The sequence below is a fragment of the Agelaius phoeniceus genome, chromosome 3 (assembly GCF_051311805.1).
Source record: "Agelaius phoeniceus isolate bAgePho1 chromosome 3, bAgePho1.hap1, whole genome shotgun sequence".
Taxonomy (NCBI): domain Eukaryota; kingdom Metazoa; phylum Chordata; class Aves; order Passeriformes; family Icteridae; genus Agelaius; species Agelaius phoeniceus.
This window is the reverse complement of record NC_135267.1, coordinates 107,060,881-107,121,828: the sequence shown is the minus strand read 5'-3', so window position 1 is coordinate 107,121,828 and position 60,948 is coordinate 107,060,881. Positions and strand designations below refer to the sequence as shown.

The 60,948-nt window shown below is 43.2% G+C and overlaps 1 protein-coding gene and 2 long non-coding RNA genes across 5 annotated transcripts; all 3 read right to left on the bottom strand.

Moving 5' to 3' along the window:
• Positions 1–17,414: 17,414 nt before the first annotated feature.
• BTBD3 (BTB domain containing 3) lies at positions 17,415–38,417 on the bottom strand. Of its 3 annotated transcripts, none has more exons than XM_054630110.2 (5): positions 38,320–38,417; positions 26,929–27,193; positions 26,287–26,377; positions 25,669–25,787; positions 17,415–21,770 (listed from the first exon to the last, which is right to left on the bottom strand). In XM_054630110.2, exons 2-5 carry the CDS (start codon positions 27,069–27,071, stop codon positions 20,738–20,740), a joined length of 1,386 nt encoding a protein of 461 aa, XP_054486085.2. In that variant the 5' UTR covers positions 27,072–27,193; positions 38,320–38,417; the 3' UTR covers positions 17,415–20,737. The 3 variants fall into 3 exon arrangements, with proteins under 3 accessions (XP_054486085.2, XP_077032222.1, XP_054486084.2); XM_077176107.1 differs by lacking the exon at positions 38,320–38,417 and adding an exon at positions 38,013–38,144; XM_054630109.2 differs by lacking the exon at positions 38,320–38,417 and having other exon boundaries at positions 26,929–28,123.
• A 2,394-nt stretch (positions 38,418–40,811) lies between these two features.
• LOC143693633 (uncharacterized) lies at positions 40,812–44,701 on the bottom strand. The gene is made up of 2 exons (XR_013181547.1): positions 44,113–44,701; positions 40,812–42,657 (listed from the first exon to the last, which is right to left on the bottom strand). It is a non-coding gene; the product is annotated as an uncharacterized LOC143693633 (long non-coding RNA).
• An 18-nt stretch (positions 44,702–44,719) lies between these two features.
• On the bottom strand, positions 44,720–59,740 carry LOC143693632 (uncharacterized). Its single transcript, XR_013181546.1, has 3 exons — positions 59,547–59,740; positions 45,786–45,903; positions 44,720–45,293 (listed from the first exon to the last, which is right to left on the bottom strand). It is a non-coding gene; the product is annotated as an uncharacterized LOC143693632 (long non-coding RNA).
• Between the last annotated feature and the right edge of the window lie 1,208 nt (positions 59,741–60,948).

Sequence of the window (60,948 nt, the reverse complement as noted above, 5' to 3'; positions counted from 1 at the left end):
CAATCACTTCAGGCATGGTGTCCTCTCCAGAGGTATGAGAACACCTGAGAGCTGGAAGTTTCTTCCTGTGAAAGTAACAGAGAAAATACAATTTTAAACATGGAGAACATCTGACTATGAATGGTTAGCAGATATTGTATCATGCATGTACTCTATTATGTTATTCTGCTTTTGTAGTTTTATTAGAACAAAAAATTGAGTACTTCTTTGCATGATAGTGCTGAAAATAAATGGAAAAAACACCCCAAAAATAGCTTCGATTTTCTATGTAAACTTGAGCATTTTTAAAATTTAGTTCTTTCCATAAATAAAACCCATTATCAAGGAAGAAAAAAGATGGTGAAGAATAAATCAATGGGAGTTTTTAATGACACACTCCTGTTATTCACTGAAGCATGGCACCTCATTTTGGGCACACATGCAACATGCACAAGATTGTGCTTATAGGGAACACTTGTTTCTCATTAAGAGTAAATTCAGGCAGACTGTGCACCAGTCTTGGTAGCATACAAGTAGGACATCTCTAAAACGAAGCCTTTCTTATGGAAGATGAAAAAAAAATCTGAGTCATATAATCAATAAAGGATTACTAAAGAAAAAAATCCTCTGAGACTTAAAAAACAAGCGTATAACTAGACACACACCGCCCTCCCCCACCACCCCTTAATTAAATTTGTTGTTGTTTTCCACAGAAAGCTACTGAGGTAAAAGGGGTATCACTATAGAAGAGATGATTTTCTTAGTTCATTTGTCTAATTAGAGGTTCAAGCCATAAGAACCAGCCACATTCCGGCTTGAAAAGTCAAATGTGAAGCTTACAAGTAATTAGATTTGAGAAATTAGGCCAAAAGAATTTGCAAAATTAGAGAGTGTTTTGATCAAAACTTTAAAGTATCCCTCAAATAAAGCAAAGTTAATTAAATAAAATGTTTCATGACTGATTAGAGTGTACATTTGACCACCAGTTTCATATCACATTCTCCTACCCACCAGCTGGAAAGCTGAAGGGACTTTTTATAACTTCATTAGAGCTACTTTGGGGAACAATTTAATTGTATAAAACCTTATAATGCAGATGCACAAGTACAACACTACCAGCTGCTGGCTTCTGCTCCTGTTGGGCCACTCTCTCCTTTCCCTCTCCCCGTGCCATCCACTCTTGTATTTGCTGGGAATGCCCCAACGAAGGCAGGAATGATGAATCTGACTCCATGTTCTCAGAGGGCTAATTTATTATTTTATTATACTATATTCTATTAAAGAATGCTATACTAAATTATACCAAAGACTACAGAAAGGATACTTACAGAATGTTAAAAAGATAATAATGAAAACTCGTGACTCTTTCCAGAGCCCCAACACAGCTTAGCCCAGATTAGCCAAAGAGTCAAAACAACTCACACCAGAACCCAATGGAACAATCACCTGTGGGTAAACAATCTCCAAACACATTCCACATGAGCAAAACAGAGGAGAAGCAAATGAGATAAGAATTGTTTCCCTTTTCTCTGAGGCTTCTCAGCTTCCCAGGAGAAAAATCCTGGGTGAAGGGGTTTTTCCAGAGAATGTGAATGCCACAATCCACACTCCCCCACTGCCTGGGGACTGCCTCTGCAGGAGGCTTAGCTGCAAGAGCAAGTGGATTTTCCTGCCTAACATGCAATATGCAGAGTTCCTGGAGGAGCAGGAGAGATACAGGGCTTCCTATGTCCAGATCCCACTGAGGGAACCTCCTGAGCAAAGTGTTTATCTGATAATGTGGAGAATATTTTTGGGTGGAATAAGTAAGTTAATATTGAGAGGAAAAATACCCACCTATGTAACTGCTTGAAATTATTCTTTTAATTCTCAAATAACTGCACTTCCCTCTCTAGCCAAAGAGAGGAAAAAGCCTTGGCTAAAACCAATATTTGGATTTTCAGGATGAATGACCTAGTGGTCATCTTTGTGATTGGCTCCACAGCAAAGCAATGGAAGAAGAACGAGCAGCATTGCAGACAAGTGAGGTGACACAGCTCATCAACATGCAGCACTCCATGCCATGCTGCACACTTGCAAGTGCATCACATTTGACTTGATCTTTTTTATCTTTACCATTTATCTTTATAATATTTTTTTTTTAGCTAGACTGTATTTCATGTCTTTCTTTGTCTGACCTCCAGCTCCTCTGGAGGTGGTACAGAGAACGTGCAAGAAGAGCAGAGGCAGGGAGAAATATCAATTTATATCTCAGTCTTTGTGACTAATCACTGAGCAGCATCTCTTCAGAACTAACAAGCCCAGAAAAGTTCCCATGTGTTCAAGGCTGACTCTACATGTTTGCTAATCAGCTTCAAATTATAATCAGGATATTAGAACACAACATTGCAAAGCAAGCTGTAGCCACATTCCTCTTCACAGAGAAAAGCAAGGCACAATTCTTCCCAAGAATATTTCTGGGATTCACATTCTCTGAACCTCAGAGAAGGGAAAAACAATTTTTATCCTTTGCTGTGCCTGTGTTGTGCCAAAGTAGAATGCAATATGGAGATTGTTTACCCAGAGTGATGGTGTTTTCTTTCCTTGGCCTATCAGGGCCAAGTGTGTGTGTGTGTTGGGACTATTGGGTGACAGTCACGAGATTCAGTGTAGTGTGAGCAGAGTTGAGTGCTTGGCAGCTTCAGTTTAGATGTAATGCAATATAGTATAGAATAATATAGTATAATAAAGTAATTAATTAGCCTTCTGATAAGATGGAGTCAGATGCATCATTTCTCTCCCCCTCATTGGGGGCAAAAATATCCACCATAGCAAGTGGCTGAGAAGATCAGCAAATTCTCACCAGTGAGAAAAAACCAGGACTTTGGAGGGGAGAATCTGACTCCCATCAGCTTCAGACTGATCAGTCACACAGCCTGGGAAGGGACAGAGCCCTTGCAGAGGGACCACTCTGATGGGATCTCTTCCTCATGCTGAGAACAGGAGCAGCCAGGCTGTGTCTCTCCTGTTTCCCTCCAAAAAGAACCCCCAAATAATTCCCTGCAATCCAGCATGGATATTATCCAGACAAAGTCCCCTTGCCACGACTGGTGAAAGCAATTTATTTTTTCTTCTGTGAGTAGCCTCACTGAGCAGCAGGGTGCTGAGTGACTCAGCTTTTCTGCACAGCAACAGCAGCACAATGTGCTTCAGTCCTGTCCACCAAGGCAGCCTTCCCACCCTGCAGCCCCACAAGGGCAGCCCACGGTGCCATGGGCAGGAATTGGCACAGATGGAGTGCAGGCACTCCAGGCTCTCTGTGTACAGCAGCCTCTCCCACGTGTGCCCTCCCAACAGAGTTGATGCTGCTGCTTTAAACCTCTCGTTTCCCCCTGCTCTCAACTTGGTCCCCTGGTTTTGGTGCATCATAGAGGCCTCTGCACAGGGAAAAGCAGGTATAGAAGTAGCTAACAAGATCCTCATTAAGATCAGGTTTTGATAATGACAAGCCAAATCACTCCCAAACTTCTGCTCCTCAGCATTCACTTTTAATGATCACTTGATTTACAGCCAGAAAAATTACCTGCAGTGATACTGCTGCGAAACTAGAGCCTCCAGTCATATTTAGTTTCCATTTCAGCTACTCTACATTGAATATTCCCCTTGGAAATCCAGAGGGCAACTACACTGTCTGTTACATGTGTTACATAAAGACAATCAGAATGAGGTATTTGAGCATTGACCTGCTTGATTTTATTTTCAGCATTTTCTCCTTCCCACTCCCCCACATACATTTGTAAAGCATGAAATAAATTCACCCCTCCTGACTCTTTTTCAATGACAGAACACTCGAGGTTGGTAAGTGAACTGTGCTGGACTGGGTCATGTTTTCAAATGAAAAAAAAAAGCCCCAAGACTGTGAAGCAGATTGATATAATTTTGGTTTCATAGCTGGCAATCATTTTTCATCATTGTTTCAAGCATGAAGGATTTAGCAATCGCTGCATAAAACTTCAGTGGCACAAACCTTTGATGTTCTGTCAAGCAGCTTTGCTTTTCTCTCTGTCCTAAAGACTGCAGCCACAAATTACTCCCTGGCAATCCTAGGTGAGGATTATGAAGATTATTAGAAAAAAAGATGAGGTTTAAAGGGTTATTAGAAGTGCCTTTGGGTTTCAGCAACATGCGAATACTCAACCGCGTCCTTCACAAAAATCCTGATTTTCTTATTTTAATGTGCTGCTGTTTTTTCTCTCTCTCAACAGATCTCTTTGCTTGGGCATTTTCACCTCAGATTCCAAGTAATCAAACTGTCAGGAGCATCACCTCCTAGGAGAAAGCAGTGAAACAAACAAAAAAGCTCACATTAGCAACCTGCATGTGAGCTGCAAACACATGCACAGGTCTCTGAAAGGACAGTTGTGCTGCCTGGAGTGTGACTCTGCAGTGGCAATACAGAATTAGAATGTAGAGTTCTATTTCATTTGAAACTACTGCCTTCACAAATGATATACTATTTCCCTAGTTAGAAATTCAGGATGATTTTTTGCCCTGGCTTGAGCTCCTTTGGGCTGTCCTGAATTTTCTTGTGGATACCTATTTAAATTAAACAGGTCAAAATGCAATGTTCTGTCACCACAAGGAAAAAAAAGCTTAAAAATGCTTAAAATCCACATCCTATTATTAAAGTCTTTCAACTAAACAATGTGTACTCTTAGTTGGGTTTTTTGTTTTTTTTGGCTTGCAGTTTTACTTCATCTACAGCATCTACAGTTTACTGTATTCTGTATCTTGTAGTGATACTGGATTCTGTAGGCCCTTGGAGCATTCCCCCAGCTGCTGCTGCAGTTTTGGGGATGCAGCTCTCAGACCTTTGCTTCATGACTGCAAGAGATTTTTATCATCCAAACAGGCTTTAGCTGTAAGATGGGGATAACAAAACTTCTCCAAGGAATTGATCTGCCCAAGGTTAAACAAGGAGTGGAGGTTAAATATCAGCACCTTCCTCAGAGCCTTGGAAATTAATAGTACAGATAATTACTGAGGTATTTGAATTCTAGAATGATGCTCAGGCTCTATTGCAAACATTTTACAGGAAACTGCCCTATTTCAGTAATCTCTAATGCAATGTGGAAAGAGCACAGCAGTTTAATGAAGGGATGAGAAGGAAGAAGAGAAGTAGTAATAAGTCAAAGAAATAGGCTTAGCTGTTTGTATGAGATTTGCAGATGAGTGTTTCCTAAGTATAATCGTGTACAGACAGGTATTGAGATCCTCAAAACTGGGTAATTCACTCCAAATGCCTCAGATTTCATGGTTTACAAGATTTAAATTGACCTCTTCAAAGACTAGGCAGTGATGAAAGTTCAAATTAAACAAACTTTCCTCTGTACCTTAAGAATTCAACAAGACTGCACAAGCACCATTTAAGTGATTGGTTTTTGGTGTGCTAGTACTCTCACTTATTTCTCAGTATTTAATTATCAAATACCTCAATGAACTCCTCAGGATACAGCTACAACTCAAAAATTATTCACTGAAAAGAGCTGTTGAATAACATTTGACACACACAGGAATCCATTTGTAGATAATCCTCTATCAGCAAAATTCATTGACTAAATTATATGTGGTTAATTATTCACCCATCTCTCACCACACAAATTTGTCCTCTCCTTTGACAAATTCCTAAAATGTTCAGAATGCTGATCACAGCTCAGCAGTCTATGCAGCCTCTTGCCCCTGTCTCCCTTCCAGTTCCTTCCCTCCAGCCCTTTAGTAAGCAAACCCTTCTGGTTCAGCAATTTGGCAAAGCAGGGAGATTTTGATTTGCAATTATCTAACTCCTGCAAGGCACTCCAGTCAGCAGGAATGCCATCCAGGGGATTCACTGCTGCAAAAATGCAGAAACAGCCGTCCCTCCCTAGCATAGGACTTCTGTTGGAAATGCAGACCTCAGTTCTGAATGCTTTGATTTATTGGAGGGAGAGGCAGTGTGAAAACACTGTCAGGCTTCTGCAGCCACTGAGACAGGAGACTGATCCATTCCTGCACAGGAAAAGTGCAGGAACCCAGAAAGATATAAATTAGAAGATGCTGGAGATGTGGGGTGGGAGGAGGAATCAGAAGGGCAAACTTAGCTTGTGATTAGCTTTAAATCCTGAGAAACATGAAACAAATGTTGGCTGCTTCATGAATTACACCTTGCCTTTCCCAATTGTGCCTTTATTTGTAATTCTCCAGCACAAGTGCAGACCCACACTCCCCCTGCTCCTGGCTTGCAGCCACCTGGGCCAGCAGGGTCTGCCTGCTTTGTTGTGCTCCATTTCCCACATATCTTCTTTAGAAACCCTTTATTAAGATCTTAGACCTGATGTATTTTTAATTCTCCTGTGAAATCCTCACTTAGGGAAGATGCAGTAAGGCCTTCCACCCATCTCTGGCCCTGAACTGTGCTCTTTCCTTCCCTCCTCTTCCCATAATGCCACTTTCTAAGGAGTCTCTTTTAGACTACAGAAATAAACTCTTTTTTCCCACCCTGTCTGCACAGTGCCTGGTTTATACTATTTATATAACAGCTCTCTAACTATTAAAGGGTAAAACTGCAGCCACTAAATTCATACTGCATGTAGTTCTAAACCTGAATTAGCCTTCCCTTTCTTGTGACAGTTTGTATTGAATTCCATGGTCTGGGGCTTTGCTGACCATTGTCAGCCCTGACCCAGACCCACAAGTCCACATCTGATTTCTGGAGTACAAGATTCTGTGTGATATACAGAATCCTGTTTGCAGGTGATCCTCCTCTGCACTGACTGATCACAATTAGCCTGAAAATGCCTGTCCTGCACAGGATGAGCATGGAATCTCTGAAATTCCCTGGAAAAGTTTCACCATTCCTGCCTTTGGCTCCTCCAGACAAAAGGGGCCTTTCCAGCAGAGCACATCAGACCAGACCTTCTTAGTGCAAAGTTGTACTTTCAAGGCATTTCCTCGGGCTTTTTCCCAGGATTTCCTGGATTGATGTGGGAAGAGATGACAAGAGAGCCTGCAGTTTTTGGGAGGGGCAATTGGGCTGCAGCCCCTAACTAGTCATTTTGCAGCTCACCCTCTGTAAGGCATCTCTGTCCCACGTGGTAAAAAGGCTTATTTATTCTTCTCACATCTCATTACTAATGCTTTGGATGTATTCTAAGCAGACCAAGCAACCAGCTTCTGTTCTTGGATGCCAGCCCAGCTCTCCTTGACATCACCAGCACGCACAGACTATCTGAGGAGAGAATTCAGCTCAGTGTAGCATTTACACTGCATGCTGGTTATTAAAGCAGCCACCCGCTCCTGTTTCATAAGCAAAGATATAAATTCCAGGCCATTACATAAAATGACTTTACAGAGCATTTACTTAGCTACAGCTACAACGTGCAGACACCTCTGCTCACCCTTTGAAGGAGGAGCATGGGCAGCACCTCTCCTGCAGAGAGAAGCATTGCACATCCCACTCACTGCCTGGGAACTCGAGTGGGAACTGGAGCTCTGGTGTGACCCCACCTGCAGGGCTGTGTCCAGATCTGGGGGAAAGCACAGGAAGGACATGGAGCTGGTGGAGAGAGGCCAGAGGAAGCCACCAAGATGATCAGAGGGATGGAGCAGCTTTCCTTGAGGAAAGGCTGAGAGATTTGGGATTGTTCAGCCTAGAGAAAAGAAGGCTCAGGGGTGACCTTCCAGTACCTGAAGGGAGCCTACAAGAAAGATGGAGAGGGACTATTCACTAGAGCATGGAGTGACAGGACAGGAAGGAATAGCTTCAAACTGAGAGAAAGCAGGTTTAGATTGGCCATTAGGAGGAAATTCTTCCCTGTTACAGTGGTAAGACACTGGCACTTGCCCAGAGAAGCTGTGGGTGCCCCACCTCTGGAAGCGTTCACGGTCAGGCTGGGTGGGCCTTGGAGCAGCCTGGGATAGGGAAAGGTGTCCCTGCTCACCTTGGGGGGATTGGAACTGGATGGTCTTTGCAGTCTCTTCCAACCCAAAGCATTCTGTGATTCTGGGGCATATCAGGAAAGCCAGCTGGAGATCTTGCAGCTGATCCAACTAACATGTAAAGGTGAGAGGGTGCCTTCTTAAGAGAAAGGCTGTGCTATAGAGCAGAACAATTTCCAGGCCACTCTCAGGTGTCCTGTGCCTCATTTCTTCATCTGTAAAACAGGGCTAACACTTCCCTCACACACAGGTGATAGGGAGATGAAAGATGCTCAAAGATTAAGTATAGTCCATAAAAACATGACAAGCTTGATTCAGTATAAGCTGGCAACCAGTGTAAGTTTCAAAGGCAATTCCATTCACAGATTTTAGTGCTGTTTCAGGGCATTAATGTCTACTCTGCTACTGCAGTTTGCTTTGCAAACCCACAGCTGTCAAATAGAAGTCATTAGGAGAAGCAGGGAGAAGCCAGAGTTTTTGTAAGGATGATCAGGAGCAAATTAATTCATGTTGGCTATGAATTTTGCATCAGTAGGTTTCAGTGCCAATCCAGTGGTAGAAAACAGTTTATATTCCCCCTCTGGCTATTGTTGTGAGCTGTGTTCAGATGCATACTGACCTCCCTAAATTGCTTTATAGGCTGTTAACATCACAGAGATTTTCTTTGCAGCTGATAACCCCAGGCTGGAACCTTCAGGCTAAAAGCTGACACAGGAGCTCATGGGTACCAGCTCACTGGAGCTATGCTGAGGGATGGCTGAGGGTCTGATTTGTAATTAAAGAGCAAAAAATTGACTTCTGAAAACCAATAGTGGGATGAAGGTGAAGTCTGTTAGGAACCCATTGGCCCTGGAGTGTCAGACAACAGCTTTTAAATTTTGCTGTGCAGGGAGGCAGCCTGTCAGAGGTGTGTGCTTCCACCACCTAACCAGCCCCAACCCACTGCCCACACAGTTGTATCAACAAGCAGAGCACAATGTTCCAGGCTGAATTTAAAAGAAATTAATTCTAGCTAATTTACCTAATCCGGTCCCAGCATGGCTCTGGAGACAATTTGATGAGCACAGTCAAAGGAGCAGGAGTGTGTGTACATCCCTAAAACTGAGGATTGGCTGGCAAAACAAACCTGCTTCTGGTGGCTTTGCCAGCAGCTAGCCCTCACAGAAATCACCTTCACCTGATACCACCAAAAAGCAAATGATGAGAGCCCTTAGACTAGAAGACAATTGTAAAGAATAAAAAAGAAAAGGCAGATAGAGGCCCCCCTGACACTCCCTGTACAGGGCTCCATATCCATTGCTAATAGCCACTAAAAAATTGCTTCCAGAAATTCTTTGTGCCACTTCCACTGCTGGCTGGTGGCTTGCTGCAAAACTCTTCCTGCCAGAGCTTTAAACAAGGCACACAACTGACTCCAACTTAGATTTGACACTTTTCCTCAAGATTAAATGGGCTACTTGCAGAGACAGACAGCTCAGTAACTTTAAAGCTCCCTGCCTTAGCTAACAAGAAACAAATTGCTTCCCCAGTGACTCCTCCTGAGGGATTAACCTGTGATATTTGCATTAATTCATCTTTAAATGTAAAGCAGAATAGATTCTGTTTCTTTAATAAATTTTCATATTATTTAAATAGACCTGTTTTAAAAGCCAATAACATGTTTGCTTTGGGGATATTTTGCATTTATATTTACCTTTTGGCTGGCAGTTCATTATATGGGAAGATCTGTTGGAAGTAAAGCAGTTGAAGATTATATAAAGGTTCTACAAAGGATTTGCATGTGAGGCCCCTCGGAGTGTGATTTTCAGCAATGTTACTTGTCCCCATTTAGTGACATTTAAGGATATTGGGAGCCTTTTGGTGACAGAGCACACCAGCAATCCTTGGCTTCCAAGGAGAGGGGGCTTTGCTGCACCTGTGCTGATTCCTGCTGCCCATGGAGCAGGTTTGATCAGCAGGTACCAAAGCACTGCTGAGGGGTGGGATTTCATCCTCCCCTTTTTGCAGCAGGGGAAATGGGGGTAGGGAAGAGTGAAGGGAGCAGCAGAAGAAGGGTAATTTTTTCTTGTTTGCTCACAAAACCCACCATAGATTACAAGGTGCTCACTCATTCTGTCCTCTCTCTCCAGTTATGTCAAAGGGCTTTGAGACCATTATTGGGGTATTAATGTGAACAATAATTATCTGATTGCTTGGAATGTGGTCTGGAGGTTGCTCACCAACAGGTGCATCTGTGATTGGTTCCATGTGAATTGTTTTTAATTAATGACCAATCACCATCAGCTGTGCTGGATTCTGAGGAGTCAGTCACAAGCTTTCATTATCATTCTTGTTTAGCCTTCTGATGTATCCTTTCTCTATAGAACAGTATGGTTTTAGTGTATCATTTCTTATAATATCATATCATAAAATAATAAATCAGCCTTCTGAGAACATGGAGTCAAATTCTCATCTCCCACCTCATCCTGAGGACCTCACAACACCACAGTCAGTGGAAGGACCTGAGGCAAGGCTCAGTTCTGGATGCAAGTGCAAATCTGTGAGGCTGTGTAAGCATAGATATCCATCAAAGTCAGGGAAAACCTTCCTGGGGCTTAGCTCCTCTTGAGCCCAAAGAGCTCCCAGACACTCACAGCGCTGCTGCCCTGAGGAAACAGAGCTGTTGTGCTCTTTTCATTGCTGACCCGGCCCACAGCAGCAACCTGCAGTGTCACACGGTGTCAGCAGTGACATCCCACTGCCTGAGCAGCTGCAGCACTCCCAGCCTCTGTTTTAGCCTCTGATTAGCTGCAAGAAATTAGCTGTCACACAGAAATCACACTGATTCACAACCTGAATTCAACCTGATTCACAACCCACGGCTTGGAAATGGAATTTGTGCGAAGATTCTCTTAAGGCTGACATGAGGTTCTGTATTTTTTAATAAAGCTGAATATTATGAAGTGGTGGGGGAAATCAATACTTTGGTCACTGGGTAAATCCTTTTGAGTTCTTTACTGGCTTTAAGATTTACTGTTTAGCCACTCCAATTCCTATGATGTGCAAATGTTTCCTACATTAACAGGAGAAGAGTGATTTGTGGGCAGTAAATGGGAAACAGGACATCAATTTAACAGGGCCATTTGGGGTTAGCATAAGATGACAGAACAGCAGGAAGCACTTAAAAGCTTCCCTCCCAGCAATCAAAGCCCTTCAATTTTGAGTCTTCTTCTCCAATCAAGTAGTGTATTGATGAGAAACCAGTTCTGACAATGACCTTTGACAGACCTCATTCTGGCCTTCTGGTGTAAGTAATTTCTCTAACTTTGGTGTCCTAACAGGAGCTCAGCAAATTCATCACTCGAGATGCATGAGAAATGGCAGAAACCAAAGGTAAGAGGTTTCTTTTTCCCTTAACTTGGATAATTTTTTTCCTTTGAAGACTCCTGATCTCAACCTGAGTTGCTGGAATTGCTTTTTCTGTGTGCTGCTTCCTCTCCTGTCTGCCCCAGCTCCTTGAAATTATGGATAGACCATCCTTACTAATTCATCAGTCCTCCTGTGACTCAATGCATGAGTTCCTTCCTGTGCTGCATATTTTTAAATCTCATTCTGTAAGGCTGCTCCTGGATCTAGTCACACTCACATTTCATTCCAAGCTTTATTTCAATTAATATCACTTCTTTGGCAGTGCTGGAAAGAAGCTCTCATTTTTCTTTCAAAGGCAGACATGGAGTGAGGAATGCCAGATTTCCTAGACAGGAAATGGTAGGTGTTTGCTCCCAGTCCTGCTAAGGTCAGGAGATATATTTCATCACACAAAAATATACCTTTGACAACAAACCTGCCAGCACAGACCATGCTACTGGAAAATCAGAACAACACAATAGCTTCCAGCTGATATTCCTGACCATTCCACAACCTGCTTTTTGAACTCCAGTTTGCAGTTGTGAGCCTCTGCCTTTTCCCAGGGCTGCAGAGCCTGTGATAGCCATGATCACTGTGACTGCTCTGCTGGGGAGTTCTGCCTGTAAAAAGGGATGAAAAATGACTGCCATGAGCTGGTAGGAACCCCAGCTTCTAAACATCTCATGCTGCACTTCACTGGTTTTTCAAGCTCCTAATGCCCGCTGAGAAATGCCGTGAAATGCTGACCTGACATGAACTCCCTCTGTCAGTTCACATTTGTCCAAACCCTTGGCAGGCGTTGTGCCAGATCTGGGATCACCCATCCCCCTGCAGCTGGCAGGAGGGTGACACAGAGATCCATCCCAGCAGAGGCCACCCTGTGTGCCCCAGCTAATTCTCCACAGAGGCAGAAGGTGAGCCCATGCCTGACTGACACCAGGTCGGGACAAGTGTTTGATAAGGGAGCACAGCACCCTGCTACTGCCATCCTGGAAACACAGCAGGCTGCAGGGAAAGCTTCCTCTCCCAGCTGCCCTGCCCTTTGCTGTCTTATTATGAGCCAACAGAGATCCTGTGTAGAGGGATGAAGGAGAGTGCTCTCAATTACAGACAATACTTGGAAATTGTTTTCCTAAACAGGGTCAACCAACCTGCTCGTCCCCAGGCACTGAGGAGGAAAAACATCTTATGTAGCATATATTGTAAAGAAACTACTGAATGAAGCATGGAGGACAAAGCCAAAATATGCATGGATTGTATTTTGAAGCAGCAAAACAAATTCTCCCTTTGTAGAGTCTAGGGAAGTCTTGAGCATAGTCACCTTTTGAAAATCATTTAAATAGTTGTCATGACTCCATTCTGACCTTCTGTCTGTTAATTTGGCTCCCATGATGCCTGAATAGCTCTCCTGAAGCCAGTTTACTGTCTATTGTTTGTGCCTGATGAGAGCTGTTATTTCTGATTAGATACTTTCCCTCTGTATTCCAGATCTCTGCCCTTCATTTCTCTCCCTCAGCACCAGTGGTGTCTGCAGTGAGAACCACTCCTAGCATGCCCTGGTGAGTAAGAACAAAAGCAAGAATGTGCCACACCTGAGCCTAAGGCTGCAACCAAGGGACCATAATTTCACATCTGCAAGTGCCTTTATGTTGTGCTACTCCCATGCTCTGGAAGTTCTGTTGGATTTAGTATTTCTAAGCTAAATACATTTCCATCATTCTTTTATTCATAAAATGTCCCACTACAAAACCAAGCCAGACATGCCAGGCTGTAGCTCTCTGGGAATTTATTTTATAGCATCACAGCTTCCTACAAAGAAGGGGGTTAAAGAGAGAGATGGTTCCATGTATGTTTTTAAGGTAGATGTGAGCCTTGTCTCCCAACACCTCCCCTGAGCACACTGGGACTACTGACTCTGGAAAGGCAGAGGCATAAATCAGCCTCTAGAGAATCACAACTCTTATACCCTACCAGAAACTTCCTACAACTTCCACAAGTTGTAGGAAGTTGATCCTGCAACTTCCACTACCAAAACTTCCACAACTTCCTACAACTACCAAAATACCCTACCAAAAACTTCCTACAACTTCCACTACCAAAACTTCCATGACTTCCTACAAAGAGGGGGTTAAAGAGAGATAGTTCCATGTATGTTTTTAAGGTAGATGTGAGCCTTGTCTCCCAACACCTCCCCTGAGGACACTGGGACTACTGACTCTGGAAAGGCAGAGGCATAAATCAGCCTTTACAGAATCACAACTCTTATACCCTACCAACATAGTGAATTAATCTCATTTTCCCTTCTAAGCACAACCAGCAATTGGCTGGAGAAAACTGAAATACATCTGTACCCAGAAAAGAATTATCCTGCTCCTCCTGCCATGCCAGACCAGCATTCAGCACATCCAGGGCAGCATGTAAGCAGTGTCACCAAAATTGGGATGTCCCACCCTCCCTCAGCCAGTCTTTTTCCACCAGGTGCCCCCAGTCTCATCAAAAAGGGAATCTCTGGGCTTTAAGCATATGGAAGCCTCTGGCACAGAGCAGGAATAGCAGCTCAGGAGAGAAAAGAGCTGGAGAATGTCCCAGAACAACAAGAAAACAAAGTGGGATTCTGAGCTGTGAAAAACCACAATCATGTGCCAATCGTGTGCACAATCACAATTCAGCATCCCAGCCATAACCCTCCATCACCAAGGGTGTTGTGATACAGGATCAGATTTTTTGGCTCACAGAATCACCTTGCTCACCACTTGCTTGTATCTGAGAGTCTCCACCCCTGCCTTCACGCAGGGGTCCCCAGGGCACTTCATGCTTCCAATTCCTCTCAGCTGTTGAGGTGTTTGACACCATACTGAGCACGTAGCTGCTGCCACCACAAGGCAACACAAGGTGTTTGGCCCTCAGGGAGTGGAAACCCTTCCTCTCTACACAACTGTCTCTGTTCACAAGACAGGTGTCTGCTAGGGAAGGCAGAAAGCCTCCCTTGGAATGGAGAATGCAAACCCCTCCAAATTATTATAATATATAATTATAATCCCTCCAAATTATTATAATTTGAAATCAAGGGGCTCTGAGGCAAAGATATGGGAATAGGAATGACAGTTCTTTACTGGTGTGTGTAACAAGGTAAACCAAACAATGAGAACTATGGCATTAACAACAAACAGAGCCAGGGTAACAGTCCTCAAGGTATCTCTGCCCCCTCCAGCCTGAGAGGGGTGCCCCGAAAACCAAAGGAGTTTCCCCTCCCTGCCATCAGTGCTTCTCAGCAAGAAAATGGGAAAAAAATTCCACAAGTAACAAGGAAAGAACAGAGAAAAAAAAAAACAACCTCCAACAACAACCACAGCAGTCCCATTGAGATTCCTCTCCATGCAAGCCCCTGGTTGTTGTCAGGTTAAAACAAGCCACAGCTGTTTGTGAAATGCTGGTGCTCCCCAGGCAGCACATAACATCCCTGGGAAGCTTTAAAATCAGATCTAGGAAATTGCACTTGCTACTCTCTGTTCCAACCCCCTTAGACGAGGGTGGAGGATCCCTGAAGGCTAACTATGTTATCTTTGTCTATAGAAAACAATTAGAAAGCTGATTTTAAAATGCTACAATTAAAGGCTTAATATAAATGCATTTCTGATGCTATCAATAAAGGCACAGGCTTCAAGCAGCTCTTTCAAAATACCAATTCCTTCAAGCAAAAAAAGCTGGTTTTGTTTTTTCTTCATGGTGAGGGGACTATGGGCAATTTACACACACTTTCTAATCTTAAAAGTACTTTACCTGTGCTGTGTATCTTATGTGCTAGAATTCTATACACAGACTTTAATAATATACATAAGGCCTTTTACAAATTTACTGTTCTGTCTATAGATTCATGGCTGAAGATAAAGCATTCTAGCAGAAAAGCTTGGGGGCAGGGCACACAAAATCTGATGAGCAGGAGTTCTGTAAAATTTAATAGAAACATTTCTACCTTTATTTCAGATAATCAGATTACAGTGGGATTTCAAAATTAATTTCCCTTTCTTTGGCAGTTTTATGCTGTGTTTTGGGAATAATCATACAAAATGAACACTACAAATGAAAATTCTGGGTTTATTGAGGTCACTAGGGCAACTCCTACTGATTTCAATTGGGCCAGGGCCTCATTTTATGAGGAAGTCTTGGGGAGAAAATAAATTCAGTCTTCTAGAAACAGAGCAACGTGGCAAAAAGCCTTCTCTTAATTTTATTTTGAACATGGTCACACTGCCATCTGAGAAAACAGCTCCTTTCATTGCCTTCAGGAAATCAGCAGGTAGTCCTGCTGCCACTGATTCCCTGCAAGCATGGAAGGACGGGCTGGCTTTCAAATCTGCTGCTTTTTACCTGGGCAAATGCTGCTGATGGTCTCAACTGCCCATCGTGTCCTACCCTGGGCCAGGATCTTACCTTCCCCCAAGTGCTGGGCCTGGGAGGTCCCAAAGACTCTCTGAGCTTCCTTAAGCTTGCCCTGGGCTGTGGGATAGCCCCTCTTGCTAGGCTAGGAACCACTAGGCTCCTCCACTTGAGAACTGACTATTGAGAGCCTGTTTCAGACAGGATCTTGTCCTCATGAGAAGCAGCAGCCACGTGCTCCTCAGCAGATTCCAACTCTGTGGGAGGAGGGAGCCTTCTCCAGCAAGCAGGGTATGACCTACAAGACAAACAAGTGAGTGCACTGCTTGGGGTCCAATTCCTCCCAAGGCAGAAACATTATCACAGAATGATGAGGTTGGAAGAGACCTCTAAAGACCATCGAGTCCAACCTATACCCTAACACCTCAACTATAGCACCAAGTGCCATGTCCAGTCTTTTTTTAAACACATAATACATAAACATCTTAGCACTCTTTCCTTCCACTTCACACTTCTTTATTTTGCTGGCACCATACACACGTGATTCTCTGCCTCACCAAAAAGGGTGCAATACTGACACTGCTCTCCCTAAAACCAAAGTGTCCTATCACTCCCATCATATTTCAGTCAGAAGCAAAGGAGAAAGTCCCTTTGGATGAGATGGGCCATGCTCCATTCATCCTGTCCACTTGGTTCTGACCTGTTTGCCAAAGCATCTGAGGCTGCCAGCAGCACCAATCTCCTCTGCTACACCAAGCCAGGCTGCTGCTGCCAGTGTGGTCCTTGCAGTGTGTGGTCACACTGAAATCTGCCACAGATTTGAGAGCTTTCACATTAGTACAGTGCAAAGCACAGGGCAGTTCCTGCTCGAAGCCAGCTCCAAATGAGAAGTGCTGGGCACCTAAGAGAACTTGGATCCAGAATGGAGCAGTGTGGTACCAAGTACTGAAGTAAGATTCTAGACAGGCAACTTACCCAAAGTGGCAAATTTAATGCCTGTAAACATGTTTCAATTAGAATTTTGGATGAACTCTGGAGGTATTGATTTTTTTCTGGGGTAGATTTCCTCAAATTTCTGTATCTCTCTATCAGACTGTATTTTTTATCATCAGCCAGTAATATATGGAAGGTCTTGGAGATGGACATCACAGCAGTGAGCCTTTAAAGAAGTGACCTTTAAAGTCAGTGAAGTCTCAAATCTTAAAATGAAGGCTCAAATCTCCTGGAAGAAAATTGTTAATACTCAGAATTCTGAATAATATTATATAATTAACTTTTCAGTAGAGAACAGCCTCTTGGCACTAACACTGTCCTTTCTGATACATCAGAGACTGAAAAGCATGGCCTTTCCTGTGCCAACTGTCTTTTAGAATAAACAAAAGACCCTCCCCCTTCATCTCCACATGCTTAACAATATTAATAGAACATGAAAATATTAATGCCAGTAGACAAGGTCTTTCATAAAGTACATAAATGAATTCATTCACTCTAGCTCATTAGCTTAATCATCAACCTTTTTACAATGCAACTGATTAACATTTTCATTGTTCTTCTTTGATTTCCCTTAGACTTTTGCTTCTATGGGGATCAAAAGATCTCTGAATGCATAAGCTCAACAAATATCCCTGCACAAATGAACAACAATAGAACTGTTAGAAGAGATAACTAAGTAAGGACTTTCACAGCTCATGCTTCAAAGATACTGCAGGAAACAACCATTTAAGAATCAATTTTATTTTTATGTTTAACGTGATTATACACATTCATGAGTCCAACAAGATCTGCACTGTGACATTAAAGATACAGTACAATAACATTCAACATGAGGTACTTTATATATTTATATATATCTGACCTTTATAAATAATGCTGTAAGCCTGCTAAGGTCAAACACTGCTTCAGCACAAATGGGTGCTGGGACCTGAAGTGAGCCGAGTTTATCACAACAAAAAACCAAAACCCAAAACAGTTCAGTGCAATAAGTGTGTAGAAATTAAAGTGTTTACTTCAATACTATTTTAGATATGCAGAAAGTATATTACATTATACTCTCTTATCACAGATTCCTCTCACCAGCAAATCAAAGATACAAGTAGCAGAGACAGCCAGGAACAGTTTAGACAGAATCTGTGAGGTGATCTCTATAGACATCACGTTTGCACTCCAGGCTGACATGGCTGATGCTTGCAAGATGTCAATCAATGTACTCAAGCTCGGGTGGTTCTGCTAAACCAACCAAATCCACATTCAGACACCCACTGAAGTGCCCTGATGTCCCATGGTGAGTGGCACTGGCCACCTTCTTACATCCCAGTACTTGTTAGCATCACTAAGTGCTCAGAAGCAAGTTATGCTGTGAGCATCAAAAGGTGTTTTGGGTGCCTTTGTCTGATCACCCACACTTGAAACCTTTCCCTGCACCAGCTCCCAAAACCCAGAATGGACTCAGAGGAATTAAGCTAGAGGTTGCTTTCATCCTACCTCATCAAAAAGACTTCATAAAAGAATCAAATAAGAACAATAATTAAATAACAGCTCATTTTCTACACATTACAGCTACAGAGTGTTCTGATCTCTGAACTTCTCTTCCAGCCAGTGAACGCAGCAGATAAGTCACCTTTATGTGCAGGTGAGTCAAAACAAATAAAAAATTCCAAGTGAGAACCCAGGGCTAGTTAAAGCAATGCAGTACTTTCTGACTTGTCCCACCAGCTGTGGTACATGCTTTTTTACCAACCAAATCAAAATGCAGCTCCCTGCCAGAACCTGTCAATCTGCTTATCACTCAGAGTAATTACATCTGCATCAGCCACTTGCTGTACAAAAATTTAATCAGCTGATTAGCATCTTTCTCTGCTTTGAAATGTACCTAAATAAATGGAACTGCTGCTCAGATGTTGTCTAAAAGTAGATGACCGTTACCTCATCACAATCTCAGATTCCTTTCTATGATCTCTTCAGCAACTCTTTCTCCACTCCATACCATTTATACTCTTGTCTATTTTCAGCAGTAGATCTAAATATAAGTAACTGGAGGTTTTTATAAATCTCTCCCTGGGAGTTTTCCACGGAGCATTCTGTTTAGATTTCACAAACAGTCTGGATTATGTACATCTGTTACAAAAAAACAAAACATTTTTGTATTTTGAGGGTATTTACATTTCAGAAAGAGCGCTGCTTACACACACATGTATGTATGTATACAAAACATTAAATGCTAAGATGGATGAAAGGCATAAATCCTGTGGAGTACATTTTTACCTGGCTCTCCTTTTATTACCTAGAAAGATCTGGGCTTTGACTACACTCAACTTCTCCTTACTTCAGATGGTATTTTGGACACTGCCAAGATGTATTTTGGCACTTTCCAATGGCTGAGGGCCAGAATTCCAACCATCAAGCAGCACTTAGAGTAACAGCATTAAACTGGTAAAATAAGATGAGAAAAACATTTTTATTACAGAACTGACAAGTGAATTTAGGGTTATGCTACATTGATGTGTGGCTATACTGTAACATTAATCTTCAGCAGGTCTAAAGAATCATTTGGTCCTCTCATTTTGTTCAAAGGTACACAACAAACAGAACCCAGTTTGGAGGTGAAGTAAGATGCTTTACAATGGGCAGTGCAGCAGGGCAGAGGAACACCTGTCCCAGTGCAGTGATGAAGGATTTTCTCATGTTTCAATAGTACCTGTAGTTCTTATTTATATTGGTTTCCTCCCCTGATCCAAGGAGTATCCCTCATACTTTTGCAAAAATGATACAGACATGTAACTTCCTGTTACATCACCAAAAATGATATGGACATCTAACTTCCTGGGGGGAAAAACTCAGCCAGAGAAAAGGTTCCAGACCACATAATCCTCTGACTGATGTGTAGCCATAAGCAATTGCAAGAGCTCCAACAATAACCCATCAGGGGAGACTTCCTCCCCCTCACTGCTATCGGATGGTATACACTAAGTGTAACATGACCACAGGTGGGAATCTTCTGTCTTTGTCTAAATTTCAACTGGTAATAAAAAAATAATAAAAAAAATCTCATATTACAGAAAAAAAATCCAAGTCAAGATTGATACATTCTTTTGTTCCTCTAAAATCTGCCTCTACCATGTTTAGGAAGAAGAAAAAACCCACCCAAAACAAACAAAAAATTATCCTGCATCAGATGATTGATATAAATTCCCATTTATTTAGCAAGGGTTCAAAGAAATGCCATTTAAAGAGCATATCAACTCCAGTGTAGCAAAACCTGGGTCATGGGAGCAGAGTTTCAAGAGCTGCACACACAATTTGAACACATGCAAGTACTTCCATGCCTTCAAGGTGGGATTCCTAGAAAATGAACTCCAAGGGTAACTTGCCAGGCCCACATCCCTTCCTCACTGTGAGCATGTCCATGCACTGGGGATATGGCTGGTATGCCGTGGAGCTTCCTGAAAGATGCTGCCTTCTTCCCATCTTCCCCTGGAGCCATCCCAAACAGTTGGCTACAGGAGAATCTCACAGGATGAAGGTTTAAACTTGTGCTTTTTCTGCTTATAACTGAAGGACTTCTTCCAGCCCCCATGGTCAAAAGCAGCTTGGTTCACTGGAATCTCTAAAGTCTGCAGAGCAGACAGCAGAGAGAGCTATAAAACAAGACTCTTTGTTTTCTATCCCTACCTCCCCAACACAAGCAGAAAGCAGAAAATGGAGAAAGAAAAAAATGGATCAATGAAGACAGTGTTGAGATACGAGAGGGGGACATCCTCTGGTGATTCACTGGTATCAGCAAGGAAAGGGTCAGCATCACCAGCAAACAGGCACCCCCCTTACAAAGCCTTTAAAACTTGCTTGTTTCTAAGAGCTTCCAGTTTAAATATTACACTTAATCACCAATGATGCTACAAGTACAGCAAGCCAGGAACTTGCCCACAGCATTTAGTTACATATTCCCTGTACTGATCACATATCTGCAGATAAAAAGCTAAGAATCAGTAGGCCTGACCCAGACAGGCTCTTCATAGCAAAACGCTTTGTATCCACACACTCCCATTCAAGCATAAAATATGAGTTCGGGAATTTGTCCTCCCTGTACCCCTGTGCCATTCGTACTGTCCGAGGAGCACTGAAACTGAACAGTCACCTTCCCACACTGAACTTCTGTCATTCCTTCCTGTCCAAAATAGCTGAGTTCATTACCATCCAGAATCACGCTCGCTGTGTAAAAGGTGTCAGGCTCAATCTGCACTGGGTACTCAAACCACACGGGAAAAGTGTTACTAGAACCATCCGAGAAGTATTTACTCAAGTTCTGGCCCAGGATCACTCCTTGTCGCTTCAGTTCAATCTTAGCGCTGTACTCTGCCGACCCACAGCTGGAGCCATAGAGCCCAAAGCCAGCGATGAACACTCTCTTGTCGACAGCGAACTGGATGCTGTCACAGCGGCCCCGGTAGCGCCACTGGTTGCTGCGGTAAGCGCAGGACTGGAAGCGGTGGCAGCGCTGCGGGACGAGGCCTTTGCGGGGCTTGCTGACAAACTGCAGCTCCGGCTTCTTGGCGGCCGTGTACCACAGGAAGATGTCGTTGGTTTCGTTGAGGGTCAGGATCCCGGACTGGGCGGCGCCGTTGGCGAAGTCGTCCAGGGCCATGGTGGGGATGCGGATCAGGTAGAGAGCCTTGCCCAGCACCTTGCGCTTGTTCTCGATGGTGGCCGTCAGCTCCTGGCGCTGGCACTCCACCTCGGCCCAGTTCAGAGCTGCCTCGAAAACAACGATTTCTTTGGCATTCAGAGTCTCCCTTCGGAGAATGCTTTCAAGGGTCTGAAAATCAATGTCACAGAAGCCCTCAGACTTCAAAGCCAGCTCAGCTTGGGCATCAATCACTTCCCAGCAGCGCTGGGTCAGGTCAGGTTCCTCGAATAAGCAGCTCTGGGAGAGCAGCACGCAGGCATTCTTTGCACTCAGGCTTGTCTCGAGAAAGTTAACGCAGGCACGGGCCAGGTGAGGGACAATGTACTTCTTGGCAGCATAAAGAGTGGCCAGGACAGTGTCTGCTGCCAAATCAATGTCGTCACAATAGATGTACCTGGAATAAAGCACACAGGTGTAATGCTGCTGCTTAATGCGACACCAGTTTGTCAACAAACTCATACAAAATCATAAACAAAGAATAGTTAAATAGCTCCAATTAAAATCGAGCAGTGCTTTGGGGGGTATTGATTAAACCCAGAAAGAAAGTACAAAAAAAATTCAGCACTTATGTAAAGACCATAGAAGAATGGTCTTTACATAAAAGAAAAAATGCCCAAACAAATAAAATCTAAGGTGAATCCAACTTTCCCTTTGGAGTGCATGCTATGAGACAATTGTTTAAAAACTGTGGCCCCTGCAGGGCTGCCTCCCTCAGCTAACACAAGAGCCTGGAACATGTGTTACCAAGAGTCCTTGGGCTGCATGTCCCCTGATGGTGAACCATGGTTTACTGAGGTGCATGAACAAACACAGGAACGGTAACAAGTTTGTAAAGAGTAACTAGGTAATCTAAGAAGAGAAGGGCTATTCAAGTATATCAGGTATTATCATTTCTGTAACTACTGGATTGGGTTATTTTCAGAGGTGGCTTTTTTTTTTTTTTTGGGCTTGTGGTTTTGGTTGGTTTTTTCAAAGGGTTATGAAACGTATCAGAAATGGAAGATTTTCAGGTTTTTAATGCTCACAACATCCTAACTCAACTAGGACAGCATTTTCACTCAGTCTCACTGCATAAGGATGAAAAAAGCTTTATTGCTATGGCACTGTGGTGGAAGAGATGAAGGTGAAATTCTATTTATGTGACTAAACTGCTGGGATTCATTGCTCAGAGAAATGAAGCATTGTACAGTTTGTTCTTTTCAATATCTCATGCTTCAGGGCTCCATTTGCAGCTGGTGAATGCAATGTGCTAAAACCATGCCAAATGCAATTTCACTCTTCACAGGGATAAGCAAGTCTTGATGGTTATGGCTGATAAAAGTGTCTTCCTCCAGAAAAGCTAAAGTTGTATGCAACCCTGTACCAATTAAAATTTTCTAGTTAGCAGGTTTCCCTACACAATGAGTTTTCTGCAGAACAGATGTGCCTATAAAGAGGAATTAGTACCTACACTGATCTGATTATAGTTGTAAATAACTATTTGTATTTTTGCAGCTGTAAGATAGTATCCTCCATGCCGCACTTGGAAAACACGCACAGAGGAGATGCTGCTCCAGCAATATAAAATCTAAGAGGTTACAGAGGAAAAAGAAAACTTACCTAGAACCAAGCTTATTTTTAGTGTTTACTGCTTGGTTTCAGCTTATTTGTGAAACCAAAGAACCCATCTGTATATCAATGGTTACAGGCTTAGCTCCTTCACCGCCCAACAAAAATTCCATTTTCAATTAATTTGTTTTTATGATTCTCCTGATTGCTCTCCTACTCTTTCCTCCCTTCTATTACTTCTCTTTGCCTGCTAGTGCAACAGAGAATGATGACATCTGTTTTAAATCAAAATAGTTCAAAAGTTGCTATTTTAATATTGAAATATTGAAAATAAAGAACTAATATCAGTGATGTACAGCAGACACAGCACAGATCGACTGTCAGCAATACTCCACACCTCTGACTCTGCCAATGCACCTCAGCTCTGGTTTGCAATTACTGATATTCCAGTTTCACCCTGTTCTCAAACACAGGATTCTGCCAGACCATGGGATTTGGTGGTTTAGTAACACATTCAGCCTGGGATGAGATGAGATCACAGTTCTAACTTGAACAGTCAGGACTGAGATAAGATATAATTCATTAATGCACCAATTCAGTTTGGCAGCTAGACTATGAGTTTAACCCTGTTTTTAAAACTGGAGAGAACAGTTAAAGCAGTTTTACTGGGAGAACAACTAATGTGTACCCATCGTGGTATTTCCTATATTACATCTGGCAATACCTTGTGTGTTGTCAGAATGTAACAAAACAGAAAAAATATTTATGTCATCAGAATTCATTGGCCCAGGGGAAAAAAATCCCCAAACTTCTTGAGCAAGATGTCAAAACCAAAAAATCCAAGCTAAATATATTTTCTGACGAAGTTTATGATGCAGAAAGAAGCCTGTGAAGGAGAGGCTGCTTTGGCATAGCTAAAGTCTTTCCCTCTGTAGCAACACAGCCTTGCCATCCATGGCTCACAGCAGTTGCAGGAAACACTCCCAGGGATGGTTTCCCAGAGTGAGAGGAGTGAAGGGGACAGTGGCTCCCCCTAAGCTCCACATGCAGTGGATGCTGTGATTAGGGGACACTGCAGTGCTGAGCAGCATCCCTGTGCCTTCCCTGCACCATCCCAGTGCTGCAGACACTGACTGGGGCACTCTGCAGCCTCAGACACGCTGCATCAGGGAAGACAGCACTGCCAAGGTTACCCCAACAGCCACACAAACCACAGGCTTTTTCTGGTCTTTAGGGTTTTTTCAATAAAAGCTGAGAAGGTGAAGAATCCCATGGTTCTGGCCATGCTCTCCTAGATAGTTTCCTAAATTGCCATGGGCTAAATAATATGCCAAGACCTAGATGTCAGTGTTGCTACTCTCTTTCCTAGGCTTTCTTTCTGCACACATTTCTAAATGAAAAATTCAGAAAGCATTCAGTTTTTACACAGCACATCATGTTTAGCCACAGTGAAATAGATTTGCTGTTCAAAAAGAAAGGGGGGCTGCAAGAACCCAAGTATCTTGTATTTGTGATTTGTAAAATTTAACATGAAAGTAAAGTGTAAGTCTGAGCTCTGCCACAAAATCAAAAAGGCCCAAACCAAAGATCCATGACACACCTACCTACATAATGTCACATCCTAACTTTATATTCCAGGTCTACAGAATATCTGTGGAGCTCTTCTGGCAGTTAGTATTATTTGCACAGAATATTCCTGATGTTGATGATAACCTATAAGAACTCTATATGCAACTTTGAATGTTCATCTATGATGCCAGTGAAATGTTAAAAATGAAAAAGGAACTTTTCTGTAATCACAAGTTAATCAAAACAATCTATGAAACACAATAAATTGCTAGCTAGTGATTATATCATTATGTGCAAGAAAACTTACAGCATATTAAAGGGATCACTATCAGATACTGATGTACTTTTTGTATAGGAAAGCAACAGCATTTATTTAAGCTGAAGGAAAAAAACCAAAAGCTCAAAGCCATAGCATTTCTGTGATAGGGCATTTCTCCTCAATAATCAGAGTTTATAGATACATTCAAGGACAATTCAGCAGGGAAGCTGCTTCATCATGCCCATTTAGGAAAAGAGAGCATTTCTTACGCAGTTTGCAAGAAGAAAAATAATGATCATGTAAACTGACTCGTTTTCCTTGTTAGATAAAACCCCCTATTCATGTAAACAGCCTTTTTATCACTTTCCAAACACATCAATATGATACATAAGGAGAAATTTATTTTTCAGAGGCTATGCTGAATAACTTAGGGTCATTTTTCTAAGCCAAGACCTGCGTACTGCAGGTTTATAAAAGAGCTGAAACGATGTCAATCTACAAACCCAGCAATTCACTGTGCTGAGGGGACTTTGTGCATGCATTTTTAACTTTTCTCTATGCTTGCAAAGTAGAACAGTTGGTTTGGGGTTTTTTGTTACAGCTGACAAACCTTTTTAGTAACTCCATTCCTTTGTGTAACATATAGTGACAAATCAGATCAATAGGCATTACAGTACACAATGTGCCCAAAGATCCCCTGTCAAAGTCATTATTTACAACTGCCTACATTAGTCTAATATGTGTGTGCCTGGAAGTACAGGGGAAGAGCAAAATTAGGTGAAAGTTTAAAACACAAAAAGAGGAATATTTCAAGCAACTGCTTTCTTTCTGTTTATATGCAAACTTCAACTATGACATTGGCAGGGCATGTATACATCAGACAGGAACACATATCCAGCAGATGAATGATGCTTACTTCAGCATTGCAAGAAAAGCAGCAGGCTCAACATCTGGTATACGGATTTCATCTTTGTCCTCGGCGAGCTCTCCGTAAAACATTGCATGGAATACAGAGCTCCCAACAGCCAGGACATACTGTTGAGAAAGGGAAATCTTATTTCATGCTTTGAACTGAAAACACTGCCAACACAAACAATGTGGGAGAGCCACTCTGAGCAAACTGGGCTGCACTGACAGGCTCTACAGACACACTTCAGTAAGAAATGAAGTCCAAGTTAAGAACAAGTTACACGTTTTCCTCGTATTTTACTCTCCTGGGCATAGATGCATTAGCTACTGGAAAACGCTCACCTCCACCACAGAAGTTAACTATTTCTAGGAAATCTCAAGAGCAGTATTAATCAACAGCACTAAGCAGTATTCCTAACTTTACTGCCTTAGCCCAACAAATGTGCTCTTTAAAACACATTAAGAAGAAAAGCCAGGGAGAAATTATCCCACTGCATGTGGCCTTTCCCAACACAGACTGCTGCCTGTCCCAGAAGAGCTGAGCCTCCCACACTCTGTCCTGCTGTAACTGTGGGAGCTCTCCCTGGCTGTCCCCACCCCAGCAGATCATGCAGCTGTTGCTTACTTTGTGTCCTGGCAGCCGCTGGGTCCCACCTGGTGGCCCGACCACAAAATGAACATCTGCCATCAAGTCATTGTTGAACATCACTGCATTTCTACAAACAGAGGTAACATGTTAATTTGTGCCACCCAGGAACTTCTCTGCGTGTCCCAGACCCAATAAATATGATTTTTCAACAACTTCAAGCTGCTCATTAGCAAAGAGAAGCAGGTCACACTTTGCTTTCAGCTGCTTTACACATCATTGCACAAATATATCAGAGAAAATACTACAAGTGTTTCTGGTGTGTGTGGGTGCAATAAAACAAACCCCCAAACTTCTGAGAACTTTCCAAGAAGTGGAAATCAAAGTCCAGAGCATTTATCACTGAAAATCCCCACTGAGGTCTAAAAGGAAATCTTTATGGGTATGGTGCAGCTTTCAGCAACATTTTTATTAACTCAAACAGATGCACTGACTGGAAAAGAGATACTAAAATATTTCTCCATTACCAAAATTCTTATTTCCCACACACATACAGGGAGAAAAAAATGCCCAAACAAATAAAATATAACCATGTTTTCTTCAGCAAATAAATGCACTCTGGACATTTTGCTACTTTTCACCTCTCCATTCAAACACCAAAAAAAGCTGCCCTGAACTTACCTCTCTCTGATGGTTGGATAAAGTCCTTGCCAATTAGGTGCAGGAATAGTGTTGTTGTTATTGAGATTTTGCTGATGGTACTGCTGGACAGCAGTTGTATTAGTATTAGCTGGTTTCTTTCGGGGAAAAATATCAGCAGCCATCTTCTTCTTCTTTTTGGTCTTCAAGGTAATGATTTCATAGCAAACTGGAGGCAATTTGCTGTTGCTACTGCTGCTGCTATTTCCTTTCTTAGAGCTCTTCTTAGACCTGTTCTTGACCGTCTCTGGAAGCATCAAGAAGAAGGTGAGACATTTCATGTTCTTTCCTTTCTCATCTACCATCAGTATACCCGTGAGTAAAGACTGACAGCCTAACTAGCCAGGAACATTTAGGAATCTATGTGGAAGCTGTAACACCGAAAGCAGCAGAGCTGAGACTCAGCAAGACAAGGTGACCTTTCCAGCACCCAGAGTAAGAAACTGAATTTAAGTTTGATCCAGTACTTGAACCGTTAAGTACATCCCCATCATTCCTTCCAGCTTTCCCGATCAGGAACCGGCTGGCAGCGCTACCGCCGGGGCAGAGGGCAGGAGGAGCGCACGGTGGCAGCGCCAGGCTGCCGGCGAGCCCAAGTTGTGCGGGCAGGGCTGGGAGCGGAGCGGCACAGGCAGCCGTGCGGCCGGAGCCAATGGCTGCAGGCACCGAGCGCGATTGGGCTCGCACACAGTGACACCTATTGTAGCCTGCGCCGCTCCCACGGTAAAGCCACAGCAGCGCTCCCGCAGCTCCCCCGCAGCCGCCGGCGAGGATGGCATGGAATCAATGGCACACGCGGCTGGCCGGGAGGGCGGGAGCGTTTCTCTGCTCCGAGCGTGTGTGTGAGCTCTCCTCGGCGCCCCTTCGATTTTCACAGGCGAAGCAGTAAGAAGTTGAAATCAGGTAGAAAGATCTATCTGAGTCTATTTCCACGGCATTCGGTATTAGCACAGCTTCCTTTGCCTGTAGCATCCCCACAAATCCCTCCTGTAAGAGCTGTTCAGGGAGTGCGCGAGCGATACCAGAACCGAATTAAAGCAATCGAGCAGCAGCACGGACAGCGATGCAGCCAAAGGATCCCTTTCAGCGGCTTCTGCTCCAGTGTAACATGAACAGGGATGAGGTCACAGCTTCAGCTTTAACTCCTTCTGTTTCCAGATAACAGAACAGCCTTTGACAGGGGTCCCAAATCACTAAGCAGTGCTAATTAAGCCAGCTTACACCAGACATGGATGCACCACATCAGAAGAAAACTTCTAGATGTGTAATCAGATTAAAGCAAACCAGAGTGAATATATTTAATCAATGTTTCAAAGCATTAAATGAAAGGGTCTGAATGGTTTAGAGAGTCTCGGGCAAAAATCACTCCTTGAGATGCAAACAGTCCACTTTTATTCACAAATAAACAGGACATAAGCTATGCCAACCAAACCATTTAAATAGGGAATAAGTCTATTTTATAGCAATTAGTTTACTCAGAACTTAAATTTTGATCAGATTTCTTTAATAGCAGGTCAAGTGTATAGAAAAACCACCAAGTAAGCATAGCCACTTAAAAACAAAAGCAGGGAAATAAAAAATACTTGGTATGAGGTGTCAACATATCACACCTTAAAATACTGGGGAGTAGATAATTAAAATATTATTTCATAACTACTTTCAGTTTTAAAGGAAAAAAACCCCTCTGCTTTCAAAGCTAATTTAGCCACATTTTGCCTTAATTAGTTTTGCTGGACAAGGGTACAGCAGGGAAATTAAAGTGATAAAAGGCTGGTGAAGAAATCTTGTTGAAGCCCCTGACTCAAACAGAAATATTACTCAGGCTGTTTATTCAGTCTCCATCCCAGCTGCTGGAATCACAGCTGTGGCTGTGTAACAAACACACACTCAGGATGTCTCTAACCTGAGATGGTGCTGGTATTCCTTGGGAGATGCTGCACACCAAGCCCTCACTGCACGCCCCAGCCATATGGAGGCTTTGCTGCAGTGGCTGGGGATGGGGACGATGCCATTCCCAGACACATCTGTCCTCTCTGTCTGAAGGCACTGCCCGTGGAAGGGGACACACAGGGAAACGTGTCCATGCCTCAGCTGCTGCATTTCACAATCCAACACCTCAGTGCAAAACCTCCCTGACTGCTGCTTTAAAGGAAGATGGGGGGTTATGCCTGAAAGGCAGAGACACATTCCTAAATACATTGAGGGGAGGTTATGTAACTTACAGAGAAATTATTTCTAGCAACATTTTCTCTCTCCTCCACATATTTTCTTTTTTATCTGCAATAGACTGATTAGGAAGGGAAACTAAAAACCTAAACCATATTGAACTGTTGAGAGGGAGAAGAAGGGGTAAAGGAGAAGAAACTCGTCCCACAGATGGGATCTTATAACTGCTCACAGCTGAGTTTATAACAGGAACACAGCAGGTATTCCCAGCACAGAGTTTGAGTTTGTTGAGTTTGTGTAAGTTTTGTTTTTCCTCTCCTTATGTAAATTTCCAGCCCTTCCAAATAAAACAATAAACCTTTTGCCACTGCACAGGACAAACATTTCAAAAGGAAGAAATCTTTAAAAAACCCCTTAAAGATACAGAAAACCACAGACTCCAGAAAATCTGCTTCTCAGCATTACAGTTGGCAGAAAGCAAAAGACAGCAGGGGTTGGGAGATTTGATTGTCATTCCACAAATCCATTTTATAGACTCCCAAAGTATATTAAAAATCAAGGTCTCTTCACATTTCTTCAAACCAATGACCAGGACAAATCCAAAGATTTTACACACACACCAGATAAGGTCACTGGGAGGCTACAGGAGGTAAAGAGAGTGAGGGACAGACTGACCAGTTAACTCCATGTGGGAAAGACAGATTGTAAATGTGAACCCACAGGAATCCACCAACCTTTGAGCTGTGGAGCACACCACACATGCACAGCACGTGGTGCTTTCTGGGAAAGGAAAGGAGAGAGAAGCTGCAGCTGAAGAATGTTCTGCCTGAACTCAGAAGTCACACAGACCCCAGTAGACAAGAAGTATCTGCACAACAGGATAAAAAATCCAGTCCAGTAAATAAAAAAACATCTTTGCCTGTTCTTAAGCCACCCACCAAAACCTGGTCTTCTCTAACTAGAAAATAGCACAGATTCCAGAACAGAACATCTAAATCTACATAGATTTAGATTTTCATACAATTCCTATGAAAAACTACAAACCTCTTATGAAAAACAAAACCTATGAAAAACTACCACCTTCCACTGCACTTCATCACCTCAGGAACTCATTAGATGGATGTGAAAGAGGGGAAAAAAAACCCCCAAAGAATTATTGTGCTATTCTCTGTAGGTACAGAGTTTGTGGTGACTGGGAGTGGGGCTGGGGCTGAGCCCCAGTGGGTACAGCTGTGAAAAGCTGTGAAAAGAGGTGAACAGAACCAGCAGCAATGAGCCACGGAGTGCCTGGGTGTGCTGAGCAATCACCAAAGGGAACAGAGGGCACACAGGTGTAGGTGCAGTGCCTGAACACGAGGGGTATCAAAGGTTGGGCTAAAGGGCAGCTGCCTGCAGCCTGCTGAAGTGCTCTGGTCTTACCCTGCATGGGGGGAGCCTTCTGATATTCTATGGTGATACTCTGTGTATGGTGGCTATCTGGACTGCAGCATGTGCTGTGGCATATGCTGTGACAATTCTCACTCCCTACTCTTTCTGTTTTGGCAGCAGCTTCCATTTCCTTTCATACAATGGTGTTTTGTTGGTTTACTGTACAAATATGTTAATAAATTTAGAACTCAGTACCCTGGCAGTCAGTAAAAGAAAGACCAGTCAAAATCCCCAGTTTAGATCAGTCTGTCTCCAGCAAGAGGATGAAGGAAGGTCACCTTCTCTGACCCACAGATCTATCCATTTCTGAAATCTTATTACAATGTGCTCCTAATCTTCTTCAGCAAGTCTCATCTTTCTTCATTAATTATATATTAACAGAACTAAACTTGATATATACAACTGAGAAAGAGGGAAATACAGTTCTTCAAAGGCACATTAATTTTTATTTTACAAGCAAAGTAGTCAGACCAGAAATATTTCAAGTTAAAGGGTATAGGAAATTCCATGCTTAAATCTTTACACTGGCCTAATGGATATTCAAAATGCCAGAAGAATTAAGCAAAAGACTATATTCCCAGTCTGAGCTACTACACACCAAGTTACATGTCCCTTCCAAAATATCAGGAGTAGGTTATGAGCCCCTGGAAATCAGTTCCTGACTAAACATTGTGAACTGAAGCAGCAATTTTGCTGTTCAAACCCAAGTGTGTGCAACACACCTGCCATCCCAGCTTATTCATCCCTCAAGAACATAATATACCTTGTGAGGCACAGGAGTCACAGTAAAGCCCAGCTCTTGGTACAACTTTTAATAGCATGTAACTACTATAATTATGCCTTTCTAAAGGGAACTTCCAATAGGGAAATCAGTTTAATTTCCAGACCTGCTGGGAGTATTCTTCCTCATACTTCATCAGTTTCTCCTGCTGCAATAGCAAGTATACCAAAGAGTTTCTATCTTTTTTTCTCCTTCTAATAAGCTGAGGTTTTGTGCATCTCTCATTTACAGGCCTGATCCTCATGTAGCAACATGAGCTACACAATTCTATAAAAAATAAGCTTTCATTAAAATTCCCAATTGTTTATTACAACCACATCATGAATAAAAGAAAGAATTCTTAGTAAGCAATGAGGAAATGCATACATTTCTTTTTCTGTAAAATTGCCAAATGTCTTCTTTGGCAGTTACTATGCCTGTGCAGTATTAACACTATTTAAATCCTGAATTTCCCCCTACAAGGAAACAAATTTCAGAGGACACATCTTGATGAACCAAAATAAATAAACAATGTTACTGTTTAACAAATCTACCTGTCTGTCCACTGCTAGCTTTTACTGAATTTAAGTTAACTTCAAGCACTCATTTAAAAATGCAATATACATGTTCAAAAAACTAACTAAACCAACAGAAAACCTCAATAAACCAAACCCACACAGCTGTGGTGCCTTGTTCTGTTTACCTGTCTATGAATTATTCAGTCACTTGGAAGAGTCCTTCCCAATCACCATTCCAACCCTTCTGTTTGTAAAAACCAATTTGGAAAGGGCACAGATAGCTCTACCCTTCACTTCCTCAAGTAAAAAAATGCATTGCAGTGGACAAAAACTTCCAATCTCTTCTCTCCTAAGTTTCTTATTGGCAGCACTGGAAGAAAGCAAGGTGGCATCTGCTTCTGTCAGCTGCATGGAAAAGCTGGCAATGAGGTCTTAGTCAGGTCTTGTATGGAAAAAAAAATAAAAAGGCAACCAAAGGCAGGAAGAAAGATGGGCAAAATTGTAAAAACTCTCAAAGTAGCCAAAATAAATGCTAAAAAAATAGCAATTACATCCCAGAATAGTGAAGAGCTGTGAAAGTATCAGAGTAGAATTGCATCTTGAACCAAGACTAGAAGCTTCAAAACAAAGTCAAATATAGTTAAATAGTATTTTTCTATAGAACTCATGCTATGCTAGCAACTTACTTGTTACCAAATATTCTTAACTGCTTGGTGTTTATGAGGATTTAAATACTTTGCATAACATTATCCACTAGGATAGCTTTTACTTTTTCTTCTTAAATGCCCTTAATGCTTCAAAGAAAACAAAAGCAGGAAGTCCTGAGCAGCCTAGTCAAAAGGTAAACACCAACCTGCATAAAACAGAAACCTAAAGAATGAATATTCAGAACTACTTTGTACTCCTGCAGAGTTTCCTAGCACGATACATGCTATTTGTTTTAGTCTCTCTACCAAAGCAGCCTTTCAATTAAATCTTTTTAATATGTCATTAAGCAATGTCCATTTTGAGACAAAGCAATCACAACAAAACATACAATAGTAATATCTACTCCTATGTTTACTTGGAAGTAAATGTGCACTTTCTTTGTATGCATTATAAGTCACTTTCCATGAGCCTGTTCCTACTTCAACTGCAGCATCTCCTATTCTCATTTTTTCCTGTTACCTTTCTTGCTTAGCTGCTTAAAGCCTGCAATTTATCTTCAGTGAGAGGTTGAATAACTTAATATTTATGCCCCAAACACTTTGCTCTGCTGGGTCTTTTTCCTTTAAAGTTAAAGATTTTCTTCACTGATGGACCAAAATACTGTATCAGAGTGAGAAAAAAAATGTTCCAAATTTTCTTGTATTGTCATTCTGATTTGAAGACCATGCATGCCTGCTGCAGGAATGGCAGTCCACACAAACCACAACTGTGGCAAGGAAGGGCTACACTTAGACAACCTGCAGTGAACAATGTACCTGATCCCATTACAGTGAATTACCCCACAGACATTCTCTTCTGGGCATATGGTACAAAATAATGTCAAATGCTTCATCACAATCTAAAATATATGATTTGACAAACCTGCTAAGAGATATTCCCCTGTATCATAGTTTGGGAGCTGCAGAAAGAAAATATCTCAGAGCAAAATTTGCAATGCATTCTATGTGCATTAAGTTGTTTCTTGATAGTTCAAAGTAAAACAAAGAATTACAAATGTACTCTGTGAAGAGAAAACCTGCAATCACAAAATGATAATTCAACGATAATTCAAATTCAAGGCTACAGGAGATAAAACTGTTTTGCTACTAATTTAAAAGAGACAAATTATGCATTTTTTCCCCATTGTGGCTACTCAAGCTTGTCCATTTCATTTCACTTCACGTAGAGCTTTGCTCTTGACAGTCTGTGGGGTCAAAAATTAACTTCTTTCTTAGTGGCTGCCATTTATTTATTGATAAACATGATATTACAAACCTGAAAGCACTCAACCCTTTTTCTAAGGCAAAGGTCAACTTTAATTCTACCGTGCCTCTTACCAAAACTGACTGACAAAGGAAAGCTCAGATAGCTCAGGAAATTGGTAATGAGATACAGTGGTTTTCATCTCTGGGTCACTAATTCTAAATTGACTAAGGTCAACAGTAATCAAAAGTCATTAGCATTTAATGATCCTTCGGTGCCCTGTGAGAAAGAAGCCAGTGATCTTAGCACACTTCAGGAAAACCACCACTGCAAGCAGCACTCACATGCTGCCTGCTTCAAGGGAGAGGTCAGATCAGATGACTACAGACAGGACTTCCAATCCTCCAGACAGATCTCACCTCTGCAGACAAACCTTTAACTGATTTTAACTTGGCTTACAAACCATCATTTTCAATAGTTAAATTAAGATGGGTTCTCTGAAGGGCAGGCTGTAAGCTGCCTGCTCCTGCTCCTTCCCATCAGCAGTTCCCAAATGTCTTTGTTCCTTTGCACATTAAGTCTGAAGAATGCAAATGCAAACAGGCCCTTCCTCAGAGAGGAAGGCTCTCACTCAACCAACAGCACCAGAAGTAACTACTCCATGAGTATCCAGAGTGGAACTGCATCACAGTTGATTATCCTGGTGTATAACTCAAGGACTACATTTTTCATGTGCAGGCAACCTACATTCCCCACATCCCACCACCACCGTGCTGAAGCTCCCAGTGGGACAGAAGGGGGGAGAGGAGATTGCTACAGTGCACAGCCACACCTGCTCTTTGCCCTGCACACTTCAGTCAGTCCCCTGGGACTGCCACAGCAGCAGCGCCTTCAGCAAGGGCAAGGAGAACAGAGGGGACCTTTGGAAGGCTTAGTCAGGTGTTGGAATGTATGGGTCTAATGGAAAACCACATTGTGGCTTTGCATCTAGGCAAGGTTAGGGAACATGCAGCTTAAAAGCCCACAGCAGATGAGCAACCTGTGTGTGTTCACAGCAGCAGAGCATCACAGCTGGCAGCATTCAAGGTGTGAAAGAGGAAAGGTCTGGTACAGCATCTTCTTCCCACTGCATTTGAAATTACAGAAGAGGAAAATCATGACAGTGAAAGAGGAACAGGTCAGTGCACTGGCAAGCCAAGCCTTTGATAAGAAATGCATTCTCAGCCACAGTGGCTCGTGCTTCTCAAAAGTGAGAACTAAAACCAGTGAGTAACTACTCCAGCAGTGAGTTTTCTAAGCCCAGTTTTTAGGTATGAGAGACTGATTGCTGCTAACCTGAGCCTAATCCAAACAGTTCAAGGAATGGAACAGGCATGACATCCATTACCCTGCACTGTCCTGAATGACTCTCCCTGTGCCACACATTAGAAGCTGTGTATCCTTTTACTTGCCCTTCACTGATTCCAGACTCTTCCAGCACACACAGCCTCTGTTTGAATCCACAGGGAGATAAAGATGTTCCCAAATTTTTCTCCTATCCACTGCCTGAGAAAATCAGATTTATTTTCCTTTGCTGCACAGTCACACTTACCTTCCTTAGCAGTCAGTTACTTTTCAGTAATTCCATCAGTTTCTCCTCCTCTTTACAAGTGAATGGCAGCTACTGCACCATCATGAATTTTCAAGAAAAACACATAAGCACTGCTCAAATTCTGGTTTCAGAACATATTTTTGTGCCTTAAGATGTATTTGTCTATCAATGTTAGGATATCTTAAATGTTCTTCTTCACAGTAACTCTGTGACAGATCAGAACTGCAGTAGAGAAAAACTAAGGAAGGAGCAAGTAATCAAACAGAACAGCATAATTAAGGGACTGTACAAGATAAACACAAATACCCATTAGTTTTATTTTTATATCATGAAAACCTTTCCTTTTTCTGGGTGCACATGGGGTAGTATCACTTTGATCTTGTAAAATTGTAAAGGCAAAGAGCTCTAAGGAATCCTCACAGCTCTCAGACAAGCAAACATCTCACCTGCCTGAAGGACTGCTTTCTTTCCCTACTCTCAGAAAACCCTTGCACCCAAGCAGAGACAGGACAGCTCTAATTCCAGAAAATGTAGTTTTTAAAGAAAATTACTCCTTTAAAATGCTTTGGATGCAAAGAGGAGAAAGTGCAGCTAGGGTGGTGATAAGGTGTGAAACCTGGCACATAAATATCCTGTCACAGAACAACGTTATCAACAGGTCATTCAGCCTGGTATTGAAGTGCTACATGATCCTCTAGTGAAATATTTATTCAGGATATCAGGTAATCTTGGGGTACAGGCAACAGGGCTGGACAAGGGGATGTCTCTAGATACCTTCCAAATCTGTTTGTTGCCAGTCTTCACCCCACCCATACTCACAGACTGCCAACCAGCTCCCCATGGTTTAAAATAAAAACACTTTCTATGTGTTGGACTGGCCTGGTTTCCACAGCAGCTTGCTGAGGTATCAAACTCAGAGAGGGCAGCAGGATCAGAAAACAGATGAGCCAAGACCCAAAAAAGGGGAGTTTGCAAGTTTGAATGCAGTGATGTCTTACTTAAGCTCCCCTCTCAGTTTTCTGACACACACATAAAAAGTGCTTTTGTAACCAAGGCAGGGGATTGGAATTCAACTTAACGGCAGAAAACACAACTGATGACAGCTTCCACCACAAAAAGCTTGTAATCTTTTCCTTCCAAGATTCCCATCTCTTATATCCCTCTTTTGCCTCATCCATCAGCCCTTTGAGACAGGAACTGCTGCTTTATCACTCATCTAAGTGCCTCACAAAGCACAGCTCCCACATCAGCTCAGGTACCTGAACATTTGTAAAACAGAACAACAGCCAGCCAAGTCCAAGGAGTCACCAGAGACAGTATCAGGGCAGAATCATTTTGAATTATCAGAGAAAGCTAATGATGGGCATAAAGAATATCCTGCTGCAAAACTTATTTGCACAAGTTTCTGCAACAGGTGATCTAAATTTCTTCTGCCAACAAAACACATGGCCTACCATCATCAGACCTCTGTTTTAACTGAGCCTACCCTAGGACTGTTGCTTTCATTGTAACTGTTTGGTAAATTTAGGAAAAAAAAAAATTGCTCACAAGCTGTAAAAAGCAAGTGGCCAAAACATAAAAATTATTGTTGCAACTTGCATTTTTCCCCCCAGCCTTAAAGGGCAAGCTAAATGAATCCCATGCTGCTTCTGGAAGGTGTTTCCTCTGGGGCAGAGCTGAGGATCACTGGCAGGGAAACACAAGGGAGGTTATTGTGCAGTTAGCTGCAGCATACTTACCGGGGGGGATTTAAAGTGGAAAAAATAAAAAAAAAAGTACTACAGTCGACATTCAACTTTGGCAATCCTGCAGAACTTAGTTCCAATGAAGGCCCTAAGAGATTTGATTTGCAAAGTAAGCCCCAGGTACTGCACACTGCAACATCCTGCACACACAGTAGGAAATGGTGACCAGTTCTCTCCCACTAATATAAAATCTATTTTGAGCCTAACTCTGGCATAAAAGTTTAAGCAATGCAAAATAAAGTACCGTACACCTATAACCCAGCACCATCTCTCCACAAAAAAACAATCAAAAAAACCCAGAGCACAGATTAAAATTTAACACACACATCACATGCTGAAAACAAAGTTCTCTGAGGACTAACTACAAGGCAAAAAACCTGCACCAGCACTTCTCAGATGAGCCAGCCTGTGGAATTAGGTAACTACACTTCAGGAGCACGTAGGTATCTTAACTTCAATCCAAACTTTTCCTCCAACTCACAACAACCCACCACTCCCTCCTGTTTCAAAATGCTGCAGCACTCAGGAAACACCGCAAAGAATTGAATTGATAAACCTCCAAGTTCACAGGTGCCTTTCTCCAAACATACAGGAAAATGGGGAATTGTAAAGGTGTGGGCCATAGGGACCCTTCAGGGACAGGTACATCAGAAGTTCGGCCAACAGCGCGGGGAAAGGAGGAGGAATTTATACCAAACCGGGTGCAACTCCTATTTGTGCCTCCGGGAAGGTCGCCGAATTAATGCTTAAAGTACTTCTTTGACAAAAGAGCTTTACTTTAAGCAGGAGAAAAGCCCCAAAGCCCAACTTGTGCTCTGCCTCCCGCTGGAGCCTGGGCACAGCCGGGTCCGGGGCTCCTCCCGAGCCCGCTCCGGGGGCTCCCCTCCGGCGCCGCCGCGAACCCACCCCGCTGACTGCCGCACAAAGGGGCACCGAGGGGACACCGACACCCGCCTGCGGACACGCACCGCGACTCCAGCCAGGCAGAGGCCGTGCCCGGGGCGCTCTTTGTGCGGCAGAGCCGGGCAACCCCACTCCCCTCACCAACGGCCCGGCGCTCCGCGGCGCTGCCGGCGCTCAGGTGCGGCCGCCCCGCCCCGGCCCGGCCCGCCCCGCCCCTCACGGCGGCGCCTCCGCGGGGCGCGGGGAGCCCATTCCCCGCCGGCACGGCCGCCGCAGCCCGTGAGGGGAGCGGGATCTGCCGCCACATCCCGGGGGAGGAGGGGAGGGGAGCTCGGCTGTCCCCGCGGGGGCCGCCCCGCACCCCGCACTGACCTGAGGGCGCTCCCGGGGCGGCGCGCGCGCGCGGCCCCTCCTCGCACCGGCGCGCGCGCGCGCGGCCCCGCCCCGCAGGAGCGCGCGCGCGGCCCCGCCCCCGGCCCCGCCCGAGCGTGCGAGGCCCCGCCTTCGACCCCGCCCCTTCCATCTCGTGCCCGCCCTGAGGGAGGAAGGGAGTGAGGGAGGGAGGGAGTGAGGGAGGGAGCTCCGCCCCAAAAAGGCGGCTGGGATCACCCCCCGGTCCCCGCCACGGGAGAGTTGGGGTTTCACCTGCGAATGAATTGAGTTGGGAAACAAACGACACCTTTTTTTTTTTTTTTTCTTTTTTTTTTTTTTCCCCAATTAGAAATCACGTTAGTGCCCGAAGATGTAGCATATTCATACAGCCCAGACTTGTGATTTCACCTGAGAGCTAAGTTGGGAGACAACCTAGCTATGCCTTCTGTGAAAAACGAGGTTCACTGTCCTGTAAAAATTCTGTAAAAAATGAGTATTTTATGATTGGCTTTTCACAAATATTAAAATGAATATTATATGTGTTGCGTTCGAAAGTTATGCTGTATTAGTTCTCTTAAGTAGTGTGTTAAATATAGTTTTAGGTTATAACAAAATACTAAAATAGAAACTGTGCTATGTAGGATACTTTTTTCCTAAAGAAAGGACTTGCACTCAGATAGCAGCCACAGGACACCTAAATCTTTCAAAGAAAAAGAATTTATTACTCCATTATCAGAAGAAACAAACTTCTTCCTGTCTCGCTCAGCCCTGAAGATGCTGTCAGGATTCAGAGGAAGAAGCTGACACTGACCAGACAGAATCCTGTGTTTGAATGGAATTCATGCATCATGGATGAGGTGTATGAATATGCAACAGGCTGTTGCTTTTAGGGGTTAATCCTCTGTTAACGTGGGTCCTTTTTTGGGCTTATTTTGCCCAGAAAGAGGCACCCGGACTGTCTGTAACTCTTTGTGTCTGTTGTCTCATATTGTCCTAATCGTCCAAATTATTATTACACTAATTATATTACTATTCTTGTAACCATTTTATTCCTATTAAACTTTTAAAATTTTAAAAAACAAGTGATAGGCGATTCAAAAGTTTAATAAAGGATATTAGGAGACAAAGAAAATAAAGATTTCACTGCTGGGTGCTTGGCATTCCACCAGGAGCACACCTGCTATTTCAGAGATGCTCTTTAAATGCCCCTTCTATTGCATCAGTCTACTGCATATTCATAAACAATTTTACATATTAAAATTTTTCCTCAAGAACTGTTTAGCATGGCTCCTCCTTGGGTCTGCCTTTTTAGAGCATGCAAATTTCCTGGCTGTGATTTTGGGGGTCTTCATCATATGAATATTATCCCAACCAAGCAGGCAGTTTAACAGTACATCAACTATTTCACTACTATGTCTAAGTTTAGTTAACAACAGAAATTTAAAAAGATGTATTTTTTTTATTTTACTTTGACATTATACATATGGCATCCATTTCAATATTAGCGAAAAGCCAATATTATAATGTGTATTTATAACACCTCAAAAAAAGGTAAAATTCGCTTTTTTTCTTTAATTAAAATTCTGTTAATACCTGAATTGAAGCATATTCACTCTGCACATACAAGATAAGTTGGGAGACAACTAACAACATCTTTTTTTTTTTAAATAAAATAAATTAGAAGTGACCTTATTTTAAAATTAGGAATCCCATGAAAATTCAAGCATATTTATGGCTTATTGCAACTAACCTGTTTGAGGATTTGCCCTCTACGAAAAAAAGCAATCTGTTTTTCTGTACATGCACCAATGAAGAAGAAAGCTCTCACCCTTCCATTTGGACAGCAGCTTTGTTAAACTAAAAGGAAAAATGGATTAGATTATAAGGAAATATAATTAGAAAATTAGATTACAAGGAAAAATGATTGGTAGTTGAAATCTTTGTGTTTGTTCATCCACTGTTATTCCCAACCTCCAAGCAAAACAAAAAAACAAAAAAAAAACCAACCAACCAACCAACCAACCAAACAAACAAAAAACAAACAAAGAAAAAACACCAAAACCCCCCAAACAAACACAAAAAACAAAAACCAAACAAATAACCCCCAAACCCAACAGGAGAAACTCCTCAGGCAGCAGCAGCAGCCACATTTCATCCCAGGGCCAATAACAGGCAGCCAGAGGGAAAAAACACCCTTCCCCATCACATCTATTTGGTTTTTTCCCAAATAAACTCAATCTTACAAGAAGATTGTGCCATACATCCTTCCTTGCAGGTCCTATCCTGCTCCTCATAGGGTGGCTAGGTTAAAAAAATACTAAAACAAAAAACCCAACCCCAAACAGTAAAACATTTTATTTTTGAGCTGCTGAAAAAATAATCAAGAGGGATGGAGTATTTTCACGACCAGCACCCAGGATTATTCAGGATTTATCATATAAATAAGGGATTTCTCATAATGCCAGTGCATGTACACACGTGGGAAATTAAAATGCATTTGCTAGCATTTATTTTTGAAAGCATAGCAGAAGGCTTTGCTTGAAGCTTTAGGGCAAGTTTGGGGTTTTTTTTTTATTATTTTCCCTCTGAAGAAACAATTATTTCTGGAATTGCTGCTGTGTTCCAGCTTTAGTCTCCCGTGAACACTCATTGCCTGTATTATATACACATTATTCTAACAGATACCTTCACCATGTGAAATTAGGCATATCTGTGGATAATCAGCACTTTGCTTTTCCCATTTTAATATTTTAGCTATTAAAATAGAAAACTAAACCAAACAGCAACAATAATGACTGTACACACACACACACACACACACACTCACTTTATAGCTGTTAAGGATTTTATCAGCAAAGGACACACTTTAAATTACAATCTGTAAATGATCTTTTAATTGGGTCTTGGGAAGCCAACAAAATAATCGTTGTCTGAGGTGAACTTAAACATGCTGCAGGAAAACACTGCAATTTTCCATCCTTTTTGCAGAGTGAAGGTAAAAGGCCCTTTTGCAATGGGGGTAATTTAGATGGGCAAGTTGTGGGGAGAAGCCTTTTCCTCCAGGTTAGAGGAGTGTCGGGGACCTGTTGCTGATTCCCTGAATTCCGGGACTCTGGCTGGGCCCTCCCAGGGGGTTCCTCTGTCAGGGGAGACCCTCCTGGAGTGGGCTTGTGTCAGGAAAGAGAGATGCACTGGATTTTTTCAGTCTTCAGGTTCTTGTTTGTTGTTATCTTATTTAGAGTTTTGCACTCTGTCCACACCAGGCTCAGTGCACTGGAAAAGCACCACAAAAATGGCCAACAATCTCTTGTTCCAAGGTCTTTTAAAGCTGAACTATTCCATTAAGAACTGACACCTAGATTATTTTAACTCAATAACTGATCCCAAAGAGCTGCAATGTGGACTTTTCCACCCAATTACAGAATGCCACCCAAACCCATGGAGAAGGAGCAAGAAGAAGCATGAAGAAGAAACTCAGGACAGCACCCTGTGCCCTCCATCTTGCTTCCATCCACAAGATACTAAAAACCCCAAAACCTGAATTTCCCACCAAGTGATACACCTACACTGCTCTCTATAATCTATTTCACACTTTTGTGGATTCTGGTCTATTCTGGAGTTTAGGAAACTTTCTCCATGACTGAGGGTCAACGTCAGTGCTGCCCTGGGGGTCAGGGCACCCCAGAGCAGACAGAGAAATATTCCCAGAGTCCTGGGTTTCCACAGAGGAGGTTATTCTGCAGCCTGAATTCAAAATCCCATAGCAGGAAAACATATTCTGGCTTTAATTCCAGCATGCACAGGAGTTAAAAGGTGAAGTTCTGGAACTAGATCACCCTTAAGGTCCCTTCCAACTCAAGCCTTTCTGTGGTTCTATGATTTTTCTGCACATACACTTCTGATTGAGAGGTAGTCAGGGGGGCCCAAACTGGGGACTCAGTGACATTTGTTTTGACTTTTTTTTTTGTGCTCCTCCTGCATTTCCAGCCCAGTCTTTTTTGGCTGTGCACAGTGGTTTGGACATGGCTGCCTAGCATCCCCTAAAGAGCCCCAGGCCCTGGTTTAATACCAGTATCAACACAGAATTGCAGTCACCACCACCCTGTCTGGGTTAAACACTGCCTTTCTCAGGGATGCCTTTACTTCCAAGCACTGCCAAGTTTCAGCTCAACTCCAGAGCAAATGAGCCACCAGATAAACCACACCTGGCCAGAGCTGCAGCACTGGGGCACCAAAACCATCTTCCAACAGAGGGGTTAAAGTGCCAAGCTCATGGTGCTGCTGGGTGTTTGATGTCTCCTGGTGCTCTCACCCTCCAGGCTGGCTGTGAAAATAAAACTGCATAAAACAGCTCATGAGGAAGGTGAGCCATAGCCCAAGAGCAGCTGCACAAAGGCCTTTGGAACACTCCTTCACAGCTCTGGGGTTTTTGCCTCATCCCAGCCCAGGTTTCTGGACAAGATCCAGCATTGCCTATGGCAAACCAAGGGCTGCACTACCAGGGAAGGCAAAACTCAAGCAGCTGTGTGTTGGGGAGAGCTGATCAAAGGATTTTAGCTGGTGTTTCCAGAGCCATTAAACTGGGATAGCTTCTGCTCCGTGGTGTTGGTGAAAAAAGCCAAGTGTTTGCACTGAGTCACATTCAGACTCATCTGTTCCTGTGTCATGGGTCTATTTTCCAGGTAGTGAGCAGTGCTTTCCAAAGACTTACTAACTTGAAGAGCAGTTTAAATATTAATTTTCCAGTTGAACTTGCATGCTGGGTAGGTTCTTCCAAGTGCTCCAGGGTATAATTAGTTCCTCCAAAAGCATCTTCCTACCAGACACTTTGCCAACACCACATTTCCCCTCCACATCTCCCCTCCTCCCCAACCTCTTTTAAAGCTTCACTGAATTTCTGTGTACAGCCTCCCACAAAGGTTATCATCTTATGTTTAATAGTGGGGAAAAAGACAGCACACAAGATTTACTGCAAATGGAAGCCATTACTGGAGCAGTTATCAAATGAAAGAACAATATAATAATGTCCAGTCATAAAGATATGAAGAGTTGCCTGTCAAAGACAAACCCCTGACTTGTAAAATTGGCCTGTGCAGCTGCTGGAGGCTTTTGGCAGGCAGGATGAGATCCTTGCAGCACATGGCTAAGCACCCAGGTGTTTTGCAGCTAGAAACTGGGCACCCAAACTGGGACCAGCTGGAGGGAGATGCATCCACATCTGCACAGGACATTTCTATGAAGCAGAGCCAGGGGGGTCAGCTCAGCACATCCCAAATACCCCCAGTGGGGTTACAGCATCCCCTGGGTGGATTCAGGCACTGGATGCCTCTCAAAGCCAAATCTCTTATCTCCAGCTCCAGCTGGAGCTCATTGAGGCTGCTGACCCCAATTTTTTGGTTAAGCATTAACTAACTAACAGCAGATGGTGTTGAATTTTGTCTGCCCCTTGACCCATAAGGTCAAGTCACATAGGCTGTGAAAGTGCACCTAGAAGATGCTGATTTCCAGTCCAGTGTGTGGACACAGATGATTTTCCTCATCTTTCCCTTGCCCTCCTGCCAAGAATTGGGGCAGAAACTCTTTCAGGCTTAACCAAATGGTCATTAACCTTTCCCAAATGAAAATGTATGGACAAGTGGGTGCCAGTGCCCATCACAAGGGAGGAAAGTATTCTGTTAGCAGAGGGATGTTGGCTCCTGTGTGAGTGACATCTGACATCTCCTGTCAAGGACTGTCCAGCCTCTCTCACCCCACACACTCAGCTCTTTCCCCATCCCCAAGAAAATCACTTACTGTCATCAGCACAGCCAGTTCTCACAAGGCCTTTTCCACCAGACACAGTTCTTGTATCAAGCTCCTAGACTCCAGGAGCTTGTGCTTCTCCTGCAGCCTTTGTAGCTGGAATTTGTCATCCTTAGGCTCCAGGTGCAACAGCCCAGGTGCATTTTAACCCTTTCTCATCTATCTCAGGAGGATCAGTGGTGCCTGTGGCAGCCAGAGGTGCTGCCTCTCTGTTTGGTGAGTGCAGTGCCACTTCTTTTGGTGTCTGGGTGTGAAAGTGTTGGCCACTGTGACTTGTAAAACAGTTCCAGACATGGAACAAAGCCTGGAGGGAGCTGTCCCAGTGCTGGCTGCTAATGGAGATGGTCAGCTTAGCCTGACAACAGAGAAAATCCCATCACAGCCTTGCTAGCAATACTTGCTTTTAGACAGATGAAGATTGGTTCCTGCTGTCTTTAGCCAAAGCTAGAGAGCTTGAGAAAGAGCTGAAGTCCCTGTAGTAATTTCAGGAGCATCTGCACTTCTCAAACATGCCAGAATAAGGTGTTTGGTGAAAGTCAAAGGGTCCAAACCCCCCAAAAAAGCTGCTTTTCAGCATTGTCTTTTGTCATTGTCAAAGGTTGTCTCAGAGGGAGTTCTTATGTCCCCAGAGACTACAAAGCACTGAAGAAAGTTTCCCTTAACTTGGAACTTTGTCTCAACCATCCAAACTACAGAGAGACACCATTGTCTGAATGCCAGGAGAACAAACTTCTGCTTCCATCAGTAAAAAATAGAAATAAAAAGATGAGACATGTTTTTTGTTGTTGCCACGATTAAAGGACCACAATCTGTGGTCATGGGGTTTTTTTTCTTTCTAGCAGAGTTGTCCATCAAAAAGGGGAAGATGGGAACCTGAACTTTTCCAGGTATGAGTGGGCTGCAGCACACCTGTGGTTTTCCCCCTGACCTTGGAAACACAGAGAATTAAAATATCTTCTCCAGTCCTTCATGAGTTATTCCTCCCAAAATCTGTGGCTGTTCAAGCCTGCCTCAAAGTCCTTGGAAATACTCTTAATAACTGGGAAGGTCTCTGCAAGCAGCTGCTTGCAGGGTGTGATGAAAGAGCTGCACAAGTTCCCCCAGTTTCTGGCTGGTCCAGCCCACAGAGGCTTCACTTGCTTCTGAGTTCTGATGATGAAATAAGCTGGTGCCTAATGGAAAAACAAGAAAGGAAAATGATTATTGAATTTTACTGCAAAACCCCAAGGCAGGATGAAGTGTGGGATGTAAAACTGTTTGAGGAAATTAAACCAGCAACAGGGAAGGGCAGAGTGTTAATAGAAGCAGCCCTAATTATCCCAACTTACATTGGGTGCACCCTGTAAATTATTCCAAGTATCATTCAAGTGATCACAACAAGTTTGACCCACCTCTTCCTAAATACAGTGCTGTAATTATTAATACTCCTGTATTACCAGGAGCTGCTGGAAGCAACAGATCAAGTCTGTTATTGCAGAGCAAGAGACTTGTGCAGGAATCTCGTGCTTGGTAATTTTGTGCACATGTATTTGCAAAGCACTCCTGACAAAGGCAGGAACAATGCATCTGATTCCATGTTCTCAGAAGGCTAATTTATTATTTTATGATACTTATGGTATTATATTAAAGAATACTATACTACAGAATACAGAAAGGATACTTACAGAATGCTAAAAGGATAATAATGAAAACTTGTGACTCTCTCCAGAGCCTCGACATAGCTTGGCCCCAATTGGCCAAAGAGTGAAAACAACTCACACCAGAATCCAATGAAACAATCACCTGTGGTAAACAATGTCCAAACACATTCCACATGAGCAAAACACAGGAGAAGGAAATGAAATAATAATTGTTTTCCTTTTTCTCTGAGGCTTCTCAGCTTCCCAGGAGAAAAATCCTGGGTGAAGGGATTTTTCCAGAGAATGTGAATGCCACACACATGGGTTATGGACCAAGCAGGAGGCAGAGGCTGTGCAAGAAGGTGCACACAGCATCTACACAGCATGTGGGAGGGGGCATGGATGAATCTGAACCTCCTGCAAAGTGACTTGAGCTCATATGTGCCTGGTTTGTCCACCAGAGATTTCCACTCACTCTTCCCCATCCATCCCTGTGCGTGCTCATTGGTGACAGTGTGTTAATGGGTGGGTAGTCCAACCTCAGCTCCATGGGGAGAGCTGGTGGCAGTGATATTCACTGGCCCTGCCTCCTGCTGAGCAAGTGTGCAGCCTTTAATCCCATCTTCTTGGTGCCTGGAGGAAGAGAATGGGCTCCCTCTGCTCCTTGAGTCTGTGCAAGAGGGATGGGTTAGCCCTGAGTGAGGCATCTTGAGAGCTGGGACAGTCTGGCTGTCATTAGTTTGACTTGATTTGATGCAAATGGACAAATGCAATGATTAGTGTAGCAAAAACTCCTAATTAAAAAAAAAAAGAAAAAAGGGAAAGGAAAGGAAAGGAAAAAGGAAAGGAAAGGAAAGGAAAGGAAAGGAAAGGAAAGGAAAGGAAAGGAAAGGAAAGGAAAGGAAAGGAATTATGGTAAACGAGGATGGATTTTTAAAATTTTTTTGCATGACTTGAAAAAACACGTTAATTAAAATCAAGGCAATTTTTAGTCATAGAATCATGAATCATTTAGGTTGGAGAAGACCTTTACAATCATAAAGGCCAACCACTAAGCTAACATGGCCAAGCCCAGCACTGAATGGTGTTCCCAAGCTCCATCTGCATGTGTTTTAAACCCCTCCAGGGATGGTGACTGCACTGCTCCCCTGGGAAGCGTGTCCCATGCTTAGAAACCCTTTTGGTGGAGAAATTTTATCCTAATATCCAATCTTATCCTCCCCTGGTACAACGTGAGGCCATTTCCTCTTGTCCTATCCCTTGTTACCTGGGAGAAGAGGCAGATTCATTTTCAGACAGCTGTAGAGTGATAAGGTCTTCCCTGGGCATCCTTTTCTCCAGGGGCTGAGCACCCTCACCTCCCTCAGCTTCTCCTCACAAGATTTGTGCTCCAGACCCTTCACCAGCTTTGTTGCCCTTCTCTGAACATGCTCCAGCACGTCCTCAATGTCTTTCTTGTTCCTGTTTTTATTCTTGTATTGATTATCTTGTTCTTGCACCACAGAGTCCTTCTGTTAACATTATTTCTTACAGTATCCTGGTACCTTAGAAGAGGATTTGTCTCATTTTGCAGCAAGCTGCTCTATGCTCCCTGAACCTGCTGACCTGTCCTCCACTCTCTGCTCCCCTCTTCTCTCCTCTTGGTTTGGGAAGCCACTGGAGGGGCGACCACCTTTTTGTCCATTTCATAATAAAACCCACAAAATCCGTTTTAGAAGGCCACCTAACAAAGAGGATTAATGAACCTGAAAATGAAACCAAATGGCTCATGGGGACTTTTTTTTTTTCCTCCAGTCTCCTCTGGTTCAGCCAGTGAACCAAAACTCTCAATTATTTATGACTGAGTTACACCAGCACTCAAGAATTAAATGCAATTAAATACATGTATGCAGCCCAAGAGCAAGGTGATTTCTCTGTGAGTTCTCTTGCTGTGCATTAAGAGTTGCTGCTGGTGGGTTTGTTGCAGAGTTACATTATTTCCCCTGAGATCAAAACAAATCAACATTTCCCCACTTGGTCTTTTTGAAGACAATGTTTCAGTAACAGCTGAACAGCAGGGTCTGGAAGAAAACAGGAATATAGACAGAATATTAAAGGAGGAAAAATTCAAAGGCTGTAAGAACTCAAGGAGAGGAAACAAATTATTATTATTATTGTTGTTGTTGTTGTTGTTGTTATTTTTTAAAGTTATTTGGTTTAAAATGATAAAACCATGTGTGGTTTCTCATGGTCAGAATTTTAATACAACTACACCATTCCCTTGCAAATGATCAACCCAAAGTAATTTAATAAAACCAGACCAGAATATGGCCAGGGAGATGGGAGAAAAGAAGAGCAGGAGATTCAGAAATGAGAGAACTGACCTCTAAATGTGGCAGATTTCTTGTTCTGAAGGAAAAATCACAAGAAAAATAAAACTGCAGGCTCTCAGATAGGATTCCTTGCAGCATATACAGTTCTTCCATTTAGGGAATAACCAGGACATTTTATTGCTGTTTTTTTCTTTGATTATACACACTTCTCTAAGAGGTCAACATGTTAAGATTATCTTTTTTGTACAATGTTCTGGGAGCACTTTTGCTGTGTCTTTCCTCTGTCAATCTTCAGCTTTCCACTTCTGACAGCTGCTGGCTTCCCTAAGTGAAGGACAGGCTTTTCTGCAGTGAAAGATGCTTTTTTCCTTTAGGGGAAAAAAAAAAATAAATTCAAAACACAGAACCAGCAGGGGGGATATAATTGTACTCATCACCCGCAGACAGATATATTCCAATTTTTATTTGGTGTTTCAAGGATAAGATGAAAAGTCCAGTTTGCTTATCTGGGTTTAGTGGGAGAAATTGAGAAGGTTTACTGCAGGTGCATGAGAAACTGTGGGAATGAGGATCCCCAGGGACTCTGGCTGGACTGATACCCACAGGGGACATCCCTGCTCAGTCAGGAGAGTCTGCCCTCTCTTGTAGTGCCTGGTACCCATAACCAGTGTGCTCCCAGGGTTTTACAGGCCTGGAAACCTCTGGAGGAGGTAGGGCAGGCTCCTTGCTGGGGCCCCTCTCAGTTCTCAGGGTGAGCATTGCTCACACCACACAAACATCAGCTCTATTTTATCTCACTGGAAGCAGAACAAGTCCTGGGGTCAGCTGCAGCCTGGGGGTACTGTGCTGGCAACACAAACTTAATGTATTACTTAATAATAATAAATGTCTGTATGCATTGCTTTTATCATCCTTAACGCTCCTGTTTGCAAACCTCTTTGTCAGATTTGGTGTGAGATGCAAATATCTTTTAATTTGATCAAATAAAGCAATGAACCCATTGGGCTCAGCTGGCTGGAGCACCCTCCAGCCAGAGCAGCTGTACTGTTGTACACTTGCAGAGATTTTGGCCCACATTTTGCTATAGCTGAGCCCCAGACAGTAAAAATAACAGTGATTTTCAATTCTCATAGTAAGAAAAAATTGGGGTTTTTTTTCCATGTTGGCAGGTGGAAGAATGTTACCACCAAAACAGCTTTTCTAAGCATGGAACTGGGCTACTCAGCCCAGTTATTAATTATTAATATATATTTAATATATATTAGTATAATTATAAATATATAATAATTATATCATTATTTATATTATATATAATATATATAATATTATATATAAAATATATATAATATTATATATTAAAATATATAATATTATATAGAAATATATATATAAAAGATATAAAAATATATATAGAATATATATAAATATAGAAAATAATAATAAGTAATAAAAATAAATATACTAATATGATTATATATATTATTATTAATTTTATATATATATATATATATATAATTAGCCTACATGGTAAAGAGCATGGTCCCACGGAAATGTGGGAAAAAACCCCAAACTTACATTCAATAGAAATGTTTCCTCATATGTAGAAATGCCATTTATTTGTATCTTGGACGTACCTGAGAAGAAATTAACTCTACCCTAGCTGAAACCAGGATGGACATAATTCCTCACAAACGTTTTTCTGGCATGACAAGCTATTTCCCCACTATATCTATGCATAATGTAGTGTGTCCCACCTGGAACACACAGAAAATTAGTTACATGTCTTTCCATGTTTCTGTCAGAAGTATCTTAAATTTTTTTAAATTTGGACATCAGGCTGGGCACCCACCCACAGCCCCTCTTTGAGGGGCACATTTGTGCACCGGCTAAGAACTCTGCTGCACTTTTGTACATCATTAGGCTAATGTGCTGGCTAAATAGAGTCATCAATCATGTTGTTATTAAAGCCCTTTGTGCCTGGCAACAAACTGATGGGAAACGAAAGCATTAGTAGGTTGTTTGAGTATTGTAAAACAGTACTTGTAAAGCTCCCACTGCTTCAGTGGAAGGTGAAAAAGCACAGAGGAGCTAATTTATTGTGCCAAAACAAGCCTCTGAAAGTGCTGTGACTTGAATTGAAATAACCAATTGCAGTTGCCTTTTAGTTGTTCTGACATGCTCCAGACTTCCAAGCATACATTGGCGTTGCATTTGCAGCTTCTTTCCTAAAAATCCTGAAACTTGCAAGTCTTAAAAAAAAAATTAAAGAAAAAGGAAAGCTGAGAGTCTCATGAAGGCTATAGTTCCAGCAGCCTGTACCTTAGGAAGGATGAACTGACATAAGTCTCCTTATTTCAGAATTCAAACACTCTATTCTTGCTCAGAGCTTCTTGAGGACTTAAAAATTATATATTTCTGCTTTTGCTCATGGGTATCTTTATTTCAGTAAGCAGTTGCAGGGAGCTACTCTAATAGTGCCCCACTTAATCCTGTATTGAAGCTTTGCTCTTAAACTATAAATAAAACTCTTCTTTCTCCCAATCCCATTGTTAAGTTTAACTTCCATATTATGGCCATGGGTTTTTCAAGGAAACCACAGTTTGTGCCTCACATCCTGTATGAAACACACTTTGGCTTTTCCCAGGAAGCAGTTAAAAATCACATTTATTAGCCCTGTCAGCAGCAGCTGTGGAAACACTACAGGCCAACTGGTTCATTCCCACAGCTGTAGCTCCTGCAGGAGAACAATGAAAGGTCAAAGGCAGTGGCTGCCCATTTTCCTGCACTGAGATCTGAGCTGTTCCTCAAACCTGGTCAGCTACAATGGGAGAGCCCAGAGCAGGTGAAGACATCAGTTGCTCACCCTCTCTTCCAGGAAATATCTTTAAATGGCTCTAGACTGAGCTGCATTCAAAAAGAGGCAAGAAGAGATCTCAGAATATTCAGAGTTGGAAGGGGCCCACAAACATCAGTGAGTGCAACTCTTAAAAGGATGGCCTGTACTCACAACCTTGGAGTTATTAGCACTAAATATTAGTTATTTATTGGCTCCAGCCAGCTGGGCTGGGGAGGAGAGCTGGAGTCTCCCTGCCCAAGGATGCCAGCACAGAGGTGGTCACTGAGATTCAGGAGCAGCACTCAGACTGCACAAGCACTTGGAAATCTCATGAGGGATAACAGAAAGGTGAAACACTGTAGGTTATTCCTGCCCACAGGCTTCAGTGCAGGGAGCACAGAGTCATGAACTGGTTTCATTTGGAAGGAACATGAAAGATCATCTGGTTCCAATCCTGCTGCCACAGCCAGGGACACCTCCCACTAGACCAGGTTGCTCAGATCCCAATCCAACCTGGCCTTGAGCAGTTCCAGGGACAGGAACTGCAAGGTAGAAGGAGACTCCTGCCTTCCTGTGCCAAGCAAATTCTGAATACTCATCTTGTCTTTGACTCTGGTCCAAAAGCCAATGGAAGCAGCTCTCTGACTGTCAAGGGGCTCTTCTACTTACACAGCAGCTTGAATTATATAAATATGGGAATATGGGAAGCAAGCAGCTTTTTGAAGCTTGTCTCACTCCAGCAGATGAGAAACTGCAGACTCTGCTTCCTAATTCCCACCAAATGAATTACCTTTGCCCCCAGCTCTGATTGCAGCACAGACAGCGTGGCCTGGCCCTCTGGCAGAGCGCTTGGGGAGGGTCAGGGCTGGTCCCCTGGCAGTGACACCCTCCAGACAGTGGCCTGGCAGAGCAAACAGACCTGCATTCCACACCAAGAGAACAGCAGAGCAGAGTGAAAAGCTCAGGGAAGCCATGCAGGCAGCATCGGTTTTCTGCCTGCCTGTTGTATGCACTAAAGACAAAACAGCTCCCTAAACCTCAGAGTGCTGTAAAAGTGCCAAAAGCAGGAAAAAGAACAGACAGCTATTGCACTGTTATCCGTAACAATTTTATGTCTCAGAATCCTCTGTGTATGAATTTTTCATTTTTTTTTTCTTTAATAAGTACTAGCATGCCAGAAAGTCTCATAAAAGAGAAAGAGCATCAGGGGTAATATAATGCTGGGGAGAGGAATGAGTAAGAGCAGGCCCCATGATCTGGAAAGAGAGCTTGTTCTCAGATATCTGAGGGTGGAAACCACTTTCATTTTAATTTCCTGATTGAAGCCAAGAGCCCTAGTTCTTCCTTCCTCACTAATTAGACAAGTAACCATGACTAAGTCAATTTGGTTGGAGACTAACTAATGAAAGAGAAAAATCCCAAATTAACATTTCCACTTGTAACACTAATTCAGGGAAGAATTAAGGTGTTTTGGGTGCTTATTTTTGCATTTCTACATCTTAGCAACTTGGGGCTTCTCTTTAAAATGTAACTTAATTTAGGTTTGAACTCAGCTTCCTGAGTGTGTGTTTTCTTGGGGCTGGAGCATCCCTGTGGTGTGCTTTACCCATAAGCTCAGCCCTAATTCTCTCCATGTTGCTTCCTAGAGCTGTAAGCTAATAGATGGTGTTAATAATACATGCTCAGGCCACACACTGTGCCCAACCTTGCCTCCTAACAGAGAACCCCTTGCTTCATTGCAAATAAGTGTGATAGCAAATGGATGCATTTTCCCATTTATTTTTGGTTTTAGAGGAGCAGGAGTAGCGAAGGATGCAGATGCACAAACACCACAGGAGCTGCTGCTAAACAGGAGCACATGGGACATTTTTTGGCTGGTGTGATCTGCCACCAGGCCACCACTCACCTGTGTCCTCTGAAATCCCAACCAGCTGCTGTGCTGGCAGTGCCCTCGCTGCCTCCACACTGAGCTCACTCCTGCTCTGTCCCTTCAGGAGGTGGCTGCTCCCTGCTGGGGCTGCTCCATGATGTGCCACCAGGGCTGAGCTGTGTCTCACATCAAAGCAGACGTGAATTTATTAAGTCCTTTTTCTCGTGGAGCCTTTAAGCTCAAATATAATTAGCTAAAAAAGCCTTTTCTGACACCATCATTCTCCCCATGGGCTGCCTTTCTGGAAGATCAAGGTGAAACCTTGGCTGATGAAGGGCTGGAGGCACAGCCAGAGTTAAGCATAGGGAGGGTGGTTGCTACAGCCAGCAGCTAAACCCCTCTCTCCTTCCTGCCCTTCTCCCTGCACTCCCACACTCAGGAGTCTTCCACTGCTGAGCTGGGAAAAAAAAAATAAAAAAAGCAAGCTGGGTTTGAAAAGCAAAAGAAAAAAAAACCCTGATTGTGCAGTGAAAACCTACTGCAGCTAGTGAAATCTAGAGAAGGTTAACACTAAAATTAAAGGAGAAATATATTGAAAGCATGTCTAGGAAACTTACAGAGACCTTCCAAACAACACTGAAGAGAGAGGGAAAGCTGAGATCCATATTTTTATGGTACCTGTGAAAATGAATAGAAATCAGGGATCATCCCCCCCCTCATCCCACCACATCCAGGGTTTTAAACACACCCAGCATTATCCTGGGAGTCTCCAATAGCTTCAGCTAGGGATGGAATATGCTAGGAGGACTTAAGAAATTACTCAGTCCAACTAAATGCTTTAAAAAGGGAAATGGTTTGGTTATAAAAATATTTCTGCCCTAGACTGGGAAGAGTTAAACCCCCTAGTTCTGCACAGGATTTTTTAATTCTTTGCCTTTTTTTTTCCCCTTCCTTTGAATGGGTTTGTTTGTTTCCCCTTGGAGACTGCACACACAATAGGCAGATTTTTCAATTAAGCCATTTTTTTCCACTTTTAGTCTTCAATGGAGCCCAGGTGCCAATTGTTTGCTGCTTGGTTTCTGCCTTCCCTTTCCTGCCTACAGCTTAACCCCTTTCTCTCCTTCCTGCTTTTTGGCCATCACTGGTCATGCAGATGATGCTGATGCAGATGGCTGATAAATAATTACCAAACAGCTTGGGAATGGTCTGTATCAGGTATCAATGACATTAAAAATGCAGTATATGGACCATCCACTGATGAATTTAGCAACAGGTGGAGAGTAACTAATCATCTTTCCTTTGGAGCCCTCTTCATAGCATATTTACTTATAAAGTGAAAGCATTTGGTTTTTATTTAAAAAAATAATACAAATTACCAACAGCCAGCTTAAGTGAGGATGGAAGACTGACAAAGACATTGTAATGTTTTTTCTTTTAAATCCCTCACGACCCCATCACGTCCTGGAGAGGCAGCTCAGCGAGTTTCAGCCCACAGCTGCCATCCTGTGCTCATGGAGAGCAACCTCTCCAGCTGCCCCAGCCTCAGGAAAGCACAGGAGAGGGCTCTGCACAGATCAGGGATTAAGCTAGACCCAGGCTGGGCTCAGCTCAGTCACCATGGCACTGTTAGAAGCCTCAGACCCTTTTTCTATCAGATTGTGGCTGTCGTGCAGCCACTGCGTTGCTGTCAATGTGCTCCCCTGCAGCCTAGCCTGACATGGTGATCATGTGTTAAACATCAAACCAGAAGATAAACCAACAGATAAAACCCCTGCCCTGCCATGTCCCTCACTCTGCACCACTGCTATGAGAGGAGGGTAAAAGACCCAGTCAGTTTTAGCTCTGTAAAGAAGCTACAGAGCAGTGATGAGTGCCTGAGTCACATCCCCTGCAGCCATCAGGGGAGTGAGGGCAGGGAAAAGGGCAGAGAAAGGGAAATAAAAAAACAACAGAGCCACCAAGACTGGAGGATGTGAGGATGAATCCAAAACTATGCTCTCCAAGAGCTGAAAGAACACTTCTAAGAACAAAACATCCAAACTGGAATGAGGGACTTGCACTCTTTCCAGATCTTCCCAGCACCATAACACATTAAAAAAAAAAAAAAAAAGAAAAAAGAAAAGCTATCTGTGGAAATGGGATGCTCCTTTAAGCCTTGCAGAGACTTTCTCCAGCACTACAAACCATCCTTCCTGTTGCTCTTCCTTTACCACTCAGGGCTGAGCCCATGGAGAACTGCTTCTTTTGTGTGTGTGTGTGTGTCTGTGTATGTATTGTGTGTATTTCAGGGTTTTTTTTTAAACCAAGGAAAAAAATCAATATCATACTTTAAAAAGAACCCCCAGAGATTTGGGGAAAGTGGGCATAAATGTCAAACAAAACACAAAGAAAGACTGAGCTACTAAGGGATCATACTTAGAGCAGCAGTGGTGGGGTGGGAGGGAAGAAATATAGCAGACAAATTTAACACCATTCAGGAGGGTTTATACACAATGTTTTCATTGCAAGCAGCATTTAGAAGTGACAATTCAGTGATTTATCATATCCCAGTACACTCCTTCCCTGTCAAAGTGATGGGCAGAAGCAGCAGAGCAGCTCTGAACACACTTTTCATTACAAGGCACCACCAACAAACCCAGAACAGCTCCACCCTTGGCCAACCCTGTCCCCTTGGGCCTTCTGAGAAGCTGGGATGTAGGAGAAGGCCTTGCAGGGGAACAGTGTTTCAAATATCAAAGGATTTAAAAATATACAAGGCTATGAAAGCTGATGAGACCTGGAAGAATTGAAGGAGAAGGTGACTTAGCAGAGCATCTTTGGCCAGTGCAGCCAGATAACCCTCAAAAATCATTAGTGGAGGATGTGGGAGTGAAGCCCAGCAGGAGATGCTGGCAACGTGAACTCCTGCCCCACACAAGAGGTCCCCAGAGACCAAAAACTCCACGCAGAGCAGACAGGATCTGACCACAACACCTGCCTTGGGCCAAACCTGCTCTTCATTTTTCATGAGCCACACAGAAACGTGGTGTATTTATGATCACTTCTCTCACCAGAATTCAGCACTGGATCCCAAAAGTGAAGGAGAAGCCTTGTGTAGCCAATTCCTCCTTCAAGGTTCAGCTCCAGTACCAGGCTCAAGACCTGGCATGTACATGCATTTGGCAGGGAGTAGCAAATCAAGTGAAAGACCCATTTCAGGTTTTTTTTTTTTTTCAGCTGATTGTTTAGGAATTTACTTGGAATAAGCTTCCTCCCCAAGAGGGATTTCAATTCTACACATGCACAAAGAGGAGAGAACATTAATGCAGCGTTGAGACAGCTCCGTGCTGAGAGCAGCATGCACAGGCTGAGCAGAAGGCCACTGCAGTTATGTGACACCCAAAACTGGGTGTTAGCAATTTTTCAAGGACTAAGGTGTGAAGTGTGCAATGACAACAGCAACCTTTCCCCTTGCAAATTGGCCCAGCAGACACAATTCCCCCAAGGGAATTGTTGCTCCAGCATCTCACAGGACAGGTGGGTGACTGCAACGCTGCTGGTGCCACAAGGGACACGCTCACATCAGCTCCTCCCTGGGAGCTCCAAGGCACAGGAATTGTTTCTCTTTAAAGGCACACTTTAAAGGCTGTACTCTGTGAAATAAAACTAAAAAAATCCCAGCAACTGTGGCATCCTAAAAACAAAGTGGGACAGTGTTCACAGGGGCTGAGGATGAGGGAAGAGACGAGGATCTGACTCCATGTTTCAGAAGGCTGATTTATTATTTTATGACATATATTACATTAAAACTATACTAAAAGAATAGAAGAAAGGATTTCATCAGAAGGCTGGCTAAGAATAGAATAAGAAGGAATGATTACAAAGGCTCCGTCTCGGACTCTCTGTCTGAGCCAGCTGGGCTGTGATTGGCCATTAATTAGAAACAACAACATGGACCAATCCCAGATGCACCTGTTGCATTCCACAGCAGCAGATAATCAAAGTTTACATCTTGCTCCTGAGGCCTCTCAGCTTCTCAGGAGGAAAAAATCCTAAGGAAAGGATTGTCCATAAAAGATGTCTGCAACAACAAGGTATATTCAGATAAGATTTACCCTCTGGCTCTGCTTTCCATGCAGCTTTCAGGTGGGCTTTGCTTTCAGGATCCTGCCTGGTTCCAGGCATTACATAGCTGTGGTGATTAGTTACAGCATGTTACAACTGGGATTTAAGCTTCTGTTGAATTTGTGGTTTTTATTTACCCATCCTGACCAATTTGTGCTATCCATAGACTTGGGAGCCGTCAGTAAAATGGTTCATAAAATATTAAGGGTGCTGCTTCTCCCACATGGGAGAGCTGTGGGAACTGACCTGTGGGCACCAGGGTATAATGAACTCAGGGTAAGGTTAGATCATTATGCTTCCAAGCAAAATAGGGGTGCAGAACAGCATTGGGTCTTCAGTGGCCAATGCATTTTGCAAACAGGCTAACATATGGAGTCTTTCAGAAGACTCTGAATCCAAAGCCATGTGTGGATGTAATTTAATGTGCAGTGCTTTATGCAATTATACCTACAGATGCCTAAGTGAGAATTTAAATTAGCATTAACTTGATAGCTTTTGCTGAAGGCAGACAAATGCAAGCGGGTGCTGGGCAGATTTTCCTGTGAAGCTCTGCTGATCCCCATCAGTTCCTGAGGCACTGCTCCAAATGTAAACCCTGGGGATCTTTTTAGCAATTAGGGCCATTCTCTGCACAAGTGGGTCCAGAAATGAGAACAAACCCATCTCTGTACCAACCACATCTCCACTGTGCAAAGTGTCACATTTGGGCATCACAGAGAATGATGCTCAGACAGGAGGTCCCCACCCCCTGGGAACATATAAGGGTAATCTTCATCCAGAAATTCTTACAAATCCATAAATATCCCTCTTCTGACCCCTCTCCTTCTGCCCCTAAAGAAGACAAATTATCAAGCAACACATGGGCAAGGGTCAGTGTCTCATGGTTCTTCTGCATTGAACCACACCACATCTCCTGTCCTTGATGCTCCTTGGATGGTCAGCATCCAAACCCCAGCAGGACTAAAGGACTTGACAGGATGTGTCTCTTTTAAACACTTGTTGCAACTTCAAGGCTGCCCACACCTCAAAAGCAACCTTTACTCTGATCTCAACAAAACATGGAACCTTTCATCTACCCTCTCCCCCTGATTTTTCAAGTTTTTCAAAGCCTTCTGATTTTTACATTCTTGCAATGAACTTTTTCATGCACTTTCTGTAAATAACTTATTGTTTTGCATTCTTTTATGGAAGAGGAGAAATTTGGTGGACTGTTGGTTTGTCCAGTGTCATTGGAGAGGTGGCACTGTCACCCTCCAACCCACTGTCACTTTTGGAAATCTGTAAATGTTGGAGTCCAGAAATAAACTTCCCTTTTTCCCCTTGAAAGCAGCGGTGCGTGCACGTTGTGTTGTTTCGTGTCCTAGAGTGACACTTCCCAAAGGAATCTCAGATTCCTCCAAGCCACAAAATCAGGAGGCTGTTTTCTGGCTGTGGTGACTGCAGGAGCCTGCAATGGCAGAGAGGTTTTCTCCCTGTCACTAATGAGTATTAGGAGGGCTGGCTTCTTGATGAGCCAGACGTGTTGGCAGCAAACACAGAGCATAAAAATGATTGAGAAGCAGCCTGACACCCTGATTTTATGGAAAAACAATGCAACAGGACACATAATCAGCTATGACAGAGGAATTATCAGCTGGGGAGGGCACCATTTGTTTGGTGCAGAAGCAGCAGCAGGCTTGGATCCTTCCCTCCCAAAAGCAGGTGCAGGTCAAGTGAACTGAGATGTGCCAGGGCATTGCACCTCTTGGGCATCTCCCCACCGGGCAGGAGGCAGACTGACACCAAAACCCTGCATGTCACCTGTTACACAGCCAACTTCATCTTCCCCACTCTGCTGCAGGCAAAGTGCCAGCTCATCTGATGAGCTGCCTCAATCCACAGCTGCACACATCACCTTGGTAATCCACTACTTGGAGCAGTTTCTCCCTTCAGCAGCTTTACAATTGGAACTGGAAGGCTGAAAGGTTTTTAAACCACCTGGAAAGCATTTCTGGACCTCTCATCTGCCTGAGGACTGGCATATCTCAAGGAGCACACACCACTTCTCCCATAATCCAGAGACTGGATTTTCCTCTCAGCACAGATCAGGTTAAGAGGCACAATTGCTTTGTATGAAAAACAGATTGTAAATTATTATTTAAAGGAGTGGTATTAAGACAAGCCTTGCTCTTGTATCCAGACAGCATAAATGTCAAACAAAACACAAAAAAAGACCGAGGGAAGGAAGAAATATAGCAGGCAGAGAGGGGACAGAGAATGTTCCCTCCTTTCCTGGGATCACCTCTGGGGATCATCTATAACGCATTTCTGCAATTTGGATGTTGTAGTACCTGGATTTCTGTGGAGAAGTTCAAGCAGCAATAGTGCAGCAAGACTCTCATCTCAAGGCAGCAAAGTTCATATCCCAAAAGTCACCACAGTAAATTCTCAAGCGCACTAAAATATTTCAAGCCTCTGCATTCCCCACCCCCCCGCCCCCGCGTCGTGAAGGACCTTGGAGAGCTGCTTTGTAGCTTGGTTTTCTTTTTTTGCTCAACAACAAAGGAACAGCTGTTCAGATTTTTTTGTTGTTGTTGCTGTTGTCTTTCGTTGCAGGAATGTGTGTACTGAATATTTAGGACACACTATCTGACAATAAAAGTACTGTTCCTAAAGCAGCTCATGAGCAAACACATGATGCCTACCAGAGTGAGGCAATTTCCCAGTTCGCATTTCCCGGTCGGGGTGTGAGTGTGGGCCGGTGCTGTCCGGGCAGCCCCAGGGAGGCGGCGCTGGCCGTGCTTCCTGCACGAAGGTGCTGCAGCACTCAGCTGGCGGGGAATGCCTTGCTCAGGAGCACGGGAGGGACGCAACTTCCTTAACGCTTCACTTACGCGAACTGCGGAACTTACGCAAACTGCGCAGCCCACTTACGTAAACAGCGTAACTTACGCAAACTGCGTAGCCCACTTACGTAAACTGCGTAACTTACGCAAACTGCGTAACTTACGCAAATTGCGTAGCCGACTTGCGCAAACTGCGTAACTTACGCAAATTGCGTAACTTACGCAAACTGCGTACCCGATTTACGCAAATTACGTAAGTTACGCAAACTGCGCAACTTACGCAAGTGACGTAGCCGAGTTACGCAAATTGCGTAACCTACAACTTACGTAAATTGCGTAGCTGACTTACGCGAATTGCGTGATTTACGCAAACTACGTAACTTACGCAAATTACGTAATTTACGCAAATTGCGTACCCGATTTACGGAAATTACGTAAGTTACGCAAACTGCGCAATTTACGCAAGTGACGTAGCCGAGTTACGCAAATTGCGTAACACTACAACTTACGTAAATTGCGTAGCTGACTTAGGCGAATTGCGTGACTTACGCGAATTGCGTAATTTACGCAAATTGCGTAATTTACGCAAACTGCGTAGCTGACTTACGCAAACTACGTAATTTACGCAAATTACGTAATTTACGCAAATTGCGTACCCGATTTACGCAAATTACGTAATTTACGCAAATTACGTAACTTACGCAAATTGCGTAGCCGACTTGCGCAAACTGCGTAACTTACGCAAATTGCGTAACTTACGCAAACTGCGTACCCGATTTACGCAAATTACGTAAGTTACGCAAACTGCGCAATTTACGCAAATTGCGTACCAGATTTACGCAAAGTGCGTAATTTACGCAAAGTGCGTAATTTACGCAAAGTGCGTAGCTGACTTACGCAATTTACGTAAGTTACGCAGTTTGCGTAAGTTACGCACTTTGCGTAAGTCAGTTACGCAGTTTGCGTAAGTTACGCAATTTACGTAAGTTACGCAATTTACGTAAGTCTGCTACGCAAATTGCGCAACTCAGGTAACTCCTTGCTCGGGAGCACGGGAGGGACTCCGCTCCCCTAACCCCGACCAGACTTTAGCAGGTGATGGCTCCTCTCCCAGCCTATACATTTTTCCTGGCTCAGTTTTATCTGAACCAGGGGCAAGGGTTAATGGGAACGCTGTGGTTTGTGGAACTGCCAGGCGGGGCTGGCTCCTGGGCTCAGTTCACAGCAGGGGCTGACTGTGCTAGGCAGGCTGATGCCAGCC

What these genes read in the sequence shown, in the direction of transcription:
- BTBD3 (XM_054630109.2), bottom strand. Translation starts at nt 27,251, where the DNA reads ATGGTAGATGAGAAAGGAAAGAACATGAAATGTCTCACCTTCTTCTTG. An exon ending in TATCCAACCATCAGAGAGAG is followed by an intron (nt 26,378 to 26,928) that starts GTAAGTTCAGGG and finishes CTCTGTTTGTAG; the next exon opens with AAATGCAGTGATGTTCAACA. An exon ending in GCTTTTCTTGCAATGCTGAA is followed by an intron (nt 21,771 to 25,668) that starts GTAAGCATCATT and finishes GCTTTATTCCAG; the next exon opens with GTACATCTATTGTGACGACA.